Source organism: Protopterus annectens, chromosome 17.part0 (assembly GCF_019279795.1).
Source record: "Protopterus annectens isolate FY-2018-M chromosome 17.part0, PAN1.0, whole genome shotgun sequence".
NCBI classification, from domain to species: Eukaryota; Metazoa; Chordata; order Ceratodontiformes; family Protopteridae; genus Protopterus; species Protopterus annectens.
The window spans coordinates 694440332-694512420 of NC_056751.1; positions in this window are offsets into that span (position 1 = coordinate 694440332).

Below are 72089 nucleotides of genomic sequence, written 5' to 3' on the forward strand. Positions count from 1 at the left end.
ACACCATATATCAGGAGTGAGCCAGTGCAGTTCTGTCACAGTAACTTACATCATACACCAAGAATGAGTCAATGCAGGTCTGTCACAGTATTTGACATTATACACCAGAAGTGAGCCAATGCAGGTCTGTCACAGTGACATACATCATACACCAAGAGTGATTCAATGTAGGTCTGTCACAGTATCTGACATCATACACCAGGAGTGAGCCAATGCAGGTCTGTCACAGTAAATTACATCATACACCAGGAGTGAGCCAATGTAGGTCTGTCACAGTAACTGACATAACACACCAAAAGTGAGCCAAAGCAGGTCTGTCACAGTAACTGACATCATACACCAGGAGTGAGCAAATGCAGGTCTGCCACAGTAACTGACATCATACACCAGGAGTGAGCCAATGCAGCTCTGTCACAGTAACACCAGGAGTGAGCCAATGCATGTCTGTCACAGTAACTGACATCATACACCAGGAGTGAGCCAATGCAGATCTGTCACAGTAACTGACATCATACACCAGGAGTGAGTCAGTGAAGGTCTGTCACTGTAACTGACATCATACACCAGGAGTGAGTCAGTGCAGGTCTGTCACAGTAACTGACATCATACACCAGGATTGAGCCAATGCAGTTCTGTCACAGTAACTGACAACATACACCAGGAGTGAACCAATGCAGGTCTGTCAGAGTAACTAACATCATACACCAGGAGTGAGCCAATGCAGATCTGTCACTGTAACTATGACAACAGAGACTGTGCATGTCCTAATGCCTTGCAACTGTTTTTTTTTTTTTTTGTAAAGCTGGATGTGTTGGCTCTATCAGTCTATATTATACAGACAACATGCACCAGGCATGAGGCCATGCAGGTCTGTCAGTGTATCGATGGCCATTGAGACTATGTTTTTGTCCCAACAACTTTTTTTGCATGTGTGTGTGTGTGTGTGTGTGTGTGTGTGTGTGTGTGTGTGTGTGTGTGTGTGTGTATGTGTCTGTGTAAAGCTGGATCTGATGTGTATATCATGTCATTATGGAGAAGCTAAACAGCATTTGATCATAGACACATTTTCAGCTGGAACTACCATTACCATAGTAACATATAAATGTTTGTGTACCACTGATGGCTTTTGACAAATTTAATTTTAATTTAATGTATTTATTTATTAAATAAGTAACTGAACTGGTCCATTTTAGACCACTTACAGCAACTTCCCAGCCCACAGAATAAGGATGATGTACACAAAAGTAAATAGTGATTATTTAGTGCATCTTATTAGATAGCATGTTTTGGTGATGCGGATGATATATGAAGTACTCAGAGAAAAGCCATGCAGACATGGGGAGGACCTACCCAGAGAAAAGCCATGCAGTCATGGGGAGGAATTACAAAACTCTACTCAGACCCATGTAGAATGTATAAAACATCACAGAAACAGTGACCAGAGATCAGAACTAAAACACGGGCTGAGCTCTTATCACCGAGCAACATGGTAATGCAAACAGCATGCACAGCACAGGACAATCCATAAGGCACATGGATAGCATGAACAAAGGTAAATATCATGTTAGATGAATTACTGAATGGTTGACATTTGCAGTGTTGCAGAATGCAGCATTTTATTATCTCATACTTCATTCTTATTAGTACATTACTGAAAATGCATACATATGTTTTGTTGGGAAAAACATTTGAGTTTATTGCTGTTTTCCATGTTTATTACTCCACATTTGAATGGTGTGGGGGACCCTTCAGTAAATGATTGGTAGGTGGGAAAAGCATTTTGCCTTATTCTTGTTGTTTCATTTTCCCACATTTGAAAAGGACATTTTATGCTAGTTATCTGTAACTTTGAAATTGTCTTACTGATACTTGTTGTCAAGTAATGCTATATAAATGGATATAATTAGAGAGAGACATATAATGCAAGAGGTGCCTCTTGCCTCAGTGCATTTCTAAGTACAATGTAGTTTATGACTGTTGCTTTGATAATTGTGTGACTTAATTAAAGTGGTCATTGTCTCAACTGGTTGAATGTTTCTCTTTGTCAATTGCTTGTCGTGTTGAATTTCTGTGTAGATAACATTTGGTTCTTTTATTTTTAATTCATCACTATTTACCAGTTTGACTACATTTGTTATTACTTACCATAGATCATAAGCAAACCCATATATATGCACTGTACCTACCTATGACTTCCTTACATGATGCTAGTTGAATCACAGCAATGGACTTGAAGCCAAAAATATCCTTATTTGCCTACCTTGCTGAACAGCAGAGGAGAATCGTATTTGGCACATGTGAGAGGTTCTGTACCCAGAGTGATATATGTAAACAGCAGTCATAGTCTTGTACATGTGACTGGCATTTCCATAGTGATACATGTAAACAACAGCAGTCATAGTCTTGTACATGTGACTGGCATTTCCATAGTGATATATGTAAACCACAGCAGTCATAGTCATGTACATGTGACTGGCATTTCCATAGTGATATATATATAAACCACAGCAGTCATAGTTGTGTACATGTGACTGGTATTTCCATAGCGATATATGTAAACCACAGCAGTCATTGTCTTGTACATGTGACTGGCATCTCCATAGTGATATATGCAAACCACAGCAGTCATTGTCTTGTACATGTGACTGGCATCTTCATAGTGATATATGTAAACAACAGCAGTCATAGTCTTGTACATGTGACCGGCATATCCATAGTGATATATGTAAACAACAGCAGTCATAGTCTTGTACATGTGACTGGCATTTCCATAGTGATATATGTAAACAACAGCAGTCATAATATTGTACATGTGACTGGCATTTCCATAGTGATATATGTAAACAACAGCCATAGTCTTGTACATGTGACTGGCATTTCCATAGTGATATATGTAAACTACAGCAGTCATAGTCACGTACACGTGACTGGCATTTCCATAGTGATATATATAAACCACAGCAGTCATAGTCATGTACATGTGACTGGTATTTCCATAGCGATATATGTAAACCACAGCAGTCATTGTCTTGTACATGTGATTGGCATTTCATGTCCTAGGAAGCAATGCAGGCATAGATGGTAAAACTATCAGGCAACAGGTAAGCCAATTGGGCAGGTTTCACCTGCAAGTGCAAAACAAACATGTAGAGACCTTCACCTACAGGTATCATACAACCCATCCAGAGTCCTTCACTTACAGGTATCCTATAACCTCTCCAGAGCCATTCACCTACATGTATCTTACAACCCATCAAGAGCCCTTCACCTACAGGTATCATGCACCCCTCCAGAGCCCTTCACCTACAAATATACCAAACCCCACCAGAGCCCTTAACCTGCAAGTATAGAACAACCCACTAGCTCCCTTGGGTAAATAATAGTTCTATGAACCAAAGTACATGTAAGAAATATATTGTCGCACCAATGTGTGTAAAACAAACTGTTGCGTATGCTTCAGCAGTGTTGTAATGTCTAGCCTTGCAGAGTACAAGTGTACTTTATGTCATGCATTGGCTCCTGATTCCAAATGAAGAAATCAGGTAATCGTTAATATATGTACTAATTGCAGTGCAAGCACTGCATGTGATCATAGTGTCAGGCTATTATCTTTAAAAAGCCGCTGTCATGCATGGCAACCAATCAAGATCATAAGTCGTTTTTTTGGAAGCTATATGACAGCCAGCACCACAGAAGTGGAGTCGTAATTATACAATGATGACTTGTTTGTATTAAAGAAACCCGCATACACCAATATAATTAAGTCTGGCTGCTGATGCACCATTGAGTTGCCAGACTTTCTATTGGAATATGCTGAGGGATAGAGCAAAATAGAAGAAAAATCAGGTACGTTATCAAAATTGAAGAAACAGAAACATACCTGATTTTCTTTCTGTTTCTGTGCTGTCCCTTGTAAAATCTCAAAAGAACAACAAAAAAAAAAACAGCTATGGAGATTCTCTTTTCTCCGTTGCTTCTCCAGGATCTATATTATAAGCTCGAACAGTTAAAATGTTGAGTGCTAATAGACTGACACATATACAATGATCTACCTAGTTACCAAAATGTTTAAACATCGAAACACATAGTGAACTGTCATAGTTCGCCAACACCACCTCCTTAAATAAGATGTTTAACTTTATGTATTCAATGCAGAGCTGGGTTGGTGATGTTGGCCAACTATGACAGTTTGCTATTTGTTTCGATGTTTAAACATTTTGGTAAAGAGGTAGATCGACGTATATGTCAGTCTATTAGCACGCGACATTTTATCTGTTTGAGCTTATAATACAGACCACCTTCTCCAGTACTGCACTGATGTGGTGTGTAAGCATGGGGATGCAAGCCCCATATGCATGCTCGGTACAGCAGTAAAGAAGGAAGAACGTGGAGGAACACTTCAGCGAGCTTATACAAAGATGTTATTTAAGAATGGTAAGCAATTTCTTTCTTAAATAATGTCATTGCATAATAACAGCAATCCACTCCTGGGCATGAGTAAAATAATTGACAAGACTGTAGTATATTGGAATTAACTGGAAACAACTGAAATGAGACTGGAATAAAAGTCTTTATCTGCTAATAATCCACACTTGTGCTGAACAGGTGTCAGTCTTTCCTTTATGGGACAAGTATTTTGTACTTTTCTGAATGAATTCTGCAAACACTGCAGTTCAGTTAATAAGGTTTTATTAGTTTACAATATGTGAATACTGTCTTCATTAACTGTGCTGATAAACAATAACAGTCTGTAGAAATGCTGGAATGCTGGTTAGTAATAACAGTGCTGGTAAATATAGTCAAAGTTTCTGCGTGTATATTCTGATTCTCCTGAATAGTATACACTGAAACAATCTTTATTTGACCTGTCGTCAGTACTCAGGCTGGAGTGACTGTATTGTAGAAACCCTTTTACATATAAGTCCAAAAGTTAACTAATATTCTAAAATGCTGAATAGTTAATCTTTCTATATGCCAGTCCAAAACTGACTGACTTCACTGACTGTAACTGAATTATTTCCTAATAATACCAAAAGCCTATAATGCTTTTCACACCTCTTTAGCCCTGGTTGCCTTGGTTTCCAAGCCTTGTCTTGCATGTGCCTCTTTATCTAGCATTCGATTACTATGTATGTCAGAAAAATATGTATTAGTGTATGTATTAGTAATATGCTTAGTGCATTTAAGGCTTGAAAAGGGTTAACACATTTATTCTATTTCACACTGCATAAATCTGTACGAATTGCAGAAGCTTTCTAACCTTGTATTGTCATGAAATATGTGCAGCTATAATCTTTGCTTATGCTTTGGAAATTTACAGGAAAGCAGATCATTTCTGCTTGTGTCAGGAAAATAATGAATAGAACAATATCACTTGTATTAATGTTATGAGACTTAGACAAGGAGTTCCACTTGTGCTGTGAGAAAATACACAGCTGCAGAAGCTATAGATAATTAGAACAAAGACTGCTTGAAAATATGAACTGCAATCAGCATTTGCTTGTGCCTAAGTTAGAGAAGTACCTTGAAATGTAACACATCTATTAGAACTACACAATAGAAGCTTGTAACGGGCTAGGGCCAACCAAGGCCAGGTTGTTTTTCTCAAAATGTTTTTCATAAATCCAGTCATGTCAGCAGAAAATCTGAGTAACATCTACTGTAAAACAATACTGAAAGTTGTGTTTAATTATGTCAGCCATAGAAGGCCATGTCTTGTAGAACAGTATAAGAATAGCATATTTCCTGTTAGTAGTTAGGCAAAATTCTGTATTTGCATGTTTCTGTCTCCTTGCAGCAAGTTATTAAATGTGCCTTAACTGAACCTTGCGTGCTACTGGTCTTTGAAGTTTTTTCCTTTGACAGATTGGTCCTTTGAACCAGAAATCCTCACTTCGCCTTGGATCAGACAGGCCAGGTGGCTTGAAACCGTACGGGGAAGAAACCACATCAGTTCTTCTTATTTGAAAAGCCCTCCGACTGAATTGTCGTACAAAAGAGGCCAGCCACTTTCTGATCTGCAACTGAAGGACGGGTTTTTCACAAACCAAGTGATCAATCACGAAGGCTCAGGTAAGGTGAATCTACCTTTTTTTTCTGTTTTAGATCAGGGACTAGATTTGTATTGTTTTTGTCAGGACTGCATGTTTTTTACAAGTCAGGGACAGAAAAGATTACTGTCTTGTCATAGATCAGGGAAACAGAGCAGGTAGGCAGTCATTCTGAAGAGACTATAACAAAATCCGTGGTACCACGTTAAAAATAAGGAGTTACATAACAATTAAGAGGGTAGAACAAAATGGGTAATTATTGCACAAAAAGACCCCAAAATCCGCCGTTAACCGAAGACGCAAAATACATGCAGTCACAGCGTGCTGATAATATTAAATACTACTCAAAATGGGTTAATAAGTATGAATTTGACAGTAAATTAGAAAAATCCTCGCTTATCAAACTTGTCAAACAGCTTAAAACCGATTCTAAAGGTCAGGTAAAAAAGCAGCGCCAATTAGGAATTCCTCAGGCACACAGGTGGATTGAGGAAGTAAACTGTAAGGAACAAAAAATCAATAATTCAAAAGAAATGTTTTTAGATAAGGAGGACAATAACTTAGTAATAGCATTGGCCCCTCCGCCTCCCTTACCAGAATATGAAGCAAGTGAACAAGTTAGTCCACCCCCGTGATATCCTGCTGTTACCGTAAATAGAAACACTACAAAAGCAAAACCATTTTTTAGAGATCCCATCGAGACCAGGTCTCAAACACAGGCAGGTAATTCAAAAGGGGACATTGAATTATATCAAATGGGTAGAAATTCATGATCTATGAGTGAAAAAGAAATATGCCCACTCACAGAAGTGCCTAATCCTCAGGCAGAGCAAGAAAGTCAGGACCCAACTATTCTAGTGTACAGACCCTGGACTCCGGAAGATATCTGGAAAGCCACTGAGGGAATTCCCCATCCAAAAGTTAATTTTAGAAAGTTCTTAGAAGATTTACAAGGAATGAGGCTGAGTTATAATTTAAACAGAGAAGAGGTAAAAAAAGTAGTCAGACAAATTGTGGGACCAGATTGGCACATGATCAGTGGCAACTGGAATCCCCGTGATGCTGCGCTCAGGCCCCTCCCACATAGCACAGAACTAGACAACAGAGTGAAAGGTCTTACAGACCGCATCTCTGAGAAATGGAAGTCTAGGGCAGACTGGACTTGCATTAATCAATGCATCCAACAAGAAGGTGAAACTATTGACAGATATTATGCCAGACTGTTAGAATGTTTTAATAACCATTGTGGAATGCAGGTTCCTGAAGATCAGACACAAGATTCCCCATATGAGCAGTTAAAGAATGCATTTTTGAAAGGCAGCATTGCACCCATAAGCAGTTTTATTACGAAGCACATGGTAGATCATCGTACAAGCAGGTTACAGTCATCACTTGAATATGCTAGGCATGCCGAAAGGCATTTTAATAGCAAAAAGAAAAAGAAAGTCCAAGTATTTTCTGTAGAAGATGGAGCAGAAGTTTATGTAGTACAGTCCGGGAAAAAGGGCAAGAGAAATGCCCAGGGAAACAATCTGATCAGCAATCAGAGGACTTTGAAGGGCAAAAGAAAAGTGGTGAATGTTTCAAATGCGGTAAAAAGGGACACTTGGCAAGGGATTGCAAGAAAAACAAGAAGGCAACCACAGAAGACAAGGAGGGTGAGGACTTGACTACATGATTAGAAGGGGATAGTAGAGAAATGACAAATGAAAATGTGATAGAGGGAGTAGAGGATGTGACAGAAGAAATAGAGGAAGTGCAGGAAGTTATGGATAATGAAGAAAATGAAATATTGGATTTAGCTTTATTGAGCTTAGGGCTCTATTTAGCAGACACGAAACCAGAAGTTACACTCCTGGTAGAAGGGAGGGAAGTCAAATTCTTGTGTGACTCAGGGACATCACGGACCCTGACACATCCCTCTAAACTGCCAGAGAATTCAGAGTCACCTGATTACATACTAGTGAAAGCAGCTAATGGACAGCTGTATCGGGATCCCCTCTCCCATAATATTGCAATAACTTATCCTGTTTCAGGATTGACCCAGAAAAGTAAAATTGTTGTTTCTGCAAAATGCCCAGTAAACGTCTTGGGCAGAGACCTTATGCAGCTATTTGGTATAGCAGTAGTTCCGACTATGCAGAGTATGGAAGCACAGCGACAAATTAATACCTTTGCAGTGCAATCGGAGGGTGAAATGTTTTATTGGTACAGCCAGGACTTGGTTACGACTGGTCCAGGGACAGTGACCAAAGAGTTGATGAACATAGCCATCAGCAAGTTCCCCTCCCTTGACATTGACAAACAACATTTGTTGCACTGTACTCTGTATTATTGTAATACACCAGGACCTGATAAGGAATATGAGCAAGAATTGTTTAGAAATCATGCAAACAGATTGATATTGCGTAATCTGTACTGGGATATGAAAGGGAACAGTGTAGCCAGCTGTTCATTGCCCCAGGAGTTCTTTGCACTCTATAAATCTAATCAATTACCACATGTTAGCTTAACTAAGGGCAAGAATGTAAAATGGATAAACCTAGGAGAAAGTCACAAGATGGAGTTAGAACTGTCAGAACAAGGAATACAAAGGCAGAAGTTGAATTGGATAACTCAGACCCACCCAGCCGTGCACTTGCAGTCTAGCAAGGACATCTGATTAGCACTCCTATTAAAGGAGGAAGAGAATGCCTTACAGAATATACCAGAAACTCTTTGGTCAACAGGAAAGTCAGATGTAGGACTTATTTGTACAGTGGGACCAGTTACTATCACACCAAAGTCAGCATTTAGACCACAGAAAAGACAGTATCCCTTAATAAAAGATGCAGAGGTAGGAATCAAACCTATTATAGCAGCTTTACTTAAGTAAGGGGTGCTGGTGGAATCTCCTGATTCACCATGTAACACACCCTTATTTCCTGTTAAGAAAGCGAATGGAGAGTGGCGTATGGTCCAAGATTTACAAGCTGTAAATGATGCAGTAATAACAAGGGCACCTACGGTGCCAGACCCACAGACCCTGTTGAATGATTTAAAACCTCAACAGAAATATTTTTCTGTGGTAGATATCAGCAATGCATTCTTTTCGATACCGATACACCCTGACAGCCAATATTGGTTTGCATTCACATTTCAGGGGAAAAGGTATACATATACGTGACTACCACAGGGATACTGTGAAAGTCCGATGATATTCTCACAAGAAATGGCAAGCAACTTGGCGGGATTTACCCCACCAAGAGGTAGTCAGATTTTACTTTATGTTGATGATATCCTGCTGGCGGCCCCCACCCAGCAAGATTGCAAAGAAGATACCATAGCGCAATTACAATTTTTAGCCACTGAAGGACATAAAGTAAACAAAAATAAATTGCAGCTTTGGAAAAAACAAGTTAAATACCTAGGATATGTAATATCCAAAGAGGGTAGGACATTAGATGAGGACAGAAAAGTAGCGATTTTACAAGCACCAAAACCCACTACCAAGAAGGAAATTATGTCCTTCCTGGGAACAACTAATTTTTGCCAGAGCTAGATTCCAAACTACGCCTTGGAATCTGCACCGCTGACTAACCTGATATATAAAAAACATATGGCAGCACAGGATTTGTTACAATGGACACCAGAAGCAGAATCTGCTTTCTGCAAACTGAAACAGTTAGTGTCCTCATTAGTTTTGGGCTTACCAAACTATCATAAACGTTTTTTCCAAACTGTAGATTGTAAGCAAGGTTATATGACATCAGTGTTAACACAGCAGCATGGGGACAAGCAATGCCCTATTGCTTATTATTCATCACAACTAGACCCAGTGGCACTGTCTTTACCCCACTGTGTACAAGCAGTAGTTGCAGCTGCAATGGCAGTACAGGCTTCGGCCTCAGTAGTTTTGTTCCACCCTCTCACATTGAGAGTGCCTCATGCAGTCACAATTATTTTACTGCAAGAGAAGGTAGCATATCTTTCCCCTGCTAGGCATCTTTCCTGTATGACTATTGTTGAGCCAACCTCATATGACAATTGAACAATGCACAACTTTGAACCCTTCTGCCTTGCTCCCAACCCCTGCAGATGGCACACTGCACAGCTGCCTGCAGGTGATTGAGCAAAAGACACTGCCTAGAAAAGATCTTACGGATGTCCCCTTGAATGATGCCGAGGTGACATACTACGTGGATGGCTCGTGCAAAAGGGGTCCTGCAGGACAGAACCTAGTAGGATATGCAGTAGTTTCTGATACTGAGATTATAGAAGCGAAACCCTTACCACACAATTTATCTGCACAGGCAGCAGAATTGATTGCCTTGACACGAGCATGTTCCTTAGCAAAGGGTAAATGTGTGAACATTTTTACTGACAGCCAGTATGCTTTTTCTACTGTACATGTTTTTGTGCAACAGTGGAAAAATCAAGGAATGATAACATCTACTGGCAAACCAATCAATCATGCACAGTTTATTTTAGATCTTTTAGAATCTATTCAGTTACCTCAGAAAGTAGCTTATTTGTAAATGCACAGCTTATACCAAGCAACAGGATAGGATTTCAAAAGGTAATGCGAGAGCTGATACAGCTGCAAAACAGACAGCTTCAGAAGTATTTTTGAATGAGGAATTACAACCCTCTGAGATTTTAGACTTAGAAATGTTAAAGACAATGCAGACACTTACTATGCAAGTTGAAAAACAAAGATGGGTAAAACGAGGAGCAATTCTCGAAAAGGGGCTGTACATCTCTAAAGAAGGGAAACCAATATTACCATCTAATTTGTTTAGATATGCAGCTTTGTTGAGCCATGGGCAATGCCATGTCTCAACAGGGGGGATGGTACAGCTGGTAAACCGAGTGTTCACAACATATGGATTCTTAAACTACTCTAAAAAATGTTGTTTAATGTGCCACGTTTGTAACAAACATCATGCACAAGGGGCATTAAAGCCCAAACAAGGGAGTTTCCCTACACCACTGTATCCATTTCATACTATCTGTATGGATTTCATAGAATTGAACAAATGTGAAAATAAGAAATATTGTCTTGTCATTGTAGATATGTTTTCCAGATGGGTGGAAGCCTTTCTGACTAAATCCAGATGCAGCTACCGTAGCAAAAATTCTCGTTAAAGAAATCATCCCTAGATTTGGCATTCCAGAAAGGATCTACAGTGACAATGGTACACACTTTGTGAACCAAATCATACAACAGTTAAGTAAACATTTTGGTATTTCTTTAAAAAATCATTGTGCATATCATCGGCAATCTGCAGTGTTAGTAGAGAGGCATAATGGGATTTTAAAGAGTAAGCTAAGGAAGTTAATAGAAGAAACACAGAAAAATTGGGTGTACTGTCTGCCCCTGGCACTGTTGAGCATGAGAACTGTTCCAAATGCAAAAGGATTGACTCCTTTTGAAAAACTATTTGGAAGGGCTTATTATATACCTCAGTGGAAACCTCTCATGCCCACAGACCAGGAAGCCGACTGCACACTAGCACAATATATGAGAAATTTGTTGAATTCTAAACATCTGTTGCAGTCAAATTCTGTTTCAGATAAAGAACAAACCAGACCATCAGAAGTGGCAGTGGTTCCAGGTACCTGGATCTGGGTGAAGACAATAAAGAAGAAGAATTGGACGTCACCAAAGTGGGAAGGTCCATATCAAGTACTTCTGTCAACACCCACTGCAGTCAAGATCACAGAGTGTGCCTCGTGGATCCACCTGACACACTGCAAACTAGTTAAGAACTTTGAATTGGACAAAAATCTTGTCACATGTCAAGAGCAAAAATGATAGAATCCAGAAAAAACAGGAATGTAGAACAACCATTTCCTCAGAAGTATTGCATAATCACCCTGTTAACTGTACTAGTAACAATAATCTTTTTGTTGTGACCAATCCTTTTTCCAGCCACACAAACTGAACTGAATAAATGTGAAGCATTACTCATAGACTGGCATCCAAACTTCAACACTTACCAGGCAATTAAATATGTGTATGCTGAGACTTTCAATGTTTTGAATTGCTGGATTTGCACAGCTTTGCTGACAGCATAAGGGGGGTTATTAATGACTACAGTCCCCCTAGGGGTCAACGAGACCTGGGAAAACTTGATTTATGATGCCTCAACCATTACATCACAAGATAAAATAGCATTGCACTTGTCTGTTCCACAAAAGGGAACGGTGTTTTTATAAAAATTATACTGTTCAGGTGGGTTGGAGCAATTGCAATGTGACTGTTCCTTATAAATGTTACACTAAAGCTAACAATGCAGGTTCTTATTGTAATACAAACTATGATTCATTTCTTGAATTGATGCACAAAACAATTAATGAAGTAAAACATAATTCTGTTCTTTATAAACAACTGTCTATAATTGATAGAAAAATGTTTCATGCAGGGCAAGTGTATATTCATAGCAAAGTTACTACTAAAGTAGAGAACTGTTATTTTGTATGTGGCAGAAAGGAATACAAGTGGTTACCTGAGAATTGGTCCAGCAGTTGTTTTTTGGGTTACCTAGTTCTGGCCATACGACACACTGCAGTTTTGCCTCGAGGAAAAATTCGGAATGTCCGAGAAGTCATCAAGAAACCTGTAAATCCAGTGGGGCAAATCGATGCACGTTGGAAAAACCATCATTCTATAAGCAATGGACTAACACACATGGACTTGAGTGATACTGTTATATCATGGGCAGGCATATTACCAGCATATGGAGCAGTGAAATCAATCTGGGAGCTGAAAAAACTGTAAAAACTTCTCGAAGTAATGAGCAATGCAACTTTTTCCGCTCTCAAATTGGTGACTGATGAACTGAATGCCATGAGAACTGTAGTGCTTCAAAACCGCATGGCTCTCGACTTCATCCTAGCAGCGAGAGGCGGTACTTGCGCTTTAATCCAGGAGGAGTGCTGTTCGTATATTCCTGACCATAAACACGAGATAGACAATCACCTTGAGGTAATTCAGCAAGTGTCGGCCATGACCAAACCAGGACCAAAACCCACTGACGGACTTTTTCCAGAAATGGTTTGGGGGGTGGGGTACTATCCTAATGAACATCCTGATTGCCATTTGTGTAGGAATGCTCCTACTGGGAGTATGTGTTTGCTGTGGCATCCCCTGCATGAAAAGACTGATTAAAGACTTTATAGACATGTCAGTTTCTGAAACCTTATATCAAAGTTCTGAGTTTGAAGAACTGTTAAGATTGAAAATGCTTTCATAAGTTTAAACTGAATGACTCTCTTAACTGCAAATCCTAAGTGGGAAGAGGTTGGGAGAAGAAAAAACTGTTTATGCTTATTTTGAAAGTAGAATAAAAGTATTAAAAGGGGGAAAATATCAGAAAAATATGTATTAGTGTATGTATTAGTGTATGTATTAGTAATATGCTTAGTGCATTTAAGGCTTGAAAAGGGTTAACACATTTATTCTATTTCACACTGCATAAACCTGTATGAATTGCAGAAGCTTTCTAACCTTGTATTGTCATGAAATATGTGGAGCTATACTCTATGCTTATGCTTTGGAAATTTACAGGAAAGTAGATCATTTCTGCTTGTGTCAGAAAAATAATGAATAGAACAATATCACTTGTATTAATGTTATGAGACTTAGACAAGGAGTTCCGCTTGTGCTGTGAGAAAATACACAGCTGCAGAAGCCATAGATAATTAGAACAAAGACTGCTTGAAAATACAAACTGCAATCAGCATTTGCTTGTGCCTAAGTTAGAGAAGTACCCTGAAATGTAACACATGTATTAGAACTACACGATAGAAGCTTGTAATGGGCTAGGGCCCACCAAGGCCAGGTTGTTTTTCTCAAAATGTTTTTCATAAATCCAGTCATGTCAGCAGAAAATCTGAATAACATCTGCTGTAAAACAATACTGAAGGTTGTGTTTAATTACGTCAGCCATAGAAGGCCATGTCTTGTAGAATAGTATAAGAATAGTATACTTCCTGTTAGTAGTTAGGCAAAATCCTGTATTTGCATGTTTTTGTCTCCTTGCAGCAAGTTATTAAATGTGCCTTAACTGAACCTTACGTGTATTGGTCTTTGAAGTTTTTTCCGTTGAGAATGTACATATTTCTCTTGAGAAAGAAACATTCTGTAGCTTTCCCCCAGAACCTTATTTTTGTACATCTTATGCTTAGCCAGCAAGATTGTATCTTTCGCTTGAGAAAGGAACAGTCTGTATTTCTCTGAAACTGAATGCATACATGTCTTGCTCTATATTTTCAGGCCTATTATTCTAACTTAATGTACTATAGTGAATTTACTAAAAATACCCTCACTAACAGTTCCCACTGAGGTCTCTACGATAGTTCACAGGGACCACCTTTTGTAGTTACTTTATATCTGTATTGCTTACTACTGTAATCTGGTTTGAAAATGCAGGCTTTGTCACCTTACTAATACTCTGCAGATATGTAATAAACTTGCAATTTTAATTTTGACCACTAAGCGTCACTTGAGCATTTGTGGCCTGTTTGTATTGAACTCTCATAACTTTATGATTTGATTACAGTTGCACAATTGTTTTTCTTTATCTGGTGAATACATTTGCAATTTTAATTTTGACCACTAGGTGTCACTTCTGTTTGGATTGAAGTCTGTTAACTTTGATTCAATTTCCATATTACATAGATCCGTAGTCTTTAAGTCTAACTTGTGACATATGTGTGATATATCCAAAACCTGCACATTATTCTGAAAATCTGTGAGTCTTCAGTTAATTTAGACAGGGTACGAAATGCTAACCCTGTATTTTTCTTCCCTATTACTGTATCCTGTTAATAATAAAATTACACTGTCTTATTGCCTATGTATTTTTACTTTATGAACTGGTGCCTTATTGTACCAAACTGTCTCTCTCTTATAGCAAATTAAACTCCTCTTGTCCACTGATTAATCTTCAAACATTGTACTGTTTAGTCCATTTTTTTTATTGTACATAGCCATCAAGCATGATTTCTCCAAAGCCAACTTCACGCTTCTTAAGACAGAAGTGGCAAACTTCACGAAACCCATGCAGACAGGCAATAGAGGTACGACTGCTGAATCCCACACAAATGCACTTTATAAGCACTTACACGAGTGCTATCTTTAACAGAACCAAGATGCTATCCTCCAAAAAAGGAAGCCAATCTGGCGGTCCCCTGCCATAAACAAACTCTACAACAGAAGAAAGAAACTGCTGTAAAAACTAAAATCCCATGATTGGAGGAACTCCATGGTCAGCATCAGTAAGAAGCTAAGATCCCTCATAAAATCCTCCAAAGCTAGTTACGAAAACAAAATGGACACTGTTTCTAAAGACAATCACAAAGCATTCTATAACTGTTAAGAATCTCAATGGCAACATTCAGATCTGCTCTGAGGTACAGCACAATGGCACTAAATATACAGAACCAACTGATATTGCCAACATCCTGGCAAATAGGTTCAGTGATAACTTTACCCCCCCTCTCACCCCCTAAAGGGCCCATCTCTATACCGTAAGAATGCAAAGTTCATGTAATTATGACTGCATAGGTAAAAAACACACTCTCCAAAGCCAAGAACACAGCATCCATGGGACATGACAACATCCCAGGCTGTGTTCTACATGAAGTACCATGTTCAATCATAGCCTCACCCCAGGCTTTGTGCCCACTGAATGGCACACAGCAATGGTTATCCCATTCCACAAAGGGGGATCTGCAAGGCCATGGAACGTATAAACAAAGACATTGGTAATCTCCAAACTCTGGACCTCACCCTGTTTGGGTTTGTAAAAGGCAGATCATGTCTACTAAACCTGATAGAATTCTTTGAAGCAGTCACCAAAGCCGTAGATGATGGTAAGGTGGTTCGCACAGCCTATCTAGATCTCGCCAAGGCTTTCAACACCATCCCCCACTCTGGAATTATAGATAAACTCACTAAACTAGGTATAAATCCCTATGTCACAAGATGGGTTGCCAACTGGTTTACTGACAGAACCCACACTGTGAAAGTAGCAGACTCCAAATCCGACTTCAGACCAGTGACAAGTGGAGTACCACAGGGTTCATTCCTGGGTTCTCTCCTGTTTGGTATCTACTTCTCTGAAGTACAGGCTAACACAGAAGGTCTTTGGCTAATGAAGTTCACAGATGACTGAAAACTAGGAGTCCTAATTGAAACCCCTAATGATGTGGACATCCTACAAAAGGGCCTCACTAAGACAGATGCCTGATGTCAATGCCATGGCCTCAAGCTCAATGCCAAAAAGTGCATTGTCATCCCTTTTGGTAGAAACTCTGTGCCCATGAACTACCACATAGGTGATAGTCTACTTAACACTGAAAGTGTGATAAGAGACCTCGGGACACAGGTGGACAGTAGGCTCTCCTTTGATAATCATATCATCACAGTAGTAAGGAAATCCTTCTATGTGACACACCTCATCACAAAAGGCTTCTCATCCAGGAAAAAAGAGGTAATTGTTCCCCTCTACTCACTCATTAGACCCATTATAGAGTACAATGCCCCTTTTGGTATGCACCTCACAAGACATGTACAACAACTGGAAAGGCCACAGAAATACCTCACAAAGAGGATTACCAGCCTCAAAGAGTTGCCCTACACAGACCATCTCAAAAAACTCCAGCTTTACTTTGAATATCGCCTAATCAGAGGCGATCTCTGCCTAACATACAAAGCTATGTCAAACCCAGAGCTATTGGGCATGCTCCACTTAAAGAAATCCCAATCCCTCTGAGCTACAAGCTCTGGGGACCTAAACCTTGTCACCACAATAAACAGGACAAGCTGGAGGGATAGATTCCTGTCCCAGAGACTTCCCATACTCTGGAACAAAGTACCTATCTATATCAAACAAAGCTCCTCATTTGCACTTTTCAACAAAAATCTTGATTGGATGGGAAATAGGAAATTCACCCTGGGGGATCACTTCTGTGGCTCTGCTCGACAGAGGCACAGGAAAATAATTTTCTTGGGTGGTGAAAGCCAGGGTACCTTTTTGGCTAGGCTTATATAGGCCCTAGGGCCAGTAGCTTAGTATTTACCTATGAACCTATGATGGCTATTTTCTAAAGACTAATTGAAACCGGCACTAAATGATAACTTTATAAATGGTCTTGAAGCATAATTATCATATACTGTATTAACTTGTGTCTGTAAATTCTCATCTAGATTTGTTAATAATGCCGTTTACCTTATTTAACTTCTATGTGCTGTAATAGATGACTGCCTTCTAAATTTGTGTCTGGAATATCCTATAAATATTCATGAATTATAATAGTTTACTAAAACCTATGCTTTCTATATTTCAGATCTATACCTTTGTATACTCTGTCAGTGTCCTTTTAACTTTCTGATTAATGTATAGTAAAGAGCACTGTAATCTGTAAATTAATTAAAAAATTATGCCTGCCCTGTTATACCCTGAGTATATTGATTTGCTACCTAGTATTTAGATAACTTGTAAGCTTGTTACAAATAATTCTGTATTTTAATCTTAACTCTTGACTGTACAAGTGATTCTGTCACTTTACCCTTATAACTAATGACTGAATAACGTAATTCTGTTACTTTACCCTTAAAACTAATGACAATAATGTGAATGATGTAAAAGAACTATATGATTTAATAAGCCTGTTATAAATAGTTCTGTCACTTTACCCTTAAAACTGACTAAACAATGTGATTCAGAACTGTGTAACTGATTATTAATGTTACATTCTGAAAATGGACTGAAATGTACTATACTGAATACATAACTGAGTATGAAAGCCATATTCTGAATCTTGACTGAAATTTACATTACTGGACATCTAAAATACAATAGCTGTGTGAAGATGCTATAATCTGGAAACTAAAGTAATACTAAAGGAATGTATTTTGCCAATGTTACCTAAACACAGATAAAAGTGTAACTGCAAACTGGTAATCTTATATTCTGGAAAGTAAACTATTAGTACATTTTCTTGTCATTATTGACTGAACATAGATAAACTGAAAACTAGTACTGTTGTACAATTTTTGAGAATATTTACATACTTAATATATTTTTGACAATGTTACCTGAACACAGATAAAACAATAAATAAACCGAAAACTAGTACTATTACATAACTGTCTGAAAACATGAGAACATTTGGGGTCTATATCAGAACACCGAAGAGGTGTTTTATTGAACACCTCTTCAGCAACACATAAAGAGTGAATGTACTAAAGTGCAAAATGCTCAAAACAGCAGTTTCTTTCCCTGGGAAAGAAAATGCTTGGTCATCCCATGTGTTTGCCTCTTTCCCCACTATAGTATGATCTCGGAGTTGGTATATTTAGTTGGGGGGGGCACAGCCTCCCATGTTGGGGGTGTGGGGGGCAAAGCCCCCCACATTTTTATGTTTGAAAGTGCGTCTGTTTGTGTGTTTGTGCTACCAATTTCTTTCCCTGGGAAAGAAATCGGTGTGCTGAGCAGTCGTGCTTTAGTGCGTTCGCTCTTTATGTGTCGCTGAAGAGGTGTTTGATTAAATGCCTCTTCTGTGTTCTGATATAGACCTGAACATTTGCGTACTTAATACCTTTTTTGACAGTGTTACCTGAACACAGATACTGTATATGAATGTCTGAAAACTTAAGAACATTTACATACTTGCTTTAACTCATATTAACTTTAAACAAATATTGAAGAAATAACTGAAACACATAGACAGTCAACTTCTGCACCACAGCTCTTGCCAGATTTACTCTGTATTGCCCCAGTCACTGATGAGGTAAAGGAAGGCTTGATTTAATGTTGAAGTGTCCTTTTTATAGTTAGGCCTTTTAAACCTTTCCTTTTACATATCTTGTGCAAGGCTGGGTGGCTAAATTTCTTGATTGTATTTAGTATCAGGTCCTTAAAATAACATTTGTAGCTTTAGCAATTATAAACTGATAGCACTGTTTGTTGCTCTGACTTTATTTACATTTTCCTGCATGAAATAAACATTTGCTGCTAATAAACTCTTGCAAGTCTGTAAGCAAATGCATAATGTACTACAGTGACATAGAAAGGCTGTAATAGAAATGTCATTCCGGTTGGCTCACCATTGAAAGAATTGATAAGACTGTAGTATATTGGAATTAATTGGAAACAACCAAAATGAAACTGGAATGAAAGTCTTTATCTGTTAATTACCCAAACTTGTGCTGAACAGGTGCCAGTCTCTCCTTTATGGGCTAAGTCTGTTGTACTTTTCAAAATTAATTCTGCAAACACTGTAGTTCAGTTAATAAGGCTTTATGAGATGTTCACAATATCCAAATACTGTCTTCATTAAAAGTATTGATAAACAATAATAATTTCTGTATTCAATCCGAAACTAACTGACTTCACTGACTGTATCTGAAGTATTTCCTAATAATACTAAAACCTTGTAATGCTTTTCACGCCTCTTTATTCCTGGTTGCCTTGGTTTCCAAGCCTTGTATTGCATGTGCCTCTTTGTCTAGCATTCCATTGCTATGTACCTTTCCTTTGGGAAATGAACATTCTGTAGCTTTCCCTGAAACCTTGTTTCTGTGCCTCTTATGCTTAGCTGGTAAGATTCTAAATTTCTCTGGAGAAAGGAACGTTCTGTATTTCTCTGAAACTGAATGCATAGATATCTGACTATAATTTCAGGCCTATTATTCTACCTTAATGTACTATAGTGAATTTAGGGCAGCCGCGGTCATGCAGATGTTAGTGTCGCCTCACAGCAAGAGGTTCTCCGGTTCGATCCTCAGCTGGGGTGCCTTTTGTGTGGAGTCTGCATGTCCTCCCTGTGGTTGTGTGGGTTTCCTCTGGGTGCTCCGCTTTCCTCCCACATCCCAAAGACATGCTGTAGGTAGATTGGACATTCTAAATTGGACCTAGGCGTGAGTGCATGCATGTGTGTGCCTTCTGTGGAAGGTTGGGTGCCGGCCTGGCAACTCGACACTGTAAAAACTCTACTGCCAATCATGAGCAGACAGGTGATCTGCTGTGGTGAACCTTAACCAGGAAAAGTCAAAAGAAGAAGAAGAATGTACTATAGTGAATTTATATAGAGTGAATACCCTCACTCTGACAGTGGTTTTATCAGTATTTACCTATGGTTGGCTTTGTTTAATCACTCGGGCTTTACCCTTAAGGTCAAGCCACTCCAACTGTGGGTAAATCCTGAAATGCCCATACCCAGTTCTGGATTATTACTTAATACTACAACATGCAAAATGCACAGATATAGTATGAATACTGAGTAGGAAGCATTTGCTGCTACCAGATAGGCAATGACACCCTAAACTTACAGTTCACTTCAAAAACACAACTTTTGTAAAGTTACATCACAATGTAGTGGGCGGGGACAAGTGCTGCTATGCAGTGCAAGATGTGTATATTGTAAGGAGGTATGATAATTGTTATGTTGGTGGCACCTACAGTATTTCGTCAGATGGCAGGTAATACCATAAAGGAAAAGTTCAATTACCTTATGTAGATCAGAGTGCATGTGCTGTATCTTTAAGAAGCATATCAAGGACTGAATGTGCACATATAAATACTGGGCATGTGCTATTCCCAGTTCCATTTTGAGAGTGCAGCCAGAGAGTGAGCATGAATGATTGCAGTAGTTAGTTTGTATATAAGTTACTTAAGTTAAAGTCAGTAAACTTCTATTGTGATGTGTTTGTATATAACAAAGTTGCTTGAACAAAACCCATGAAGACTCTTCTATTGTGTCCAAAGTAGGAGAGTGACATGGTGTCAGAACTTGGATTCCAGAGAATGATATTTGGAGCCATGAGGTACAGAGATGACAGTGAAGATAAACTAAGAGAAATGAGCATGAAAAAAGCCAGAAAAGAATCGAAGGTAATGAGAATTTGCACAAACTGTTTATTTTATAAAAAAGATAAAATGGAGCATTACAAGGGCACAAACCACATTATTAAACAAGCAGGAGGCACAAAAGGTTTATTAACTAAGTAAAAGGTTTAAGATATTTGATGAAACTTCTTCTTCTGGCTTTTCCCGGTTAGGGGTCGCCACAGCAGATCACCATCCGCTCATGATTGGCAGTGGAGTTTTTATGGTGTTGAGTTGCCAGCCCAGTGCTCAACCTTCCAAAGAAGGCACAAACATGCACGTACTCATGCCTAGGGCCAATTTAGTGTATCCAGTCCACCTACAGAATGTCTTTGGGATAAAACCGGAGCACCCGGAGGAAACCCATGCGACCACAGGGAGGACATGCAGACTCCATACAGATAGCACCCCAGCCGAGGTTTGAACCGGAGAACCTCTTGTTGTGAGGCTGCAACGCTAACCAATGCACAACCATGGCCGCCCAAGATATTTGATGAAATAATTTTCAGAAAAGCAAAACGAGTGCATTTAAAGCAAAATGAGTGCATTTGAAGCAAAATGGGCATGTTAAGAGTAAAACAAGCACAAGGAAAGTACAATGGGCATGAAAAGAGATTAAATGAGCAAAACAAATATAATAAGGGCAAAAAGGGCACATTGAGTGTAAATAAAGCAAGGCGACTGCATGTATTTTGGCAAAGTGCTGTGTTTTGGCATAACTACAACTTTGTATTATATCAATTGCATAACTAGAGTTATTCAAAGTATCTCAAAGTGTATAAAAGTGCTTACAGCATGTGCTTATTACTGTGCATGTACTTCAAAGAGTTTTTGTGTGCAAAGTGCAACTACTTCATGAAGTACAGTCTAAGTACAGCCATTTTGAAAAGTTTCTTGTACTGGGTGTGTCTATTTGCAAAGTGCTCCCATTACAGAGTGTTTCTTACACTGTAAAGAATTGCCAAGCAAGGTACTGCTATTCTGGGGAGCTTTCGGTGTGCTGTGTACAGTTTATTTGCAAAGAACAATTACTTCATAATGTTACTGACTCTGAGCTCTTGCCCAGTTCATTCACATCATGCAATTATTTGAAATGTTTCTTAAACTGATGAGGTAATTTCTTGCAGTACAGTAATTTCAAGAGTATTACAGTACCTGAAAGACTTCTTTCACAAAGTTCATCTATACAGAGGCTTGTTGTACTATTAGACAAAGTTACAAATACAGGCATAAATTTCTGGCATATGTGCATGTGTATGTGTTCATGCTTATTTGTAAAACCCTTCACTGGTATGTGTTAATATGGCAGATGAATTTCAGAGGCCCTTCCCACTTGTATTTGATCAGAATATTGCAGAGAATATTTGAGCAAGAGTACAATATATATTTATACAAGCAGCATATTCAGACAAAGATGCATGCACCAGGGCATTCATTTTGCTAAACATATCTGGGTCAGAGGCCATTGAAAGAGAGCATTCATTTGTGTATGCACCAGCAGTATATGAAGAAGGTGAAAATCATATTGTTGTACAGGCTGAATCAAGGGAAGACCCCAAGTGCTTGAAGTGCAAATTAACAGAAATGTGTAACTCCCAGACAAATATTACATTAGAGCGGCATTTGTTTTACATGAGAGATCAGAAACCAGGGGAAACTTTTGCAGCTTATATAACTGACCTGAGAAATAAAGCTAAAATGTGTCAGTTTGGTGAATTACAAAATGAGTTAATAATAGACAGGCTTGTGTGTGGTATTAATAGTGCTGCTGTGAGAAAGATTTTGCTTTGTGATAGTGATTTAACATTGAGTAAAGCCATAGAGATTTGCCAAATCCATGAAGTTACAGAAAAACACACAAGTATGCTTGCAAGTGACAAGAGCATGGTTTTGGTAGGCTCCAGAGCACATGTAGCTAGCATGCAACATGTGGCAAACAGAAGTAGGCCTAAGCACATAGCAGCCACAACCTGAGTAGTTTTACAGCAAGTTCTTAGACCAGTTCAGTTAAAGAAGTATGCTCAGTGCAGTACAAATGTGAATTTGCAAAACCCAAGTCCAGCTTTATTGTTAACTGTCCCAACTGTGGTGCCAATCATGAGTTTACAAGAGAGAAATGCGTATCATTTGGTCAGCAATGTCACAAGTGTAAAAAATGGAACCATGTTCAAAAGTTTTGTAAATCAAGCAAACCCCACACAGTTATAAAGAAGGGTCATACAAAAAATCAAACTGATCCAGTAGGGTTGCAGCAGTCCACTTTTTTATGTAGATGGTGTATCAGTGATTGGTGAAGTTGATGCAGTTAATTTATTGGCAAAGAGCGAAGTGTTTTGTACAGTCTGGATCAATGGTAAATCCACAGAGGTTAAAGTAGACGGTTCCCCTTCAAATTATCTAATCTCATAACATCAAAACCCAAAACACTGAAAACTCATAACATCGAATTTCATAACACTGAAAATGTATAACATTGAGTAGTTTATCATCAAACATGTAAATGTTATAGTATAATCTGTTAATCTTGTTTTATCACTTTAGGACATTGTAGTTTTTATTTATATAGTTATTATTTATATTTATATAGTGTATGAATTTATACTATTTATATAGTGTTTATTTTGCCATTCTGTATGTTTTTAGGCCATACAGGTAAGTGATTTAGACATTATGTGTGCATTCCCAATGGTGATTGCGATACAGTGGGGTTAGGAAATTAACTTTTTTCCACTGTAGTTGGAGTTGGTATATTTAATTTACAGGGGGTGTGGGGTGTGCAGGTGGCTTGCCCCCCTGCAGAAACATAGTAAGATGTGTGCTTGTTAGTCTGGTGTTAGAGGTAGAGGGGATGTTATTTACAAGTGCTTTGTAGTTTTCAATGTTGTGATGCAAAGTTTCAGTGTTATGAGTTTTCACTGTTGTGAGTTTTCAATGTTTTGGGTTTTTGGTGTTATGGTCTCAGTGTTTTGAGTTTCGATGTTCTGAAAATTAGATGTTTTGAAGTAGAACCCAGCAGACACATTTGCTAAGGTGATAACTAACGAACAACTCAATGTGGCCAATAATGTGACACTTGTTGCTTATGGAGGTGAAGAGATTCAAACTGAAGGCTCAGTGATACATTCAAGTTATTTGGCTAAGAACTGTTACAGCTTGCTATTCTATGTAGTCAGAAGACCAGTACAGTCTTTATTTGGTCTCAAAGACAGTTTGAGAATGACTCTTTTTTTTTTTTTTTTTACCAAAGAAGTTCATCACATAAGTGTATATTCTAGTTCCAATTTTTCTAAAGCCATTTTCTCAAAGTATGCTGATGCTTTTGATGATGAGTTGGGCAAACTTCCAGTTGTGTATTCCATGAAGTTAGACCCAGAGATCACTCCAGTAATCAGACCAGCGAGAAGAGTTCCAAAAGCTATGCAGAATGAAGGCAAGGCTCAGTTGGACAAAATGGTACAACAAGGTGTAATTTGTCCAGCTACAGAACCAACTGAATGGATGTCATCTATGGTAACAGCTCACAAAAAAGGCTCAGACAAAATCAGAATATGTGTTGACCCAAGAGATCTGAACAAAGCATTGAAGAGACCACATCATCCAATGCATACAGTCAAAGAGGTCGCAGCTCTAATACCAAATGTCACTGTTTTTTCTATCTTGGATGCAAAAAGTTCATTTTGGCAAGTGATGCTTAATCTCAAATCTTCATTACTAACCACTTTTGGTACTCGGTTTGGCAGATAGATTCCTAAGGATGCCATTTGGAATAAATTCTGCAAGTGAAGTCTTCCAGCATGCAATGGAGCAAATTTGTTCGGGTAATCCTTGTGCCATAATAGTAGATGATTTATTGGTTAGAGGCAATGGTGAAACAGAGCATGGCAGACACCTAAAGAGAGTTCTAAACAGAGTACATGAAGTAAACTTGAAGCTCAATCCTCTGAAGTGCAAATTCAGAGTACCAAAAATTACATGTGTAGGTCATTTATTTACCAGTACTGGCTTGAGACCAGTCCTGAAAAAGCAAGCAGCTATTCTTGAGATGTCAGCACCAGCTAATATTCAAGCTCTACAGCATTTCCAAGGCATGGTCAACTATTTAGGTAAGTTTAATCCAGACTTCAGTGAGTTGACAGCACCTTTAAGCGAGGTTATGCACAAAAATGTTACATGGTCATGGATAGAACAACACCAGAAGGCATTTGAAGACCTTAAGGAGAAAATTGCCACCCCACCTACATTAAGATACTATGATGTGAATAAACCAGTCACTCTTTCCTGTGATGTTTCAAATTTGGTCTTGGTGGAGTTATTCTTCAAAAGGGTAGACTGATAGCCTATGCATTTAGAACACTTACTCAAAGTGAAATGCAATATGCTCAAGTTGAGAGAACTTTTGGCAATAGTATTTGCATGTTCAAAGTTTCATGATTATATCTATGGTTGAGCTATTCAGATAGAAACTGACCGTCAACCTCTAGTTAATATTCTGAAGAAGCCTATGCATTCAGCTCCAATGAGATTACAAAAAATGATGCTCAAATTGCAAAAGTACAACTTTAAAATGGTCTACACAAAAGGCAAAATACTTTATATGGATGATACCTTATCCAGATTGCCCAGAACTATGACAGAATAACTTGATGCAGAGAATTTTGACTTTGACGTGATGGCAGTGCATAATTTCTCTACCACTAGATTTGATGAGCTGAGAGATCATACAAAGACTGATTCGATTTTGCAAAAGCTCAGTCACTACATTAATGCTGGATAGCCATCAAAGCAATCTAGTGTACTACCTGAAGTGCACACCTATTTTCCTAACAGAGATGAAATGTCGGTGGAAGATGGCATTATTTTCAAAGGTCTTAAAACTGTTGTTCCTGCTTCCTTACAACAAGAATACATCCAGATTTTGCATCATGGTCACCCAGGTTCTGCATTCACTAAGAGGGTAAGAGAATTAATATTCTGGCCTTCATTACTGAAAGACTTTGATAAAGTACTTTCTTCTTGTTCAGTATACAATAGTACTAGACCGCATTTGCAAAGAGAACAACTTCAGCTAAGTCAAGTTCCTGAACTACCTTGGACAACAGTAACCACTGATATCTTCAAGTGGGACAATCAACACTACTTAATATTGGTAGACTCTTATTCAAATTGGTTTGAGATTGACTTACTACCTAATTTAACATCCACTACTGTTATTACTAGGTTGAAACATCATTTCTCAGTCCATGGTAGTCCACACAAAGTTATTTCTGACAATGGCACTCAATTTTCCAGTAATTTATTTCAGAAATTTGCAAGAGAATGGGACTTTGTACATGCTACTAGCAGTCCTGAATATCCATAGTCAAATGGGCTAGCTGAATGTGCAGTGCAGAGTGCAAAGCAATTACTTGAAGAGTCAAAGCATGACAATGCCAATGTCTTTTTGAATTTACTTAATCTCAGAAACATACCCCATGATATACTTGGCTCAGCTGCTCAAAGACTTCTATCCAGGCAAAACTTGAATTATGCTATTAGTTCCAGTTTATTGAGGTCTAAAGCTAAGAACAACAGAACCATCAAGGCTCAATTATTCAACAAGCATTCTATCCAGAAGTCCAGTTATGATAAATCAAGCAGATTTCTTCATTTGTTTAGGGAAGGAGAGACAGTGAGGATACAAATGATCGACTGGATTGGTGAAGTTACAGGTATATGTACCAAGCTGAGATTCTACTTTGTAGAATCTGAGGGCGTGGAGTACAGAACAAATCGCAGACATCTTCTTCCTATACCAGAATCATCATCACAGCATTCTTCCTCTGATACAGACTCTAGATTTCAGAATGAACTAGACTTTGTTCCCATCCCAGAGTATGTTTCAACCTCTGCTTCCATTCCTGAGGACGTTCCAAATAGTCCCAAGGTTGAACATTTTGTAGAGACAGCTCCAGTTGCTAAACCTAATTCCCAGTTTTATGCCACATGATATGGTCGAATTTCCAGGCCCAGTGTGAAATACGCAGCAGAATGGACATAACTGTATATATGTACCTAGTCTTGTATAATTGCATGACAAAGACCTACTTGTATTACCTGCATGCCAAATCGATTCATAACGTTGCATGATCTATTTCTCAAAGAGGGAGGGGGTAGATCAGAGTGCATGTGCTGTATCTTTAAGAAGCATGTCAAGGACTGAACATGCACATATAAATACCAGGATGTGTTATTCTCAGTACCATTTTGAGAGTGCAGTCAGAGAGTGAGCATGTAGATTGCAGTAGTTAGTTTGTATATAGATTCCTTAAGTTGCAGTCAGTAAATGTCTATCATGATGTGTTTGTATAAAATAAAGCTGCTTAAACAGAACCCACAAAGACTCTTCTATTGTGTCCAAAGAAGGAGAGTGACACTTTATACAGTTATAACAACTCTCACTACAGTGCACAAGGGCAGTGTTGGCATATGTCAGATCGAAAATCAGAAATTTACCCCTGATCTGGCACCTATGTCTTCAGTAGACAAAGACAGCCCACCCATGACCAAATTTACATTTACCTCTTAAAATAAGCCTAGAGTATCAAAGCATGTCAGATACATTTGGGAAGTATAACCAGGCTTAAAAAAGGCCCCTGTGGTCATTAGCCTAGTAATCACTTGTGAGCCTATGAATCAGGAGACGTGTGGTGCTTTGATACACTGTGACTGTTATGCACAGGCAGGCACCACATCAGTCCATAATGCTGATTGCCAGCTTCAGTCTGCAGTGTGAGCAATGCTGTATTACAGAAGCATGGATAAGGAGCAGCACTTGCCGAGATACTGAGGCATGTGAAATGTTCAGACGTACTTCGTAACACAGAAGGCAGCTGCTGTGCACTTTCTCAGTGGAGATGGAAAGTCCCCCCAGTACCCTCACACCAAACTTATGTATTGCAGTGTCCACTTACCAGAAAGTTGATATACACCATCAAGACCAGGAGACCAAACTTCCACCAAACTGTCCGGCCGAAACGTCAGATGTCCACACATCGACAACATATCATTTTCCAGAGATAGATAGATAGATAGACAGATAGACAGAAAGATAGATAGACAGATACACAGATAGATAGATAGACAGACAGATAGACAGATAGACAGATAGACAGATACACAGATAGATGGACAGATACACAGATAGACATATACACAGATAGACAGATAGATAGACAGATAGAGATATAGATAGACATAGACATAGACATAGAGACAGACATAGAGACAGACAGAGAGACAGACAGAGAGACAGTCAGAGAGAGACACACAGAGAGACTGTACTATAGTTGAAAAAGTGCAAAATCCCAATCGCCACTGTACTACAATCTTGCAAAAACCACCTGCTGCTGTGATTTATTGTTGTGGGATATCAATGGTTCAGCCCATTGAGATAGCAGAGCTTCAATCATCCAGTCTCACTAATGTGAACATCAATATACATACATACATATATATATATATATATATATATATATATATATATATATATATTTTTTTTTTTTTTTAATTTACACAGTTGGGATATTCTAGTTTAGTCTATCCATCTATGTTTTTGTGGTTTTGTACACTGGTACTGAGCAGATGCTGTGCCCAGTACTGTCACATGTCACAAGTATCCTGTAATAGTCATATTTTCCATCGTCATGGGCCGTAGTCTTCACACGGAATCATACAGTGCGTTTTAATATTACATACAGTGCAAATGTGCATTATTTTTGGAGACAGATAACTGTTGTACTAGTTAAGTAGTGCCTATTGAATAGCCTATGTGTGTGTCTCAAACCATTCCAGCATTTCATTAACCTGGGTCAGCTCTGGCCTGTTTTCCACATATTAACAACCATATTTACAATAATGCAGTGGACAGTGTTGTTCCCCTGTTTAATTTTCAGCGGGAGTGCCTTCTGTGTGAAGTGTGCATGTACTCCCTATATTTGTGTGGGTTTCCTCCAGGTCCTCCAGTTTCCTTCCACATTCCCAAGACATGCAGTAAGTGGATCTGACACTCTAAAGTGGCCATAGGTGTGAAGGTGTGGTACGGAAGAACTACTACTGCAGGGCTAACCACCTGGAGGTGTAAACCTTGGCTCTAGATATTTGCCATGTAATGAAAGATCTTGCTTTCCACTAACAGTAGAGCAGGTAAGTTTGCTTTCCACTAACAGTAGAGCAGGTAAGTTTGCTTTCCACTAACAGTAGAGCGGGTAAGTTTGCTTTCCACTAACAGTAGAGTGGGTAAGTTTGCTTTCCACTAACAGTAGAGCGGGTAAGTTTGCTTTCCACTAACAGTAGAGCGGGTAAGTTTGCTTTCCACTAACAGTAGAGTAGGTAAGTTTGCTTTCCACTAACAGTAGAGTGGGTAAGTTTGCTTTCCACTAACAGTAGAGCGGGTAAGTTTGCTTTCCAATAACAGTAGAGTGGGTAAGTTTGCTTTCCACTAACAGTAGAGCGGGTAAGTTTGCTTCAGCTGCTTTTAATCACTGTTCCTTGTTCTGCTATTGTTTTCTGCTTAGAAAGCCAATCACACATTACTGTAGCTGCCCACTGCAGAAGTCTGATATACTATAGCATTTCTTTTGCCTCTAACATTCATTAACACTAAAAGAATTTGACTGTTCTTGCGTAGTTTGCCACTTTAGTATTAACCTGCATATTGTATCCATGACTTCTGCTGGTCACCATACTTACTGTCGAGTTTTTATTTATATCAAAGCATGCTTAATGTTGTACTAGACATTGAGAGTGCATGCCTGCTACTGATTGGCTCAGTCACTGGATATTAATGTGGCATTTTGCTAATGTCTGCTGTTCAAAGGAGGAGTTAATCACTGCAGACTTTGTTTTTTGCTGTATTGTGTGTGCTGTGTTTATCCATCACCTCTCTTTGTAACATGTGACTATTGTTGCTAAGCTTGCCAGGTCTGCACTTGTTTGTAATGCCTAGCTATATTACATATGGAGTCCCTAGCATACAATTTGCTGTAATATGCACCAAGACTATTATGTTTCTTTAAGAGTAGGAAGATATGGTTCCTATCTTTTGCTGACATATATAATTTGGAGTGACTGCTTCCCATTGCAGGAAAAAATGGGGAAGTGCAACAAAAATGAAAGTCAGTAGTTTGGGATAAGGGGAAATACTGTTGTCCAGGTCCACAGATGCAGACACCAATAACAGAAGACTGGAAAAATAGCATATGCCAAAGGTCACTGCAAAAGAAGGTGGTACTTATAAGTAACCTGAATCTACTGGAGTGTACATTGTAAGAATTAGACAGACATGACAGAAGCCTTAACCAGGTTTGTAAACATGTTAAAGAGGCAAACTAAAAAAAAAACCAAAAAAGAATGCTTCTGCATAGCATCTTCCGTAGAAGATAATTATAAAACTTGGAGACAATGTCACAAAAAACCCGACTGTGAAACGATTTTAAGAGAGTATAGAGAGGATGCTTAGAGGACTGGAATCAATGCGTGAGGTGTAGGAACAATTATAAACTCCAAAGAAAGGTGTTGGAAATGGTGTGAATGGAGGATTTAAAAAGGAAGAAAGGAAGCGGCCTGCAATGGATGGGGGCATTACAGATGGACTTTAAAGAAAAAGGGATGGTATATAAAATGTATCAGGCAGGAAGGAATACTAGTTGCTCAGGAAAGATGGCTACCAGGGCAATAAGTATGGCCAAGAAAGAATGGAAAAGGAGCAGACAAGTAGGCTAAGGACAGCTATAAGGGTTTCCTTATTTAAAGTTTAATTTAGGATTAAAGTTGGAACAAAACTTGGGTGCTAAAAAGATGGGAATAAGTACTACGATGAGGATGGACACGTGCATGTCTGAAGCAATGTCTTCTTACCACTGCAAAAAGAGAGACCATGAAGACTGCCATGACAGGATGAAGAACAGGGTATGGAATGGATTAGTGCTCTGATAGCTTGTCAGGGAAAGACATGAGAAATTACTTAAGGGAGACCAAGGAAGAAAATATTTGGGTATGGATGAACATTTTCCATAGATTCTAAATAATCTGTCAGATTTTCCTAGTGTGGCTTCTGGCATACCGTTATACATTTTCTTTCCTCCTCCTCAAAACTAGTTTTATGTCTATCCAGTAGAGAACAACAGTGTTGCTGATATAAAAAGGAGCTCAGTGGAAGCACCCAAGTAAATTGTGACCATGCAGCATTTGGAACACACATGTAAAAGGTCTTGGGGGGGTCTCAGTAGTGATATACCCGAAGAAAAAAGGACTTTAAGGTCCAAACCAGTATAGATTTTGAGCTGCAAGGTCTTGTCAGCCTAATTTATCTTCAAAAGTTGTACTCCTGTGTAACCATAGTAATGCCTTAAAGAGGAGCCACTGATGTCATGTAATATTTCAAAATGTTTGATTTAGTATAAAATAAAAGATTATTAGCCAAACCCAAGGGAGTTAGGATAGCACCAAAGATCCTGAGATTAATAAAAAACTATCTTGACAGAAGGAAGCATAAGGTGATAAACACAAAGGTGCTGAATTACAGAAAGTTTATGAGAAGGGGGCCAGAATGGCTGGCTGTTAGACCAGTTCTGTTCAGTATATTTATATCAGTCATTATGTTAGGAACAGAAAATAAAATAAATTAATCTGCAACATGAAAATGAAAAAACAGATTGACCATGGTGAAATCTGAGGAAGTTACAGGAATACACTGACCACTGCTCAGCAAGATCCAGCCCAGGTGATCTGAAGAGTCCCTCAGCAGCAGAAAGAGAAAGGAGAGACTTTGGTTTAATTTAAGTACTTATTTCGCCTGTTTCTTGTTAGAAATTGCTAATTCTGTCTAAATGCTCGGTTTCTAGCATTTATTTGATACTAAAAAGCCTTTTGCAACTGTTTTATTGTACTTATTTACTGTTTGCACTTTAAATTAATTTTTTAAGCATTTAAACTGTTTTAATTATTGTAGGCTACACACTCAAATGCGATAGCCGTTTTTCTGTGCCTTAAAGTGTTTATTTTGTGTTTACTGCCTTAATTTCTAAAAAAAAAAAAAAAAAGTAATCCTATACTTGTTTCCCACCTTTCTGAAGCTAGTAGAGTCCAGTTTTCAGAGTTTGCTGAATTCAGGGCTGTATTGTAGTTTCTGTATTGGGCAATACTTTAGTTGGATAGAAGGAAGTTTCTCTGTTCACCAGTGAGATTGGGGAGCTTTGAGCAGCCTATCTGTCCCTGGAGGAGTGGTTTTCAGCTTAGAATTTGTAGTTTATTGGCCATTTTGGACTAATTCCTATCCCTTTTATCTTCCTGGTATAAAATCCCGCTTTTGCATGTTTTTGCACACCACGCAGCACCAGTTAGCTGAGGTTAACCATTCCTGGCTCGACAAGGTCTGGTCTTCAGTTTTTCCCTTAGAACTTGTCAGTCTTTCAGCCTAAAGCACCCAGACCAGCACCTTTCAGCCCAGCACTTGTTCTAAATCTACTGCAGCACTAAGCACTCAACCCCCACATCTGCCAGAGGGGAATAGTCTTTATACTTCCCTACTTATTCAGGCATGTCCAAGAGACAGCTCCCAGTGTACTCTCCAGCCTACCTGATGAGCCTGGGCATCCTGAGGTAATGCTACAACTGCCTCATGTACACAGACAACCCTCTCCTCCTACCACCAAACACTAATACTTGTGAGAGATGCACTTCTACAGCCAATCTAGAGGCAAGGCTCTCTTCAACCAAGACTGGAACAGACAGTCAAGAGGAGAAGGTAATAACTTGCAACACCCCACTCATAGACCAACTAAACCAACACCTCCAAAATCCACACATAGAAACATCAAGACATATACGGAGGCTCTGATTAAAAATCTAAATCTGTCTAGACAACAGAGACCTCCAAAGCAGACACACAAGCAACCTCTTCCCACCAACACACCCCAAACAACACATAGCCCACAAACTCGGTGTGCTGCACAACCACAGCCCATAAGGCAAAACAACATACCCAACACACTTGTGATAGGTGACTCTATAGTCAGGCACACTGATGCCCTACTCACCAGGCTGGACAAAGAGAAGATTACTGTCAGCTGCTTGTCGGGTGCCAGAATCTGCCACATAACGCATGCACTCAGGTCACTACAAGGCAAGTACAAATATGACTCTGTCATAGTCCATGTTGGTGTAAATGACCTAAGATGTACCTCCTTGGACTACATGAAAAGAGACATGGATGAGATCCCCGATCTTGTAGCCCAGGCAGGTATGGCCCTAGCCCTAAGTAGCATCCTGCCTTCACCAAAAATGACACCACAGTACAAGGATAAGATGATCAACTTCAACAATTGGCTAAGCTTCTGGTGTCATTCAAAGGGGATGCAGTATCTGTCTGCCTGGGATGGCATGCTCAATAGGCCACAATGCTTCACCAGAGATGGCCTGCACCTGTCACCCCTGGGATTCAGAATATTGGCCAAGTCTATTGCCGCTCCTATAGTGCCTTTTTTAGGCAAGGCTCAAAAAACAAACCCACCACCATAAGAACTGCAGGAAACAAAAAACTGAGGGCAATGTTACTCAATGCTAGGAGTCTAAACCTCAAAATGCACTCACTCAAGGTACTCCTCAAAATGGAGAACATCGATATCTGTGCAGTGACTGAGACCTGGTTCAGGGCTCCCGAGAGAACCACAGCACTACCAGACTATAACTCATACCACACTTTTCAGCCACAAAACACAAACTGAAACACTAAAGGCGGAGGTGTGTCCATATTCATCAAGGACATCCTCACCTCCAGGCTAGTTGCAAAATAAGATGCCTCTGAAATCATTCAAGTGCAACTAACCCAGGGCAAAAACGCATTCCAAATTGTATCTTGTTATAGATCCTCCACCTTGACCCAGGATGCTCACTCCTTGTTCCTTGAGACATTGGAAAAAATCAGGGTCCAACCAAACACCATAATAATGGCGATTTCAAGTACCCAAACATTAACTGGGAAAACTACTCCTGTACTAACTCCCTAGCTCAATGATTCCTCGAGTTCAGAAACTCTGACACCCTGGATCAACTTGTCAATGCTCCCACCAGGGGCAACAATATTCTGGACCTGGTCATTACCAACATGAGTGACCGGTGCTCAACTCCCGAGATCAACTCCTCGCAGGTTAGATCAGACCATAAACTAATCACCCTAGATAGCCACATCCTGACTCCACCCCCACACAAGGAGACCATCATAAAAATGTTTTCCAAAGCAAACTTCACGCTTCTCAAAACTGGGATGACCAACTTTGACACCCCTGCAGATGGATAACTCAGTCAATACAGTCACAACTGCTGAATCCTACACAAATGCACTATACAAGCACCTGCATGAGTGCATGGATTGTGCTATCTCCAACAAAACCAAGACTCTATCCTCCAAAAAAAAGAAGCCGATCTGGTGGTCCCCTGCCATTAACAAACTCTACAACAGAAGGAAGAAACTGCTGCAAAAGAGAGTAAAAACCCAGGTATGGAGGAACTCACTGACGAGCCTCAGTAAGAAACTAAGATCTCTCATAAAATCCTCCAAAGCTAATTTTGAAAGAAAAATTGCCACGGATTCCAAAGACAACCACAAGGCATTATTTAGCTATGTCAAGAATCTCCATGGCAACACCCCAATCTGCACTGAGCTACAACAGAACAGCACAAAATATACAGAGCCAACTGATATTGCCAACATACTGGCAGATAGGTTCAGTGCTAACTTTACTCACCTGTCACCCCCTAAAGGCCTCATAACTATACCAGATGGTTGTAGAGTCCCGGTAATCACAAACACAGGTAAAAATGGCACTTTCTAAAGCAAAAAACACAGCATCTATGGGACCGTACAACATCCCAGGCTGCATCTTACACAAACTCCAAAATGAACTAGCCCCCCCACCTAAAATCCATCTTCAACCACAGCTTCACCACAGGCTATGTGCCCACAGCAATGGTTATCCCACTCCACAAAGGAGGAACCACCACAAACCCCTGCAAACTATAGACCTATTAGCCTGACAAGCCTGGTCTGCAAGGCCATCATCATCATCATCATCATCATGGAACGCATAAACAAAGATATAGGTAACCTCCAAACTCTGGATGCTACCCAATTTGGATTTGTAAAAGATAGGTCATGTCTCCTAATCCTGGTAGACTTCTTTGAAACATTTACAAAGGCCATAGACAAGGGCAAGGTGGTCCAGACAGCCTACCTGGACCTCGCTAAAGCCTTTGACACTATCCCTCATTCAGGAACCATTGATAAACTCACCAAGCTTAACATAAACCCATACATCACGAGATGGGTGACCAACTGGCTCAGGGACAGAACCCACCCGGTAAGAGTTGCTGACTCCAGATCCGACTCCAAACCAGTGACAAGGGTTCAGTCCTGGGAACCCTCCTGTTCTGTATATACTTCTATCTAGTGCAAGCGAACACCAAGGGTCTATGGCTAACCAAGTTCGCAGATGACTGCAAACTGGGTGCCATTATCAATTCCCCCACCAACATAGATATCCTGCAAAAGGGGCTCACTGAGACTGACACCTGGTGTCAAAATCATGGCCTCAAACTAAATGCCAAAAAGTGCATTGTTATCACCTTTGGCAAAAACACGGTACCCATGAATTACCAAATAGGGGGAACTTCACATAACACAGAAAGTGTGATAAGAGACCTTAGGACCCCAGTTTTCTAGTTTCAGCACTCAAATCTGTTTCTTTAATCTCAGCACTTGTTCAGAAAAAAAAAAAAAATTTCATCTGCTTTTACTGTGCTTATGTTTCTACCTACTTTATTTTACTTTTGCATCATCTTAAAAGTACTCAATTGTATTTATTACTGCTTGGTGTAACTCATTCTAAGCCTTTTGGTTTAAACACTTGGGCTTCGGACCAGTTGTTTTGCACTGAGAGGGTTTGTAGTCTGCACTGTAGTGGCAGAACAGGTAGCTTACATCCTTCTAGGTTGGGAACTGCTGATTGAGGGCTCAGTGTCTGTTATTCTAAAAGTGTATTAATTCTGGTTTAAGCACTTGGGCTTTCAGGCCAGTTATTTTACATTAAGAGGGTTCGTGGTCTGCACTCTTGTGGGAGGAGAGGCTGGACTCCGCCCTTCTGAGCTGGGAATTTCTGGTTAAAGGCTTATAGTGCATGCATATCTGAACTGCTTCTTACTGAAGTTGGTGTGCCTTGTTTGCTGTGGCATAGACTGGATTCGGGCCTGCTAGATCTAGCTTTGTTTGTTAATCCAGGCATTCTTTAAAGTATTCAATTGTATTTATTACTGCTTGGTAGTAATTTGATTAAAGTGTAGCTATCATTTTAAGTCTTTTGGATTAAGCACTTGGGCTTCAGACCAGTTGTTTTACATTAGGAAGGTTTGTGGCATGCACTGTGGTGGCAGGACCGGTAGCTTTCATCCTTCTAAGTTGGGAACTGCTGATTGAGAGTCCAGTGTCTGTTATTCTTAAAGTGTTAGTTCTGGTTTAAGCACTTGGGCTTCAGGCCAGTTATTTTACACTAAGAAGGTTCGTGGTCTGCACTCTTGTGGGAGAAGAGGCTGGACTCTGCCCTTCTGAGCTGGGAATTTCTGGTTAAAGGTTTATAGTGCCTGAATATTTGAACTGTATCTTACTGAAATTGGTACACCTTGTTTGCTGTAGCATAGACTACATCCAGGCCTGCTGAATCTAGCTTTGTTTATATGCTTGTTGTTTGTTTGCTTGTTATTTCCCTGGAACGCTAATTCCACCTAATACGGCTTCTCAGCGCTTCTGTGGATCACTGGTGATATCTGCATTGCTTACTGTACTTATTTCCTTGTTTCACTTGAAAGAAAGTTGCTGTTTGTCGTTTTTGCATTTAAGTTACCTGTAACACATTGCACTTAAGTTACCTGGCACTTGCTCACTAAAGCAATTATATAAGTCAGCACTAAAAATTAAAAGCACTACACCCTCACTCTCCACTGGCCCTTGTTTTCAATTATTAAGGAATTCCCAATATTATTCTAGCATGTCCAAAGGTCAGTTGTCAATCTCCTCTCCGGTCCAGCTGGTGAATCTGGGAATCTTGAGGCAATGTTACAACTGCCTCATGTACACAGACAAACATCTCCTCCTCCCAACAAATTCCAACACATGTGAGAGATGCAACCATATAGCCAAACTGGAGGCTAAGCTCTCTCAACTCAGTACTGGCATAACCAGTCAGGAGGAGAAGGAAACCACGCTCACTACAATTCCAGTCTCACATAGACCTACCACGACAGCAAACCAAACACATAATCACACAAAAACATACTCGGAGGCTCTAAATAAAGATCTGCCTAAGCAGCAGAGACCTCCAAAGCAGACACCCAAGCAACCGCTACCCCAAAACAAAACACGTGCAACACATATCTCACAAAGCCAGTGTGCCGAACAGTCACAGCCCTTAAGACTAAACAACACACCTGATACACTTGTAATAGGTGACTCTATCGTCAGGCACACTGACGTCCCACTCACCAGGCTGAACAAGGAGAGGGTCACGGTGAGCAGCCTGTCGGGCGCTAGGATCCGCCACATAACACAAGCACTCAGGTCACTCCAAGGCAAGTACAAATATGACTCAGTCATTGTCCATGCTGGTGTGAATGACCTGAGACGTACCTCCCTGGACTACATGAAAACAGACATAAAGGAGCTCTCTGAGCATGTAGCCCAGGCTGGTATGACCCTGACCTTGAGTAGCATCTTACCCTCACCAAGAATGATGCCACAATATGAAGACAAGATGATCAATTTCAACAATTGGCTTAAGTACTGGTGTCATTCAAAGGGGATCCAATGCCTGTCAGCTTGGGATGATATGCTCGACAAGCCACGATGCTTCGCTAGGGACGGCTTGCACCTGTCACCCCTGGGCTTTCGGATATTGGCAAAGGCTCTTGCTACCCCTATAGTGCCTTTTCTAGGCAAGGCTCAAAAGACAAACCCACCTCCATAGGTATCACAAGGGATAAGAAACTAAGAGTAATGCTACTCAATGCCAGAAGTCTAAACCTCAAGATGCACACTCGAAACTCTCCTTAGCATGGAGAACATCGATATCTGTGCAGTAACAGAAACCTGGTTCAGGGCTCCCGAGAGCACCCCAGCACTACCAGGTTATACCTCATACCATGCTTTTCGGCCCCAAAACTTGGACCGAACCACAAAAGGAGGGGGAGTACCGATATTCATCAAAGATACCCACACCTCCAGGTTGGTGGAAAAGCACGAAGCATCAGAGACTATCCATGTGCAACTAACAGTGGGTAAAACTGCCTTCCAGTTTATAGCCTGCTACAGACCACCCTCCCAAACCCAGGAACCCCACTCGGCCTTCCTGAGAACACTGGAAAATATGAAGGTCTCTCCAAACACCATTATATTAGGCGACTTCAACTACCCAAACATAGACTGGTAGCATTACTCTAGCTCCAACACCCTATCCCAAAAGTTCCTAGAATTTATAAACTCAAATGCTATGGAACAACTTGTTACCACTCCCACAAGAGGGGAAAACATACTGGACCTGATCATCACCAACATGGGGACTCTATGCTCCAGACCAGAAGTGTATCCCTCACTGGTAAGATCAGACCATAAACTAATCTCACTGGATATTCACATCCCAACCCCACCCCCTGCCCAGAAAACCACAGTGAAAAACTTCTCTAAAGCAAATTTCACACTCCTCAAAACCGAGGTGGAATCCTTCAAAGCCCCCGGGCCTATGGAAAATACGGCCCAGACCACAGAATCCTTTATAAACGCATTCTATGAACACCTTCAGGAATGCATGGATCATGCGATCCCGAATAAAACCAAGACCCAATCCTCCAAAGGCAGATGTCCTGTCTGGTGGATCCCAGCCATAAACAAACTATACAATAGAAGGAGGAAGCTACTAAATGATAGAGCAAAATCCCAAAAAGGGAAGGCATCACTGATCAGTATTAGCAAAAAACTATGGGCACTCATAAAATTGTCAAAAGCCAGCTTTGAGAGAAAAATTGCACAGGACACTAAGGATAATCACAAGGCTTTCTTTAGTTATGTTAGGAACCTGGGTGGTAATTCCCATATATGCTCAGAATTAGTCCAAAATGACAAAAAATACACTGAACCCACAGACATTGCCAACATCCTAGCTGACAGGTTCAGCACAAACTTCTCCCCCCCACCAAAAGGGCAAATATCTATCCCAGCAGAGTGCTGCCCCCCTGACATCTCAGATGCTCAGGTAAGAGCCGCCCTCTCCAAAGCAAAAAACACAGCATCAATGGGACCTGATGGTGTCCTGGGCTGCGTCCTACATGAACTCCAAGAAGAGCTAAACCCAAACATAAAACTACTGTTCAATCTCAGCCTTACTACAGGATATGTGCCCAAAGAATGGCGTACAGCAACAGTGGTCCCTCTCCATAAAGGTGGTGCCTCAACAGATCCTGGAAACTATTTTCCCATAAGCCTGACTAGCTTAGTCTGCAAAGCTATGGAAAGGATCATCATGGACCTCATAAATAAAGATATTGGGGACCTACAGACACTGGATCCTACCCAGTTTGGCTTTGTTAAGGGCAGATCCTGCCTTTTAAACCTGGTTGATTTCTTTGAAACAGTCACCAAGGCGATTGACGAGGGGAAGGTGGTCCACACAGCCTACCTGGACCTCGCTAAAGCCTTCGATACAATACCCCACTCGGGCATTATAGATAAGCTCACCAGCTTAAATATAAACCCCTATGTCACTAGATGGATTGCAAACTGGCTCAAGGACAGAACCCACATGGTTAGAATTGCTGGAGCCATGTCAGACTCCAAACCAGTTACAAGTGGTGTCCCACAAGGCTCAGTCCTGGGACCTCTCTTGTTCGGTATATATTTCTCGGAGGTACAGGCCAACACGGAAGGACTGTGGCTGACCAAGTTCGCAGATTACTGCAAACTGGGCACCATAATCGACTCTCCAGCCGACACAAGCATCCTCCAAAAGGGCCTCATAGAAACAGACAACTGGTGCCAGAGCCATGGCCTCAAGCTAAATGCCAAAAAGTGTATAGTCATCCCCTTTGGCAAAAACAAAGTGCCCACAAATTACCACATAGGTGGTAATCCATTAAGTACAGAAGAAGTAATTAGGGACCTGGGGACCCAAGTTGATAGCAATCTCTCATTTGACAACCACGTGGCCAAAGTGGTTAGAAAAACATTTTATATAGCCCACCTAATCATGAAAGGATTCACATCTAGATCAGGGGAGGTCATCGTGCCTCTTTACTCATCCCTCATCAGGCCCATAATTGAGTACAATGCCCCTTTTTGGATGTACCTTACCAGACACCTGCAGCAACTGGAAAGACCCCAAAAGTACCTCACCAAGAGGATCAAAGGGCTCAAACAGATGACATATGCTTCCCGGTTATAAACTCCAGCTCTACTCAGTGGCATACCGCCTGTTCAGAGGCGATCTGTGCCTGATGTATAAAGCCATGTCCAACCCGGAATTAATGGACATGCTGCACCTCAGAAAATCCAAATCCCATCGAGCTACGCTCGAGACTTGAACCTCAGCACTGAAATAAATAGGACATGCTGGAGGGACAGATTCATAACCCAGAGGCTCCCTTCACTCTGGAATGAAATCCCAGTCCAGGTTAGGCAGAGTCCCTCATTGACTCTCTTCAAGAGGAATCTTGATGAGTGGATGGGAGATCGTAGGTTTACCCCGGGTATCACTTCTGTGTCACTGTTAGACAGAGGCACAGTATACTAACCTCGAAAAAGGGCATAGCAAAATAAATTTAAAATGGGTGGCGAAAGCCAAACACATTCTGGCTAGGCTTATAAATGCCCTAGGGCAGATAGCCTAGTATGAACCTATGAACCTATAAGTGGATAGTAACCTCTCCTTTGATAACCACATTGCCACAGTGGTCAGAAAATCTTTCTACGTGGCCCACTTAATCACAAAAGGGTTCGCATCTAGAAATAATTTAGTCACCTTTCCCCTCTACTCATCACTTATCAGACCCCTCATTGAATACAATACCCCATTTAGGATGTACCACAAGACACCTACAACAACTTGAGAGGCCCCAGAAGTACCTCACAAAGAGGATCGCTAGCCTCAAGAAACTCAAACTCTACTCGGTCACATACTGCTTACTCCAAGGAGACCTCTGTCTGACATATAAAGCTATGTCAAACCCGGAATTATTGGACATGCTCCACTTGAAGAAATCCCAATCTCCCCAAGCTACACACTCTATGGACCTAAACCTCACCACAACAATGAATAGGACATGCTGGAGGGATAGATTTGTGTGCCAGAGACTTCCGATGCTCTGGAACAAGATTCCTATCCACGTCAAGCAGAGCTCATCATTAGCACTCTTCAAGAAAATCCTTGATAAGTGGATGGGTGATAGGAAATTCACCCCTGGGGTTATGTCTGGGGCACTGCTTGATAGAGGGGCAGGAATTTAAAAATACATGGGTGGTGAAAGCCAATACACTGTTGGCTAGGCTTGCCCTGGCCCTCGGGCCGATAGCTTAGTACCTACCTATGAACCTATGAAATGATAATTACATTTTAAAGCCAACCATTTCGGGCAGCCAAGATAAGAAGACTGCATGCTTGAAGAATTTAAATTTGAGCATAAAGAGATAGAAAAGAAATCTCGAAGTTATGGTCCTATCCAAACTGAATTATAAGAATTAATGGAAGAGGACAGTTGCTGGACAGACATGATACCGGGCTACTTTACCAAGAGGGCAGAATGAAGGGAAAGAAAGAAAGATGATCTTGCTGTTGCACAGGACCTTCCTAAAGCTTTGCCTAAAACATGCTGGGTAGAGGTGCACTGAAATTATACAGAAAACACACACTTACACACACACACACACACATATACATATACACATACACACACATTCATATATATTCACACACACACACACACATATACATACAACTATATATATACACACACACACACATATACACACACACACCATCACACCATTTGTGCCATTTTGTTTCTTGAAATATTATGAATAGACTGTGATCTGTTACTTAGTACAAGTAAGAAAACTGCAAGAAGGACAATGATGGAAGCCTCATCGTGAATTAACGCAGAGTCACATTATTTCCAGCATGACACCAATATACAAAGAATTTCCAGGCAATCCTTTTGTTGGAACCATAAAACCAGCAAACTTTAAATTAAAAAGGAAATGCAAAACAGCCTATGAAGAAAAATGCTCAAGAAATTAGAAAATTAGATTAAACAAAGTACATTAAATAGTGTTACTTAGACATCAAATTTAAATTATGAATCAAACCCAAGCAGAAAAATTAAGGTTTCTTCAAATGCCACAGAAAAAGTACAGGGTAAAATCAAAAATGTGATGCAGTAATAAATAAAAATGGAACAGATTGTAATCCCAACCATTTAATCAATATAATCCCTCAAATATTTTACAATTTTTGAAAGCAACAAAGTGAGAGAAATAAAGTTAAAGCTTATTTCACAGAAGACATCACAGAACAAAACAATAAATAAAAAATAAAGAGCTGTAGCTATATAGCCAACAATATTCTAGAGACACTCCTGCACAAAATCAAGACTTGTATTTTTCTACAATATTTGAAAAGATTAATGTAAGTTTAGTATGTACTGGAAATGTCACATAAAGGGATAGTAGGTCCTACACACAAAAACTGGGTCTATATCACTTAGTTGAACTTATTATTCATCGAATACCTATTTTTTGACCCTTTTTTGTCCAAATCAGAAATCAACAAATGGACTTTTAATCAAAATTTTTCCTAGGGCAAACCAACAGTTGGTCACCATTTGCAATTTGCCCTTTTCCCCACTGTGGTGTAATCTTGGAGTTGGTATATTTAGTTAGGGGAGTGTGGCATATCCCCCCTCATTAGGAGGTGTGGGGGGGGCAAAGCCCCCCACCAGGATAGGTTTTAAGTTTTATGATTTTTTTTCCCAGTCGCTAGGGTGGCCTACCATTCATTTTCAAAAAACCTTGATTAAAAGTCCATTCACTGCTTTGTGACATCAGCAAAAAGAGGTCAACGAATAGGTATTCAATGAATAGTAAGTTTGACCCCCAAAAATTAGTTATTTCAGATTCAGAGTATTAGTGACTCATTAGTATAACATACAAACTTCCCAAAGTAATAAAAAGTGGGATTATGGGTCTGTTAATAAAATATGCTGGGAAACTTCTTGCTCCAAGATTAATATAGGCTTGTGAGATCTATGACATGTAGTTTAAACCTTTTAGCATTCCTTGAAAAACTAATTGCTGATGTAAATAAAGATCTAGTAACTCACATAACATATTTGAATTTAACAAAGGCTTTGGGCACCATTCCATGTATAGACATACCGGATTTGTTACTAATTAGGACAGATAGGAAGTCAGACTAGGTGAAATACTCTCAGACACAAGGACCATGAACAATGGTGTATGGTTAGGATCAGTGTTTGGCCATTACTATCTTTTGTTACCTCTTCAGAGGTATACACATGTGAATGACCATCTCTTTGGAAGAAAATATACAGATAACTACAAGACTGAAGCAAATATGAAATATTGTTGTGAGGGGAGAAGATGGTCTGATAATAGTCTTATGCTAATTATAAAAGAAAAGGATTCAACACTTAGGAAGAAGATTGAAAACTTTGTAAAAAATAATGATTATATACTCAAAATGAACACTGTTGTTAGAGACACAGCCTAACTTATAAATGGCATTCATGGCTTTTATTAGAATACATCCACAATAATTTAGAAGACATTTGAAAGAGCTGATCTAAATGCTAAAAGGAATATCAAGATAAATATGCAATATATTTGTGCCACTTTCCACAACATCGATTTGGACTATTATGCAATAAAAGAATGTTTTCTATTTATCTACTGAAGCATCTTGTAAAATTTCAGATATGTTACAGGGTCCTCATGATGAAATCAGTGGTGATTCAAATTTAAGCTTCATAGACTAATTATAGGAATTCTGGTTGCACCTACTGTCATGTAGGATTCTGATGAGGTGGACCTTATGTGGTGTTATACCCAGTTTTTTGAGACACTGTATTGTGCATGATTTTTTCTTATTCAGTCATGAATACATTATTGAAAGACTGGCTGGGTATGCACAATCACATGAGCTTCCATAAAAATTCTTTTTTACTTATCCCAGAAGCCTGTTGATTTTATTGGTGCTTATATTAAATAGGATGTAATTTCCTATAGAGAAATAGGAGTACATGGACTCTACTTGGCTTACTCTTTTATCTGTCGCCAGTTTGATCACCAGTGCTTAGTCCAAAACACGTCAAATAAGTAGTCTATGATTTATGGAGCCTGTCTGGAACATGCATCCCACAAGGGTAGCACTGTGTCAGGTAACTTCCTAATAATATTAGATAAAAATAATGTGGAAAAAGGACCCATTTGTGACACTGTTTGCCTAAATTAAGGAAAAAGCTACCACATTCAGACAATGCAAGTCTGTCTCGACTTTTAAGAAATCACTAGAAAATTTAGTGAGTGAAGTAGAAATATAGCACTCGTACACCACCTCCTCACAGCTAGAGGTTCTCTGGTTTGGTTCCTGGCTGGGGTGCCTTCTATGGCATTCGACACATTCCTCTTCTGTTCTTTGGATTTTTCTGTGTACTCCAATTTTTCCCACAACCCACAGACATGCAGTAGGTGGACTGGTAAGTCCAAATGGTCTGTAGATGCATGCATATATGTTTGTATGTGTTTGCATGTGTGTGTGTGTGTGTGTGTGTGTGTGTGTGTGTGTGTGTAAAATGGAAGAAAGGCCTGACAATGTTCCAATTTGCCTAGTTAACTCTGGATGGTGGAAATGTAGGGTAATCACATCAACTGAAATTTAGTTGATTCAGGATTCTGACTGTTTAAGAAAGTGGGTCTGCTATATGATTATGTTAGCCTCAATGTGAAACACATTAGAAAGGTCAGTCTTTTATGTAATGAAAAGGAAGACCAGATTTCATTTCCCAGATACATGTAATGTATTTGATTTGTAACCCTTACTACCTATCATTCCATTCTGCATAAACAAACCTATATGTCCATGTCATACTCCTAGTTTTAATCAAAAAATTAAGCATAGTGCATGCATGCCCCTTCAGTAGACAATGAAATTTCATTTTCAGGAAAATAAATGTATGACAAACCAGCATACACAGCAAATGAAACAGCTTAATCAGTTCTCAGCTTTTTAGATGGACTGGTGTGGGAAATACAGAGCCAGATGTCTAAAGCTAACAACTTAAATCTTGTAGAGCCAAACACCCTATGAAACTCTAACTCATTTAACAATGATATGATGGGCAGTAATTGTTTGATGAATCTTAAGTGTTACTAGACAGTAGACACAAGACATGCTATCATTTGTCTAGTCCTCACAACATGACACCTTGAGACGTGATACTTGCACAATAAAATATTTATAATATTGCTACTATTCACTAAGACCTTCATTTGCCTACCCCCTCTAAGCCAAGCCCTGTTAATGTCACTCTAATACAATATAGAATCAGTCAAGTAAATGATTTTACTATATATATATATATATATATATATATATATATATATATATATATATATATATGATGTACTTTATGCACCTGAAGAAATTACTTGCAATGAATCTAAATGTTGTTTTTCTTGAATATTTCTGTTTCTCTAACTTTCCTTCAACTTCTTGAAAAATAATGAATTCTGTTCAGTTTGTTAACACTAATTAAGTTGTAGGTGTTTCTCCCTGGGTCTCAACTGAAGACGGGCTCTGATGCATTTTGATCATGCCAAAAAGAAAAGATAAATAGATTAAATTCATAAATAAGAAAAACAACAGTGAACTATGCATAACAATGTAACAGACATTCAGCACAAAAAAGACTGTAAGACTAAACCTGATAATGCACCGAGGGAAAATGATAATTACCTATCTCTCGGCTGGTGAGGCCTTCAGACACCTAGCAGAGACTGCACTGAAGCTGGACTACCTCATGTTGTTCATTATATTTTCACTCAAAAAATAACCTTTTGAAGGCATCATCTTTAAGCCATTTGATGAAATTACCAAATACTCTGAATAATGTGTATGTTTTTTGGGTGGGGGGTGCCCATTTTTAGAATCAGTGTCGCTCTCCATAAATTAGAGAGTATTTGATCAGCTGATATTTAAGTTGAGATGCAGGTGCATCTCATAGTACTTTTGGTAAGAAAGACAGATATTATACAGGTCTTTGTTCAGAAGTGGTTCCACTTTGCGGTTTTGTGATTTGTCCGTATACCGGCATACGGGCCAATAAAAAAACAAAGCGGAGGCTGTTTCACCAGGATTTTAATTGGCAGTGCGGGACTCAAAATCAGGCTACTGATCCCAGGACAGTGCTGCTCAAATAGGGGTGTCTGGCAACCCTGAGAATAAGGGATGTGACTGAAGAAAACCAAGATAGAATTGTTGCCAGTTTTCAGGAATGTTAAGTAGACAATAGCTGCACAAGGCTGAATATAACATATTTTTTTCCTTAGAGTTTTACTAGTGCTAGATAGAGAGTTTTAAGGGATTTGAGCTCCTATGATTATTTAGAAATAAGGTGATCATGGCCAGTGGTAGATAAGTGTGACAAAGGTACACTGTGAGTAGATGATGTGTGCCTCCTAAAAATAATGAGGTTCTTCCATTTTGTGAGCAGAAAATCCCACTGACAGTTAAGGGATAAGTTATTCTCAGTTCAACATTCCTATGCATTGTCAAAAATGTGCATTTAGTGTATTGATGAATTATGAGTTATCCATCGCTTTGTTACATACCACACAACTGTCCAGGTTTTCGGAGACTGTCCACATTTTTGCCTCATATTTTTGGTCTGGCCCTCATAAAATGTGTGGTTTTCTGAAGTCACTAAATGGTGTCATACATTTGAGTTTCAGACTTTGTATCCTGCAGAAAATGCACTCTAACACAAATCCTGTTATTCTAGCAACTTTCTAAGTTTATAACAGCAGTGTTTAAAATCTGTCCCTGTTTTTGAGCCATTACCCCCTCCCCCCATTATTTTAGGCTTTGTCCAGATTTCTTACACTAAGATGCTGACAGGTATGCTTTGTATACTCATTAATAATTAATACTGAAGTTTTTCTAATAGGCCCTTTCACTGGGTCACTAGAGGCTCTGTGCTTGTGCCATTCTTTTTCCATCAGTTATTAATTAATCTCTTACTTCTGTGGCACACCACAGAGGGTGTTTGCTAATTACCAATTGATGACAACAGAGAAAGTTTTCATCCTCTACTGCGAGGAACATTTTATTTATTTATTTATTTCCAGTTTGATAACTGGGGAAGTCCACTGGGCCCGAAAGCCCGTTTTCAGTGGAGGCCCGGGGAGAAAAGCTCCATGATAATACATTACACACAAAGAAGGAGTTTAAACACAGGGACAAGGTCATTCTCTTCAGATTATGGTTTTCACTTGGTCAGATTCCAGAAGTAATGGCAATTAGTAGATAGGAATGAATGAATAATTTAAACTGCATAGAAAAACCAGGTTTTAACTTATTACTCACATCATTGACGGCTGTGCTTAGCTGAGGTACAAAATATGTTGTGTAGATTACAAATTGAAACACATTTTTAGAAAATAAAACTTATTACTGGAATTTCTACTGTTACAGCCATATCCTCCTCTTTTGCAAAATAAAAACAATGAATTCTGTATTCTTTCATTAGGTAACTGCTGGCAGTGTTTGTATTGTACTGACCCCCCACCACTACCCACTAGCAAGTTTCAGCATGGAATTCTCTAGCATTGTAGTGCTGCAGTACTATACAGGTTTACCTGTTCAATCCCAGCACCATCTTAATTCATAATTCATACCTATCAATCTCCAGCACCATGTGTATGCCTTTCACTATATAGGTGTGTACTAGGCTAATGGCCCTGGAGCCTTTTACAAGCCTAGTTCATAGGATTACCCTAGCATTGTGCCACCCGACCTTAGTTCCCAGAGGGTCTATCAAGTAAAGCCACTGGAGGGTTCCCAGGGTGAATTTTCTATTTTCTGTCCACTCATCAAGATTTCTCATGAAGAGGGCCAGTGAAGCGCTCTGCTTGACATGTATGGGAAGCCTATTCCATAGCATGGGCAATCTCTGCATTATGAACCTGTCCCTCCAGCTTGTTCTGCTGATCGTGACAATGAGGTTGAGGTCTCTGGAGCATGTAGTGTGGAGGGATTGGGATTTCTTTAGATGTAGCATTTGTAACAGAGCTGGGTCAGACATGGCTTTCTAAGTCAAGCAGAGATCACCTCTAAGTAGGCGATATGAAGCAGAGAATAGTTGGAGTTTTTTTAGCCTGTCCATATAGGACAAGTATTTAAGGCCTAGGATCCTTATAGGATGCGCCTTAGGGCAGAGAGCTAGTAGTATAAAACCTATGAACCTATGAACCTATATATATATATATATATATATATATATATATATATATATATATATAGATATATACACACACACACACACACACACACACACACACACACACACACACACACACACACACACACACACACACACAGATTTGGTCCTTAAAGTGCATCATTTCACTTCTCATGCATCTGTGTTTTGCAGTTAATTTCTAGATATACTCCTGATGTTAAAACTGCATGTGACTCACAAATAAAACAATGATTACGACACATTTTTTACTTTCATTGCCAGCTCAGTTTTTTCCTATCACCACACCTACAAATCAATGTCAAGTTGGGTACTTCGAATGATTTACATATCCTAGGAAAGGATTCTCGGCAATCAGATGCAGCATTCTTCTTTAAAGGATTGGCATTATGGTTTCACTAATACATCATAACATGTCAATTTCAATGTAGGGTGTTACCTGCAAAGCATTGCTAACAACTTATATTACAAGGATATCAGTCTGATCTGTTGCTGTACTTACCTTGGAAAATGGTACCTTTATATAATAATGCAGGTAGTGAGGCATTGTGGGTTCACTTTCTCATGATGTCATGTCAGGAGTGTTTAACTTAAGAAAATTTTCATGGAGCCATCTTTAAAAACAATATTAATTGTAAAAATAACTGACTTTTTGCATAAAATTCTGTACAGTTTGTTGTGTATGTTAAGATTACTCACATTTTTAAGGGTATGCTATTTACATTTGCTGTGGGAAGTGTGACAATGCATATATAGAAGGAGCACTCAAAATATTCCAAGAGTTCACGTCTTGCTGAGAAAGCAAGAAAAAGCTGCAAAAATTTCAAAAAAGGAACAAAAGAAGTTAGAACTGGTCATTTTATATTCAAAATGTTTACCAGTTCGCAAATGCAGCTTCTTCACTCAGATGTTAATTTCAGTTATGAATCATTAACATTTTATTGCAGTATTATAAAGAAAGGAAACACCAATCAATCAGCCTGAAGCAAAAATGGTTGATTATACATGGCATAATGCATATAGTATTAAGGGTAATAACACTTACAGCTCATAATATTTAAATATAAACAAGTAATCTTAAGTTACAGTGAATATTTTATTCCTCAAGCAATTGAAGCCTATAATTTAATTTGCCACATAATGCATAAATCTGCATTAAAGTATTAGGAATGCATGTACTTCAGATTAACTGAGACTCCTATTAACATTTTTTCTTGATACACCCATAGTCAGGTTGATAGGTAAAAAACCTTGTCCCAGTTCATGATCACTGAAATGTATTGCTAACCAAGACACCCCCCAGGATTTAACAAAATCCATGTAGGCACAGTGAAGAGCCTACATGGAATGTATCCGTGTACACAGCCATGGTCTCCCTTCGGCAATGTACCATGCATATTAATGATGGCACGCTAATGAGGGGGTGTCGAGGAACATAGATATTGAATTAGTGTAGGGAGAGGTGTAGCGGCTACCCGTGGCTAAGCAATGCTACCAGATATCCTAATAGTATATGTGTAGGTATAGTAGTTTTTATAACATCCAACTAGCTCCATGAGTTATGGTCTTATGTGTAGTAGGTCCTGGGTTCGAGTCTGTAACAGGCAGAATATGGTTGCAAATTAATGTACTATTTTTTTTTTTATTTCATTACATTGTTGTGAATTTTGGCAATGCTGAGCTCTGCTAAGCACTGCTCACTCATGGTAAGCAGTGCATAAACATGCTAATGGCTACCAATGTTTACGTGGTGCTAAGACTCTTTAAAACCTCGGGTCTGTGAGTTTACTCACTGCTTGGCTTCACTTAGCTGGTTTGTGAGCTGCTAAGTGATGCACTGCTTTTTTAATGTTGCTGAATGATGTGTAAGAGCAGAAAAACAGCCTAAATTAAGCCCAATAGGTGTGAATTCTGCAACAGTCATGGCTGGCAGTGTTGGTGAAGGTGTGCATTTTCGGGTGCAATGGTGGGGCATTCAGGAGGCCAGGGTCATGGTCAGGCTCCTTATTAAAAATCATGAGCCCTGGCTGATGCAGGGCAGATTCCAAGGCTTTGAGTTGAAGGCGGAGGCCTGGAACCATTTGGCCAGGGAGCTCACCAGTGTTACTGGTATCCCATGCACAAGTGAGTAGTGTTATTACCATTTTGATGACCTGAAAAAGAGGAAGAGGAGAGCCCTGGACACCTGGGTCCAGGAAGATCGAGCTGGGAATGTTCCACAAGTATGTAAGTATGTCTTCCTCTGTCTAACCAATATGCAAGCTGAAGGTCTGCAAAACAGGTATGTATAATGTTGTGCTTCTCTCCCAACAGCTGCAGCTGTGAAGTCTCACAATGTCGAGACCCATGCCAGACAGCTGGCCAGATTGCACTGTGAGCATGGTGAGTACAGGTTTAGTATGCCATCAGTCGTGCAATAAGCAAGAAAGCGTAAAGCATTTACTGCAATAAAGTATACACAAGAAAAACTGTAGTGCAATAAATGGGCATGTAGAACTGTAGTGCAATAAATGGGCAATTAGAGCTGTAGAGCTGTAGTGCAATAAATGAGCAATAAAAACTGCATTTCAATAAAGATTAGCAATACCAATAACAGTAAGTAAAATGTTGTTCAGCAGGATTATGTTGTTAAAACCATTGCAGTAGAGCTGTATGCATTGCTGCAGTCAAGTGTAACACTCTAATAGCTATAGCCAGCAAATCTAATGGTCTGCAAATGGTATTGCTCAACCCATAGTAGTGTCCAAGACTGTCTCCAGGCCAATATCAGTCTCATAATGCTCTCTCTTGCTCAGAGAGCAGGTAATAAAGGTATATGTGTGAGATAGCCCAGTCCATGGGCAGATATTGTGTGTGGACATCATAGATATTTCAAACCAATAACAATAAAATGTGTTCACAAGCATTGTTGATTCTAAAATGTATGCATATGGTTGTATTCCATGCATGTGTGTTCTACTGTCACTGCAGTCTACAACAACACTATAATAGTACTAGAATGCCAAAGGAATGTCCTGTAACTTGTATTGCTCAGTTCATATATATTTCCAGGTAATCTCAAGGGAAGTATCAGTCACTTAGCAGTCAGCAGTGACTTGATAGCTCAGTCTGTTAAATGCTTTGTATGTAATGCATTTTGCCACACACAGTCCTGGGTTTGAATCCAGTGGTATATAGCACTAAATTTTCAGTATAAGTCACATAATGCTCACATTTTTTCTCGCATGGGAACACAACAAATGTATGGGTGAGGTGGCCCATATTATGACAAGATAGTGTTAGATTTCACAGAATGTTAACATCAATACCAATAATGTGTTCATCACCATTTTTGAGTCATAAATAAAGCTGTGTAATCCCAGTATGGCTGTATCCCTTGCATGTCTGTACTAAGTTGCTGCAGTCAATTATTACATTATTTGCAGTTGTCACCTGCAGTCACAGCTATTGGGTTCTACTCCCATGCCTGACAACTAAGGTATGACAGCTGTCTAGTTTACTTACTGTACACAAACATGCCTCTCTAGTGTCACAATTTCTCATAATGCAATTAAAACTGCCTAATCCATCTGTCACATGATTAGCAGATAAATTATTACCTGGAATGCAATGTTTTACTAATTCCATTTACAGAACACCTAGGTAGTTATGTAAGTCCCATTATGTGAAACTGTTCTGTGTAGTGGTGTACCTGCATTTGTTACTGCTTGGCCCATACTGACCCATGTTAACAGCTTCAGAGATATGTATATGCTACATCAGTTATAGGAGAATGGTAGTCACTGTACTCAAACCTGACACTACACACCTGTAGAGTATTTGTTATCAGTGTATTGAGGGATATATTCTGAAATCTCAGTAATGGAATTTTTCTCTCTCCCCACCCCTTATCTTCATTTATTTATTACTGTTATATATTATTATGACTTAATATTAACATATTTTGTTACACTAACTATATTTTGGAATATGTATTTCATTATTATGTTTTATTATGATTTAATAATAAAATGTTTTGTTAAACTAACTATATATTGGAAAATGTGGTTGATTATTGTTATGTTTTATTATGATCCAATATTAAGATGTTGGTTCATAGGTTCATAGGTGTTTACTAGGCTAACAACCACAAGGGCCTTTTTAAGCCTAGCCATGCATCCCAAATCTCTGACAAGTTCTGATGCCCTTGATAAGTGTAAGCATGGGCCTGGGAGACATTAAACTGTTTTGTTGGCCCTGTGGTATGCCTTTTACTGGCATGCTGTTACCATACTAACTGTTATATCAGCTAATGTTGTGTTGCACATGTTATACATTAATAAATATGTTGATGAATAAATATGATGTTTCATTCTGTTAATACTAACATTGGTTTGGTTATTACTAACCATGAAGTATTGCTATACCTCATATCCCACAGCACGTCAAGGTAGGCCAGTTCCAGCTGATCCCCCTACCTTGCCTCAACTGCCCATAGCACTGAGTCCTAGCATGTCTGGGACCAAGACCAGTGGTGCCCCCTCTGCTGCCTTTGCACTAGTTGTGGCATCAAGTTGTACCACCCCAGGCAATGGGGCCCTGCCCCCCTCTGGGAGCAGTGGCAGAGGGGGTGTTGTCACTCATGCAGAGCTGCCAGTCTTTGTACACAGGATAGTCCACAGTGGCTATGACTGCTGCCTACTCCAGATTAAGGGCATGCTGGCCACCATGGTGGGGCAGCCTTGCCCTGGTGCCCTCCCTCCAGCATAGCCACCCTCGGGGCAGTGATGGAAGAGTGTTGACAGTCCCATGGGTGGAGAATGTGAGTCACACTGCTGCCATCTGGAGGCATGTGAGACTCATATTCCACAACACCCTCCCTATCCAAGGTGTTCAACCCCTCATATGATACACACCACCCATCTGCTGTCTTGTCTGTCTTGTCTGTTTGCAAATGCATTCTCACCTACCCAACTTACCTACCCCACATGTATCTATGTCCCCGCCCCAGCATTCCACTCTCATCTTAAAAAAAAATGGGCACCTGTCCCAAAATAAATCATCCCACACGTAGCTCTCCATTTCGCACACACGTCCACTGGACACACATAATTTGTTCCAATTGTATTGACAATGCAATTATGTTTCCCTCACCCCTCTGTCTCTGGGGTTTGAGAATCTAAATTAATTTACAAATTCTGTCAACGTGCACAGTTGTTGCTGTACATGAAATGGATAACTATGATTCTTTCCTACATCCTTCCTGCACATCCCTCTCTGCCTTTAAATATGTTTCCCCTCTGCTTTCCTCCATTTCACCACTTTCCTATGTCCCATTTTTCTTTTCTTTATATTTTTTAGTACAGAGATGCATGATGCACCATGTTGAGCAGCTTCTCTAAGCTCAGCTAAATAGAGCTATAATTACATGTGCTTCTAACTTTGTAAGACAGATGTACAAAATAAACACCTCTATCATGTTTCAAACCTGAGCTCATCACACCTACAGTGCACTGGATTAACCCACCACACCAGGCACCTCTTAATTATAGCAAGTGGTTTAAACAAAGCATAGTAATTGCCAATTACAATCATTAGGCATGTTTCAGAGGACCTGCATGCCAGGCCACATAGCACAAACTGGAATAAATAGTAATGGAAAAAATGAGAGTGTACCTATGACTCTGGTGCAATAGTACACCAGCAGACAGCCAGATACATGATAATGGATGTAAGTGAGGCCTGTGATAGCAGGTAAATATGCCCTTTCATCAGCAACATGTGGAAGGTCACCTGCTAAGGCATTCATGGCAAAATGCATATTCAGCTGGGACTCTGGTGCAACCAGATGGCTTAGTGGTTAAGGTCTTCACCTCCCATGCACAAGGTACAAGGTTCAATCCTGACCTCCGATTAAAGCCTGTTTAGAGTTTGCATGTTCTAGCTGTGTGTCCATGGGGTTTTTCCCATGTCCAAAAAAACATGCTGAGTGTTTCCATCTCAAACTCACCAATGAATGGAGCTGTGGGCAGCAGCACAGACTCCACATGGTGCCCTATAGGGAGAAGAGTTGTAAAGACCACCCGCTTTGGGCATCTACTGTGGTGCGCAGTATCCTCAAGATAAGAGAACAAAGATCACAGACTGCACACTGTGGCAGGGCTAGCCACTTGACAATGTAAAATATGACTCTAGGTGATTCGGTCATGTTGACTAATGTTGCCAAAATGGGAATGGATAGTTACCAGTGATAAGTGGGTTGAGGACCTGGGCTACTCTCACTCACACCAGGGCCCCTTGCTAACTGTGGGAGGGGTATATGTGCCCCTATTGGCCAGTGTGTGCCCACCATAAAGCCCAGCAAACCTAGGCCAATAATCTACTGGCTGGCCGGTGTCTAGTTGCCCAGCCTGGGTTACCTGGGATAGCTCTGTTGAGCAAAAGCTAGATGTAAAACCAACCAACCTGCCAAACATGAACTGAGGATTGTTATGCTTAATGTAGGTTCACTGACAGGATGCAGCTTAGAAGTGGATGACATGCTGATACAGAGGAGGCTGGACATCCTATGTATCCAAGAGATGAGATGGAAGGGCTGTGCAGCAAAGCCAAATTGGCTTGGGATCCAGACTCTACTTCTCAGGTGGGGGGCAGGCTAGAAATGGTGTAGGAATTGTGGTGAGAGAGATGCTTCAGAAGGCAGTGAAGGATATCATCAGAATTAATGACAGACGCATGGCAATCAGACTCCAGTGTAATGATAGGACAGTATTCATAATATCAACATATGCCCCACAGCAGGGTTGTGATAGTGAGGAAAAGAATGCATTCAGACAGCAGTTGCAGAACCTACTAGATAAAACAGGACAACATGAACTGTTGCAGATAATGGGTTAATTGAATGCACATATTGGGACAGAGAGAACAGGATATGAGGACTGCCTGGATCCACACGGGTGGGGTAACATGAATAAAGAAGGAAAAGCCATTCTAGACTCCTCTCTGGCAAATGGCTTCATAGTAGCCAACACATGGTTTGGAAAGAGAGACAGTCACAAAATCACATGCAAGAGTAGCCAACATGCAACTCAGGTAGACTTCCTCCTAGTAAGGAAAAAGGACTGGGGTAGAATCCATGATTGCAAAGTCATCCCCAGTGAAACAGTCTGCCCACAGCATAAACCATTTGTTGCCACAATCAGCTGCAAGCAGTGGTCAGAGAAGGCTCTAAGGTGAACAGAAACCAGGCTGAAGACCTGGAAGTTGACTGGAGAGAAAGTACAGCAGTTCAAGGAATTACTCAGGGCTCTAGCACCCCAAGAAGAGGAGGAAATAGGTGGAGTTGAAGAAGAGTGGCAGCGCTTAAAAACAGCATGTGTTAGGTCTAAAGAAAAGATATGTGGCTGAGCCAGGTATGGTGGTGGAATGCAGAAGTCCAGGAAGTCATCAAAAGAAAGAAGGAATGCAGGAAGAAATGGGAGATAGAAAAGACTTACCAGGCTAGGAAGGACTACTGGTTGGCTAACAAAGAAGCTAAGAAAGAAGTTGCAATAGCAAAGAATAGGGCATTGGAGGCACTCTATCAGCTTCTGGAAAGTGACTCAGTAAGGGGCACAAAGAAACTAAATCAGATTGAAAGACAAAGACAGAAAGATAAAGAAGATAGTCAGACACCCTTCATAAGGGATGCCAGCAACAACCTACTTACCAGTCCACAGGACATCAAAGGCAGATGGAAGGAGTATTTCCAGCAGCTTCTGAATGAAGAAAACCCCACAGAAGCTGTACTGCCCCAGAAACAGCCTACAATTAGAGAAGAAGAGGAGCCCACCCTAGAAGAAGTAAGAACAGCACTAAGGAAGATGAAGTCAGGGAAAGCAGCAGGCTCAGATGAGGTGCCAGCAGATATGATAAAGATGCTGGGTGAGATAGGGGAGAAATGGCTCCTGAGGGTGTGGAGAGAAAGGTGTATCCCAGATGACTGGAGAATAAGCATACTTGTGCCAGTGTACAAGAACAAATGGGACATCCACAACTGAGGGCAGTACAGAGGGATCAAACTCCTACCACACTGCATGAAAGTTCTGGAGAAGGTAATTGATAAATGGATACACAGAGTAATAGAAAGCAAGATGGGAGATGAGCATTTCAGATTCAGATGAGAATGCAGCACAATTGACCTGATGTTTGCATTGAAACAGATACTTGAGAAGAAGCTAGAAATGAGGAGATAGACTAACTGGACATTCCTAGACTTGGAGAAAGCATATGACAAGGTCCCTAGAAAGCTAAACTGGGCAGTACTGTGGTGGTTTGAAGTCCCAGAAACATTAGTAGAATTAGTGCAGGCTATGTACAAGGACCCAGTGACTCAAGTACGAACAGTGTTCTGCCTCACGGATGGATTCCCGGTGGGAGTGGGTGTGCATCAGGGTTCAGCACTGAGCCCACTGCTGTTCATACTGGTGATGGACTACATTAGCAAACAGGTTGGAGGGGACAGATCAACAAAGCTGCTGTATGCAGATGATGTGGCAGTACAGTCAGACTCTGAGCTAGAACTTCAGCAAAGGATAGGAGAGTGGAATGCAAATCTGAAGGCACATGGGATGAAACTATGCACAGATAAGATGGTGGTAATGGCAGCAAATTGGGGAAAGCAGAAGAAGCTGAGAATAGAGATAGAAGGGAAGATAGTGGAACAGGTAAACAGCTTCAAGTATCTGGGAGGGGTGGTTGAGGAGAAGGGTAGTCTGAATGAAGAGGTCAAAGCTAGAATCAGAGGGGCAACAGCCAACTGTCATAGAGTATCAGGTGTAGTCTATGACAGAAGAATGCCAAAGAAGCTAAAAGCAAGGTGTACAAGACAGTGGTGTGACCAGTACTACTGTATGGTACAGAAACCTGGACAATAAAGGCAGAACAGTTGAAAAAGCTAGAGGTGATGGAAATGAAGTGCCTGAGAAAGGTGGTAGGATGCACATTGTGGGACAGATGAAGAAATTAGGACATAAGAGCAGAAGCCAAAGTAGCTCCAATTGCAGAAAAGATCAAAGAGAACAGGTTACGGTGGTTTGGGCACATGTGTAGAAAAGCAGAAGATAATTTGGTGAGGAAGATTTGGGACAAACAGGAAGAAGGTAAGAGGAAGCAAGGACATCCAGCAAAGAGGTGGATGGATTGTGTGAAAGAAGATCTGCAACAATCTGGCATGAGTGTTGAAGAAGGCAGGAGTGTGGCACTGAATCAAGAGAGTTGGTGACAGTTAACTTAATACCCTGACCCCATGTAGAAAAAAAATGGGAAAAGGTGTCCTGATGATGATGATGATGATGATGATGATGCCTCTGGTGCAGAAATGCATCTATATAAAGCCACACACATACTGATGGATGTAGTAAATGTATGTTACAGCCTGTATGTGTGCACATACTGTATATCTTGCAATTACACCCACTGTAAATGTGACTCAGTAGCTCAGTCTGTTAAATGCCTTGTATGCAGTACATTTTGCCAAACACAGTGTCCTGGGTTCAAATCCAGTGTTGTGTTACATTTCATTTACATTATTGTGAAGACAGCAATTAATGAATGACTCATGCACTCATTATCCACACAAAGCATTGCAAAGTAAATAACTACTTTTCACTGCTGGAAGTCACAGGCCTTCAGGTAGGGATACACATTACATATCTGTATAGCATTACTATATGTCACCTTGTACTCTGTTAATGACACAGTTGCCTAACATACATACCTTAAACACATGCCGTAATTTGAGTGTCAGGGGTACTCTCACCCTGGCTCTGTCTCTACAACAAGACTGACACAGCTGACACACATATACCTACAGCTTGTTGTCCTTCAAAGTGTTCACACTCACTGCCTATGTCTATGACCTGCAGCAGCTGCAGCCTATGGCACACACAGATCTATGTAAAGGTTTCTGCTACAGACCTACCCTCTGTAATGATGTAGTCTCCTCACCCAATAATGTCCATCTCAACAGCTAAGAAACGGGTCCTGCTCTACATGAAGGCCTTATATATTGCACACTGGTTGCATGTCATTGGATAGTTCTACTGCATCTCAGCTGTTTTGGCTGCAATTAGCATATCAGAGTCACAGATTGGTTTAGAGGTAATTACCTGCTAATCAGCAGCATGTTAAAATGCAAGCAGCTGGCTATGGGAAAACATTTTGTATGAGACTTCCTTTACACAGAGCACACCTTTGTGACACAGTAATAGTAACAGATTTCAACAGAGGAGTACTGCACTCCACCAGGTATGTAAGTATGTTTTGTGTATACCAGGATGCAGATGAAAGGATAGAAGTATGGGGAATAAGAAATACAGCAGTAAGCCTGTCTTAGACCTGTGGTAATGACATGGCATTGATACCTTGCTGTCTTACACATACAGGGGACGTACAATATATCAGGGTTGCATTATGGCACACTGGCATTGTTGGATGCCCCAATATAGTGGTCATAATAGTAAACTGCTATTTGTCTGGCACTGGTCTTATGACATATTATTGGGTGGTTGGCCTTAGGGGACACAGCACAGTAGACTAGAGTGTTGTGTGTATGATCATACAGCAGAATGACACACAGGGAACTACCTCAGTAATGATATATCTTGGTTGGATTCACACATGTATTATGTTGTCACACTGTGGGGTATGACATGTGTGAGCAAGAAGTGGATAGTGCCGACCATTTTATTCTTGCTGCATCTGTACATAGTGGACATCCATGTATTTGAGCCTGTAATATGTTTCCCTTTTGGTGTGTTTCAGGACTAATGTATTGCAGAAGGCATGCCCATTTCTCAGATGCAGAGAATGAACTTATACTTCAAGGACTAAGGCAGCATCATCACATCCATCACATCCAGGGGGAGGCATAACAGGAAGCAGCGGGCTGCATTGTGGGCAGACCTTGTCTGTGGTGTGAATGAGACTGGCCACCAGGACAGGACATATCAGCAGGTTCAAAAAAGTGCTACAGACATGGTGAATACTGCACAAGGAAGGGCATCTGATTTAGCCAGGGGTCGTGCCATCACCAGTGGAGGGCCTGCAATGGAACAACCACTCACGGCCACTGAGGAATTCCTGGCAATCCTAGGGACACACAACAGCTCCCAGGCATCCATAACACCATACATCATGGAGTTGGGTGCCACAGTGTCCACAGCAGAGGAGCCTACAGGTAAGCTTATTGTGATCACCATTTTAATACTGCAGCAGTTATTCTGTCAGGCTGTACATGCCATTATGTGGGTGTCATGTCTGTGCACTGTGGGGGGGGTTAGCTTAATTGTACACTCATACTCAGACTGCCAGCAATACATCAAGTAACACAGTAGCTACTGTACATGTGACATATACGCAGGTATTACCTTGTTGTGCTTTAGCATGCTGTGGTAATGAAATTACCTCACTCTCACCTTTTTACAGGTCCCTCAGGAGTTGTCCAAGGCCATGGTCCTGCTTCTGGTAAGCTTGATACTGTTTTGTTATGGAACATACATATGCTATTAAGGGTGAGGGCCAGGATAATACCCTATGTACAGGTAATGTTGTGTATAACCAGAGTAGAATGTTTGTATGTTCCAGTATGGAACAATTAACTAAGTTTCCTAGAGTGGGTAATCACAGGAGTGTAGTTGAACAAGCAGAAACACTTTTATATCTATAGTTCAGAGTGAATAGGCCTCCTGGTTTACATGAGGCAATTAATCCAATATACCTTGGGCATACTGAAAGGTAGATGGTATATACCTTAGGCACTGAAACCTGTATTTGTATGTATTTGTTAAGATTGGTGTACTGTTTTTTTTTGTGCTGTCTTATCATGTATAGTGTCATATGGCATACCTAAAATGTACATTGTACTAGACAAGTGTCACATGATTTACCTGATGTGCTTGTTATAAAGGCCTTGAGTCGAATGTGTATGTTGTTGTGAGGAAGTCTGTTGTGCATGAAAGTGGAGATGAGAGGATGCGAGAGTGGTAATGCAGTTGTGAATCCTCCTTATTATGACTCTTTATGGATTTTCCATACATAATAGTGCAAGTAGTAATGTACTGCTTTTGTCTTGGTTTCCATAAGTGACCAGGGGGTTGAGATCGCTACCCCACACCACCTGACGTCAGTGTCTCTTTGGACTCTGATGATGATGGTGGCCACAGTGAGGCACAGGTGGGGTTGTCAGGGACTGAATGTGTCACAGAGGTTGACATCACTCTTTTACCCCCATTGTCACTGCAGACAGTCACTATGCCCACACATACTCAGTCCCCACAGGCCTCATATATGGGACAGTAAGAGGGTGGAGACATTGAACAGGCCAGTGTGGCAACTATGGCATCAGTGAGTGTAGACACTGGCCACAGCCAGAGAGCTGGTGAGGTCCCCCACAGGTGGATTGACAGGGGTGCTCATAGGAGTACTGCTATCTGTCCACCATCTGTTTCAGGTGTCACATCATGGGCCACTTGGTGGATGTTTTGGGCTGTCATGGAGGCACAGGCACATTCTGAATGGAGCACCAGATGTATGCTTAGGGTTATGGATGCAGCACAGTCTGACATTTGTGACTGCCTCCACTGCATTGGGGACACCCTGGAGCAGTTTACTGATGCAGTGGACAGACGGTGGGCTGAGACAGTGTCTGTCTTGAAAAGCACATTGTCTGCACTAGAATGTGTGGTTGGAGTTGGGTGTCAGACCTGTGGACGTAGGTCAGCAACACCATCTGCTGAGAGTCTAGGTGGCTGTGCACAGTTACACTCTCATTGCAGCAGTACATCCAGTGCTACAGAGGGGAGTGTGCTGTTCCCACCACAACATGGCAGGCACTGGGCACATGGTCCTGGCTGGTCTCATGGGGGACAATGTCCCAGCAAACAGCAGTCATTGTTAGGTACTAGCACTGTGTCTGACCTTGGGCATGGTGGTGCCAGTGCAACTCTTGGCAGAGCCAGTTACCATGTTCAGGACTGGAGATGGAGAACTGTCAACTCTACCATGTGCGGCCACAGCTGTACAATATACACATGTGTATGGTGAACACTGAGCTTGACTGTGTACACGCACACACTCATACACCACTGTCACATGCAGGTCACCTACAGACACACACAGCACCTCCTTATAACCCATCTAAACCACTCCCCTTCTTGACTTTAACACATGCTCTCAACCATTTGGGCCAGCCTAGGCCTCCAGCAATTCCACACATCACCCTGTGCAAGTGATGATGATACATGTACCACATCCCTGTCATCCTTCCCATTGATGCAGGTTAATGAAGCTATGTGTCTGATGTACAGGGTGACTACATTACTTGACATGTACTTGTGTAATTCAGTACTGTTTTGCATGCCACTTGTAGTGGTCACCAACATATACTGTATGTTGGCATGAGTCATGCGTACGAAACATACTTTTGTGGACCTTATGTTGTATGATGTTGTACTGGTGGTATTGTTACACAATGACAGCTATGCCACAGACCTGTGTATTTTTCTGTTGCAGAAGTCTGAGGGGATAACCTTTGGACAGAAGGTGGCAGTGAAGCAGCACAGCATGGCATGGCAGCACAGCAGACATATGACTTCAGCAAGGTACAGCAGTAAATGTGCATGAATCCATAGGTTCACATCTGTATGACAGTCTGCCAATGAGAATGGTGGTGGTCAGTGTACTCATGCATTCATAATTTGTGATAAGGTCTGCTACAGGGCAAGATCTGACCTTGCTGGTGTGCATGCTGCCTATCTGTAGGGAGCATAGTAGATGGATGACTCACTGTAAGGACATTCACCTACTGTGTGATGTTAGCACTAAATGCTTGTATGAGACATTTGTCTAACAGACATAAACACACCTTGAAACAGACCCTGCCTAATGGTACACAGAGAACCTTAGTGCACCTCAGCACATGGTATCTGTTTGATTGGCTGGGCAGCCATCATCTCAACACACAGTGTCTGCCTGGATTGGGGCAATGTGTGCTGGTCCTGTACAGAGGGTGTACAGATGTCTCTGATTGTGAGGGCTGTATGGCCATTATGCTAGTTAGGTTCATATATGCTATGGCCCCATAACATGATGTATACTGTTGTAATAGCCTCACACACAAACATGGCCACATTCAGGCTAGTACCACTTCCACTCACTGCATACAGTAAACGCCAAGGCACACACATACTGCAAGTTGGCTGTATGCAGATTAGAACACTTCCCTATGTAATGGTATACACTGCAGATCACAGTACTTGATGCACACAGCACAGCTCATGTCTGCATGCGTTATCAGTTTAGAACATATAATGCTTGTTGATATAAGCAAGCCTTGTAGTTGTCAGTCATGTGGGGAGACACATCACCCACCATAAATAAAATGATGAAAAACCCTACCTATCTCTACATTACATGGGTCATCATACATATGCCATATGGATATACACACGTCCCATGTTGGGCAGAGTGGGATTAGAACCCCTACACAATATTTATCGCATAAGCCATGGCTTACGTCTTACTACTTTGGCAGAAAAAAGACAGAAAACACACCCAAGGATACGATCTGAGGAAGACAACAGTCAAAAGCACTTATCAGATATCTTCAAGGGACAGTTTTGAGCTTTTTTATTTTTCATTTTATTTTCAAGTCGAAGTTTTATTTGTATTAAAGGACTACATTTTAATTGGAACACTTGTGGATTTATAGGTTCATAGGTTCATAGGTTCATACTAGGCTATCTGCCCTGGGGCAATTATAAGCCTAGCCCGATTCTGTATGGCTTATGCCACCCCTTGATTTGAGTATACTGTGCCCTTTTTAAGGTTTAGTTTACTGTGCCTCTGTCTAATAGTGACATGGGAGTAATCCCTGGGACAAACCTACGATCCCCCATCCACCTATCGAGATTCTTCTTGAAGAGATTCAGTGAGGTGCTCTGCCTCACATGAACTGGAATTCTATTCCAGAGTGAAGGGACCCTCTGGGTTATGAACCTGTCCCTCCAGCAAGTTCTATTTATTTCTGTGCTGAGGTTCAAGTCCCTCGAGCGTGTGGCTCTAAGGGATTTAGATTTACTGAGGTGGAGCATGTCCATTAATTCTGGATTTGACATAGCTTTGTATGTCAGGCATAGATTGCCTCGAAGTAGGCGGTATGCAACTGAGTAGAGCTGGAGTTTTTTTAACCGAGCAGCATATGGCATCTGTTTGAGACCCTTGATCCTCTTGGTGAGATACTTTTGGGGTCTTTCTAATTGCTGCAGGTGTCAGGTAAGGTACGTCCCAAAAGGGGAATTGTATTCTATGATGGGCCTGATGAGGGATGAATAAAGGGGCACGATTACCTCTCTTGATCTAGTTGTGAAACCCTTTGTGATGAAGTGGGCTATGTAGAAGGTCTTTCTAACCACTTTGGCAATGTGGTTTTCAAAGGAGAGATTGCTATCAACTTGGGTCCCCAGGTCCCTAATAACTTTCTCTGTACTTAATGGGTTTCCGCCTATGTGGTAATTTGTGGGCACATTGTTTTTGCCACAGGGTATGACTATACATTTTTTGGCATTTAGCTTTAAACCATGGCACTGGCACCAGTTATCTGTCTCTGTGAGACCTTTTTGAAGGATGTTTGTGTCAGCTGGAGAGTCGATTATGGCACCCAGTTTGCAGTCTAGTCCTCCCATGTTTGCTTGTACCTCGTAAAAGTATATACCGAACAAGAGTGGTCCCAGGACAGAACCCTGTGGAACGCCACTTGTGACCGGTTTTGAGTCTGACATGGCTCCAGCAACTCTCACTCTGTGGGTTCTGTCTTTGAGCCAGTTTGCGACCCATCTTGTGACATAGGGGTTTATATTTAAGCTGGATAGCTTATCTATGATGCCCGAGTGGGGTATTGTGTCAAATGCCTTTGCAAGGTCCAGATAGGCTGTGTGGACTACCTTCCCTTCATCTATGGCTTTGGTGACTGTTTTGAAGAAGTCAACCAGGTTCAAAAGGCAGGATCTGCCCTTGGCAAAGCCGAACTGGGTAGGATCTAGTGTCTGTAGGTCCCCAATGTCTTTGTTTATGAGCTCCATGATGATCCTCTCCATAGCCTTACAGACTAAGCTAGTCAGGCTTATGGGGCGATAGTTTCTAGGGTCCTTAGAGGATCCACCTTTGTGGAGTGGGACCACTGTTGCTGTACGCCATTCTGTGGGCACATATTCTGTAGTGAGGCTGAGATTGTATAGCTGTTTTATTTGAGGGATTAGTTCCTCTTGGAGTTCATGTAGGATGCAACCTGGGATGCCATCTGGTCCCATGGAAGCAGTGTTTTTTTGCTTTGGAGAGGGCAGCCTTCACCTGAGCATCAGAGATGTTTGGGAAGCAGCCCTCTGCCAGGATAGATACTTGCTCTTTTCGGGGGGAGGGGGGGGGGAGTTTGCACTGAACCTGTCTGCCAGGATATTGGTGATGTCTGTGGGTTCAGTGTATTTTTTGGCGTTTAGAATCAACTCAGAACAAGTCTGTGAGTTGCATCCCAGGTTCCTAACATAACTGAAAAAAGCCTTATGATTGTCTTTGGTGTCCTGTGCAATTTTTCTCTCGAAGCTGGCCTTGAAGGATTTTATGAGGGATCGTAATTTTTTGCTAGTACTGATCAGAGATGCCTTCCCTATTAGGGATTTTGCTCTATCATGTAGTAGCTTCCTCCTTCTGTTGTACAGTTTATTTATGGCAGGGGTCCACCAGACTGGACGCCTGCCTTTGGATGATTGGGTCTTGGTTTTGTTTGGGATAGCATGATCCATGCATTCCTGGAGATGTCCGTAGAATGCATTTATATAGGATTCTGCAGTTTGGGCCGTAGTTTCCACTGGCCCTGGGGCCTTGAAGGATTCCACTTTGGTTTTGAGAAGTAAGAAGTTCGCTTTTGGGAAGTTTTTCACTGTGGTTTTCTGGGCTGGGGGTGGGGTCGGGATGTGGACATCCAGTGAAATTAATTTATGGTCTGATCTTACCAATGAGGGATATACTTCTGGTGTGGAGCATAGAGTCCCCATGTTGGTAATGATCAGGTCTAGCATGTTGTCCCCTCTTGTGGGAGTGGTGACTAGTTGTTCCATTGCATTTGAGTTTATAATCTCCAGGAACCTTTGGGCTAAGGTGCTAGGGCTTGAGTAGTGCTCCCAGTCAATGTTTGGGTAGTTGAAGTTGCCCAGTATAATGGTGTTCGGAGAGATCTTCATGTTCTCCAATGTTTTCAGGAAAGCCGAGTGAGATTCCTGACTTTGAGAGGGTGGTCTGTAGGATGCTATAAACTGAAAAGCAGTCTTGCCCACTGTTAGTTGCACATGGATGGTCTCCGATACTTTGTGCAATGCCACTAACCTGGAGGTGTGGATATCCTTGATAAATATGGAAACTCCCCCTCCTTTTGTAGTTCGGTCCGGGTTTTGGGGCCGAAAAGCATGATATGAGGTATAGCCTGGTAGTGCTGGGGTGCTCTCTGGAGCCTTGAACCAGGTTTCTGTCACTGCACAGATATCAATGCTCTCCATACTGAGGAGAGCTTCGAGTGCGTGCATCTTGAGGTTAAGACTTCTGGCGTTAAGCAGCATTACCCTTAGTTTCTTGTTCCTTGTGCTGTCTATGGGGGTGGGTTTGGCTTTTGAGCCTTGCCTAAAAAAGGCACTATGGGGGTGGCAAGAGCCTTTGCCAATATCTGAAAGCCCAGTGGTGACAGGTGCAAGCCGTCCCTAGTGAAGCAACGTGGCTTGTTGAGCATGTCATCCCAGGCTGACAGACACTTGATCCCCTTTGAATGATACCAAAATTTTAGCCAGTTGTTAAAATCGATCATTTTGTCTTTGTACTGTGACATCATTCTAGGTGAGGGTAAGATGCTGCTCAAGGTCAGGGTCATACCAGCCTGGGCTACATGATCAGAGAGCTCCTCTATGTCTCTTTTCATGTAGTCCAGGGAGGTACATCTCAGGTCATTCACACCAGCATGTACAATGACTGAGTCATATTTGTATTTGCTTTGGAGTGACCTGAGTGCTTGTGTTATGTGGTGGATCCTAGCACCCGACAGGCAGCTCACCGTGACCTTCTCTTTATTCAGCCTGGTGAGCGGGACATCAGTGTGCCTGACAATAGATTCACCTATTACAAGAGTATCAGGTGTGTTATTCAGCCTTAAGGGCTGTGGCTGCTTGGCACACTGACTTTGTGCACTATGTGTTGTGCGTGTTTTGTTTTGAGGTAGCGTTTGATTAGATGTCTGCTTTGGAGGTCTCTGTTGCTTAGGTAGATTTTTATTTAGAGCCTCCGAGTATGTTTTTGTGTATTTATGTGTTTGGTCCGCTGATGTGGTGGGACTATGTGATACTGGAATTGTGTTGTGTGAGGTTACCTTCTCCTCCTGACTGGTTACACTAGTTTTGAGATGAGAGAGAGCTCAGCCTCCAGTTTGGCTAAATAGTTGCATCTCTCACATATATTTGAACCTGTTTGGAGGAGGAGAGGGTTGTCCGTGTACATGAGACAGTTGTAACATTGCCTCAAAATTCCCAGATTCACCAGCTAGACTGGAGAGGAAACCATTGACTGACCTTTGGACATGCTAGAGTAATATAGGGAAACTGAATTTAAGACAGACCAATAGAGGACAGGGTAATCGTAGAGAGTATAAGAGTAAATAGTGCTTATGGTTTAATAGTGCTAACTTGCAGGATTACTTAATTGGACCAGTGAAGGGCCTTAGAATGAGAATATGGTGTTTAAATTGAGAGATAGAGCAGTTCTAAGGGAAAAAGTGAAGAGCAGACTTTGTGGAGCCAGGAATAGTTTAAACCCAATTAGGCGGCGCTGCCCGCTGTTGCGCTATGCACAAAAACGAGCATAAATGCGCAAAAGAGGGTTTTAAGAGAGGAAGATGAAGGAGTTTGGAGTTGACCCAAAATGGCCAATAAAATTACAGTTTCAAGTCAGTAACCACTCCCACAGGGGCAGGCAGGCTGCTCAATGTTTTTCACTGCCACTGATCAACAGAGAGACTTCCCTTTAGCCCAAGCAAAAAATGGCCTCCAAGAAACTTACAAACAGTTGAAGAACAGCAAGCCTCTAACTGAACTTTTTTAAATCTCAGAAAAGTGGGAAAAAAGAAGATTTTTTTTGTTTTTTTTGTTTTTTTCAGAGATAGCAGAGGTTCACAAGTATCAACAAGTTATAACAGTGCAGTAAATGACCCCACACAAGAGTGCTAGGCCAAAGACAGATAAAATGCAAGTTTTGAGAAAAAAAAACGATTTAAAAAAATAAGTGCAAAGAGGAAATTCAATAAACAGCTCTAGGTTGTGCTCTAAATACAGTTACTAATGCAGAAATCAAGTTTAACAAGCCAGAAAATGCTCAAAATAGGCGGCTATGCAGAAAAACCTAGCAAATAAACAGAGGAAAAATACTTAAAATCTCAAAAGTGGCTCCTTTCTTCTCTCAGCGTTTTCTCCTCTTGGTGGGTGCTTTACCAACAGCCAACAAGCCTGAAAAGACGCCAAAACCACGAGGCAACCAGGTTTTAAGAGAGGAAGATGTAGGTTTAGATTGATTCATTGATTGGCCATCCTTGGGTGGATTTTCTGTCTTTTTTCTGCCAATATTGACTGTTTTTGTGACAGACCACCTTTAGCATTTGGGAGTTATTTATTTATTTATTTGCAAGATGTCTTACTACTTCTCTCTCAGCTGGAAGTCTTAAGGTGGCTGAAATCATCAGGTTGTGTAGAATAGGGCAGTGTACAAGCCAGCAGCAAATTATGGGCCCAAAAAGTGCATACCCATTGCAAGTGGACAGCCCATGTGGGTATGTCCATTGTTTGGCAGGGGTATGCGCACACACACACACACACACACACACACACACACCCACCCACACCCACACACACACACACACACACCTACACACACACACACACACACACACACACACACACACACACACACACACACACACACAAGTGACCTGGAGTGAAATTTAAACCCTTGCCTATCTAGTACTGCACACTAGAGATCACAGTATTTATCACACACACCACAGCTTATGTCTTGCTACTATACTGTCAGCTGGTAGTCTTAAGGTGGCTGACATCATCAGGTCTTGTAGAATAGGGCAGTGTGGAAGCCAGCAGAAAATTATGAGGCCAAAAAGTGCATAATCATTGCAGGTGAATAGCTCGTAAGGGCAAGTCTGTTGTTTTACAGAGGTATACACACAAGTGCACCAAGTAGCCTGGTGTGAGATTAGAAATCCTACCTATCTAGTATTACACACTATAGATCACAGCATTTATCACACAGGCCACAGCTTATGTCATGATATTACATTGTCAGCTGGTAGTCTTAAGGTGGCTGACATCATCAGGCCTTGTAGAATAGGGCAGCGTGGAAGCCAGCAGCAAGTTATGGGCCACAAAAGTGCATAACCATTGTAGATGGATAGCCCATGAGGGCATGCCCATTGTTTTGTAGGGGTATATCTATATCTATACACACAAACACACACACACACACACACACACACACACACACACACACACACACACACACGCACACACACACACACCAAGTGGGCTGCAGTGATATTAGAAACCCTACCTGCCTAGGCTTAAACATTATAGATCACAGTACTCATCACATGTGCCACAGGTTAAGTCTGTTGTATACATGAATGCAGGCACAGTACTTGTATATTAAACAAACTAGGCTTGTGTTGAACAGCATCTTTGGCCTGCAGAGTGATATTGGTTCATACTGGTATCTGCATCTAGTATCCTAGCAGTGAAATAACTGATGTTATCCTAGTTATGTGTGTACATTTATCAGTATGGTCATATGTGGCTGCTTGCAGTTAGACAGGCAACACTGTGGGCATGGACAAGGTACCCTGCCCATACATGCATTGACACCATTATACATTACACCACCTGCTCACCTGTGTCTGTCTATGTGGTGACATCCAGCAGGTGTAGAGGTCTGCAGGTAAGTGGATTATGTACTGTTGCACCCTTAACTTGGATCCTGTGAGCAATATTAAGGCTGTGTGATTCTGCATTCAGGCTTAAGATTCTTGTCCAGCATTACATTGTCCATTTCTTCAAAAAGGGTTGGGAGGGTGGCCTAATGGTTAAGGTGTCTGCCTTACAAATGCAAGGTACAGGGTTTGAATCTCACAGGGGATAATTGGCTAGGCTTAAAATGGCTCACAAGGGCAGTTAGCCTAGTACTAACCTATGAACCTATGAACCTATAAATCCTGTTAATTCTTGTAAAATGAAAAAAAACTTGACAAGCTGTGAATTGACACGCTGTGTTACTGAGCTCATCAGTTGGATCATCCGATATAATGTTATAACATAAGCAGTATGCTTATATAAAAACTGTCATTTAGTTAAAAAACATTTTACCAAAAGAAAACCTGTTAGTAAGCCATCATATAACATTAAGCACTGAGCCAAGCACTATGCGCTTACTAGTGAAACTTTCATGTGAATGGGGGAGGGTGAAGAAAAAAATGGCACTTATTTTTAAACCATTTCACCAAAAGGCAAGCAGACAGTAAGCCAGCATCGTAAAAAACAAAGCAGTGAATCAAATTAAATGGTCACCCCCCTCGTTAGTCAGGTCTGACCATAAGCTGATCACCCTTAACATTCACATCCCACCCCCACCCCCCAGTAAGGAAACCTCCATAAAAAACTTCTCCAAAGCCAACTTCATGCTACTCAAGTCAGAAGTGACAAACATCATGACACCCATGCAGACGGGAACTGAAAGTTCAACTGCTGAATCCTACACTAAGGCACTGTACGAGCATATCCACTTGTGCATGGATTGTGCCATCCCAAATAGAACCAAGATGCTCTCATCCAAAAAAAGGAAGCCAATCTGGTGGTCCCCTGCCATAAACAAACTTTACAACAAAAGGAAGAAACTGTTGCAGAAAAGAGGAAAATCTCAGGATGCAAAAAACTCCCTTACCAGCCTCAGTAAGAAACTGAGATCCCTCATAAAATCGTCCAAAGCTAGTTACAAAAATAAAATTGCCAAAGATTCCAAAGACAACCACAAGGCATTCTATAGCTATGTCAAGAATCTAAATGGCAATGCTCAGATCTGCTCTGTGCTAAAACAGAATGGCATTAAATATACTGATCCCAAGGATATTGCCAATATCTTGGCAGATCAATTCAGTGCCAACTTCACCCCCCCCTCTCACCCCCTAAATGGCCCATCTCAATACTGGAAGATTGCCAAATGCTGGTAATAACGGCCACACAGGTAAAAAACGCACTTTCCAAAGCTAAGAATACAGCATCCATAGGACCAGATGACATCCTGGGCTGTGTACTACATGAACTACAATATGAACTGGCACCTCACCTAAGTGTCATGTTTAATCACAGCCTCAACTCAGGTTTCGTGCCCACTGAGTGGTGCAGAGCTACAGTTATCCCAGTCCACAAGGGGGGATCCACCTTGGATCCCAGAAACCGTCCCATCAGTCTGATAAGCCTTATCTGCAAGACCATGGAGCATATTATCATGGAACTTATAAACAAAGACATTGGCAACCTTCAAACACTGGACCCCACCCAGTTTGGGTTCGTGAAGGGCTGATCTTGTCTCCTGAATCTGATTGACTTCTTCAAATCAGTCTCCAGAGCCATGGACAAGGGTAAGGTGGTCCACACAGCCTATCTAGACCTTGCCAAGGCCTTTGACACCATCCCCTACTCTGGAATCATAGATAAACTTACTAAGCTGGACATTGATCCCTACGTCACCCAGTGGATTGCTAACTGGCTTACTGATAGAACCCACACTGTAAAAGTAGCTGACTCCAAATCCAACTCCAGACAAGTGACAAGTGGAGTACCTCAGGGTTCAGTCCTGTGACCGCTCTTGTTTGGCATCTACTACTCTGAAGTACAGGCCAACACTAAGGAACTCTGGCTAACAAAGTTCGCAGATGACTGCAAACTGGGAGCCATTATTGAATCCCCAAATGATGTGGATACTCTACAAAAGGGCCTTACAGAAACAGATGCCTGGTGCCAGAGCCATCGGCTCAAGCTCAATGCCAAGAAATGTATAGTTATCCCCTTTGGGAAAAAGCATGTATCCATGAATTACCATATAGGTGGTAGTACACTAAACACCGAACGTGTGATAAGAGACTTAGGGACACAGGTGGACAGTGGTCTCACCTTTGATAACCACATTGCCACAACAGTCAGGAAATCCTTTTATGTGGCACACCTCATCACTAAGGGCTTTTCATCCAGAAAAAAGGAGGTCATTGTCCCATTGTACTCATCCCTCATTGGACCCATTATAGAATACAATGCCCCATTTGGTATGTACCTCCCAAGATATCTGCAACAACTGGAAAGGCCACAGAAATATATCACTAAAAGAATCTCAGGCCTAAAGCAGATGCCCTATGCTGACCGCCTTAAAAAACTCCAGCTAT